This window comes from Aristolochia californica, unplaced genomic scaffold (genome assembly GCF_029961685.1).
Source record: "Aristolochia californica isolate CCGP_79_NKW_82.1479 unplaced genomic scaffold, dmAriCali1.0.hap1 SCAF_5, whole genome shotgun sequence".
In the NCBI taxonomy this organism is placed as follows: Eukaryota; Viridiplantae; Streptophyta; class Magnoliopsida; order Piperales; family Aristolochiaceae; genus Aristolochia; species Aristolochia californica.
Genome location: NW_027182214.1, coordinates 11,475,255 through 11,547,343, shown reverse-complemented (window position 1 = coordinate 11,547,343; position 72,089 = coordinate 11,475,255). Strand labels below are relative to the sequence as shown.

Genomic DNA, 72,089 nt, shown 5'->3' with positions numbered 1-72,089 from the left:
ACGCCGTGTTACACGATCCATGACCCGAGATCGTAACATAGTTGCAGCAGAGGCTACCAACAAAGCAGAGTGAAGGCTGGAGAAGAACTTCGATAATTTTTGGAGAGAAATAACTCAACGGCAAGTTACTCGGTGATAGTTCGGTGGGAACAGAGTCCAATTGCCAGTGCGACTTCCTCGTCGTGAGGAGTCATATTCTCCAGTGCCAGTCTCCAGAAATAGTGACATGAATCTTTTGTAAGCGCCAGAGTGTCCTTCTCAAGACCCCACAGAAGCTGTAGATAGAGACTTTCGGTGATGCTGGGTCGACAGCCGGGAGATTTTTCCTGTGCATCGGCCTTTGCACCGGTGATGAGTGCCAGTGAAAGCAGAGACTTCGTCGGTGGAACCAAGAAAACTAAGGCTCAAATCAGAGACTTCCAGCTTCAATTACATAGCCAAGAAACTAATAACAAGATGACAAAAGACTAGGCAACGGTAGAACAAAGAAAAACCTTTACTTGAAAAAAGATATAGTTTGGGGAAGAAAATAACGAGAAAGAAGAAGAAAGAATAAAAAATACGAAAATGAAATAAAAAATATGTTTTTTTTTTTGGAATCGGAAAAACCATTCTACGAGTCCTGAAAATCAAAGTTCTGATACCATGTTGATTTTCATGACTCCATGAATTTAGCTCATGGAGAAAAAGCGAGAGAAACCCATTGGGAGAAAACTAGAGAAAGAAGGGTTATTGGACTTGATTTCCTAACCCTCCCCCTTAAGCTCTATTTATAGATTAATGAAACTATTGTATTACAATAATACCCCTAAACTTAGGGTTTAGGGTTTAGGGTTTTAACCCTGGAACTTTAATCTAATTACATCAATGCCATCTCTGTGAGATGCCCCTTTATTTACCATCCTACCATCGTTGTATGTGGGCTTATGGGCCTTCTCTTTGATCTATGGGCCTTGAGCCCATCTTCGAGATGCATGGGTCTTCTTTAGTCTTATGGGCTTTGGTCCATCTTCTAATACACTTGTATATGTGGGCCTTCCTTGGTTGTGTGGGCTTGGGCCCTATCTTCCAACAGACACAAACGCTAAGAGATGATACCTTGTCTTTTAAGAAAATCCTGAAACTCATTAAACAAGTATTCGTCGCCAGAGTCAGAGTTCAATACTTTGATGATGGCAGAGAATTGAATCTCAAGAAGTGCAAGAAAGCGTTTAAATATGACAAAAACTTCAAACTTAGCCAGTAGGAAGTAGACCCAAGTAAAATGGCTGAAGTCATCGATAAAAGTAACACAGTACTTATAATGCGCATGAGAAGCAACAAGAGCAATTCACCAAACATCACTTTGAATAATATCAAAACAGTGTGTGGCATGAGATCCATGATGAGGAAAAGGGAGAACTTTACTTTTTCCAAGTTTGCATGATGAACAATCAAATGAAAGATCAAGACAAGAACATGTTGTACTTGTTAATAAACTAGAATTAAACACGGAACGAATTACATCAAAGTTCGGGTGGCCGAGACATCTATGCCACATCTTAGTTCTAGAACTAACAACATTACATGCGAAGGAAAGTAAAGGAGCACAAGGAATACTGGTAGAGAGAAAAACTTGAATGGGAAAGAGTCGTCCCACTTTAGGCAACTTCGCGATCATCTTCCCTGATGCTTGATACTACACAACACAGCTAGATCGAGAGAACAAAACATTACAATTATCATCAACCAACTCACCAGTAGAAATCAGATTTGTGGAGAGATTAGGGGACACCAAAACATCAGCTAAGGTAGGAGAAAGATCACCAATAACACTGATAGGCAGAGAGCTGCCATTAGTAGTGTTAATTTTTAGATTTTCATCATACTTTCTGATATTGCAAAGAGAAATAGTAGTGTTGGTCATATGGTTAGAAGCTCCAGAGTCAACATACCATGCCCGAGTAGAAACTTTATTCTTAGTTGAGAGCCCCAAAGTAGAAAGGACAAAAATGATCATCTGTTGTACCATTTCAAGAGTGAGTGTACTGGAACTTGTGGAGACTGAAGAAATAGTTTTCAAAGTAACCGGCACGGCAAGAGGCAATACAGTAGAACAAAAAGCACCTGTGGAAGCATGAGAAGCAGTGCCCTTCTTCCTTGATGGGCGAATAGGACAAGCGGCGAGGAGATGACCCATTTACTTGCAGTACCAACAAAACTTCTTAGTGCAATCTCGAGCAAAATGAACAAATTCTTTACAGTTGAAGCACTAGACAAACTTCATGTCCCTACCCTAATTTCTCCCTTGTACGGCATGTGCCATAGGAATAGTGGCATCAGTATTAGCCCTATGTTCCATGCCGGCCTGACTGGCAATACGCTATTCCTCCCTTGGAAGCTCACTCAAACAAGTATCCAAAGATGGTACAGGATGACGATTCATTAGATTGGAATGGTCAACGTCAAACTCTGAACGGAGCTTCATCAAGAATTGATCTCACTTGCTTGTCTCATGCACAACCTGAACAACAAAAAGAACAGCAACTAGAACATTCTCATAAACAATCTTGGCATAATCGGCCCAAAGGTTTAGAAACCCAAAATAGTATTCTTCAATAGATAGGCTGCCCTATGTGAAGTTAGCCATCTCATACTCCAATTGAAACCACCGAGCCGTTCTATTTTGGTTGTAAATCTTGTGGAGGTAATTCCACATATCAGCTGCATCTCTATAGAGCCAAAAATTAAGAACAAAGTGTAGCCCAACGGAGCCAAGTATCCAGGTCATTACCCGAGCATCCATAGTTCTTATCCATGAAACGAATAGGTAAAACATTTAACTTTTCAGATGATATAATGAAATACAGTGAGCCACGCAGAGACACAGCAATTTGAGGGCAAACCTTGCTGAAATGCAAGCCTTGAGGCACCAACCTTTCTGAAAAGAGATTGAAACCCCCTTTGGTGAAAATGCCAACTCAGAGTCCAAACTCAGAACTCCAACCCTGAGTTTTTTTTCTTTTCTTTTTCAAAATACTGGTGTTGAAGCTCGAGTTGCTTGATTAACTCGATTGGTCCAGGTTGGGCTGGCTGGTCCAGGTTGAACAGGCATGGGCCGGCGCTCGATTAGATTTTCCTAACTGAGGAAAATCTAATTTTTCAACAATGCTAAAACTCCTTCGTCCCTGACAACGGTGCCAAATGACTCAAATGACAACAAAGTCTCCATCTTCCCCGGCAAAGTCTCCTTTTTCCCCGACAATGGTGCCAAATGACTCAGAAAACATCCCCTTCTTCCCCGGCAACGGCTCTAACTTCAATAGTTTCGAAACTCCTTCATCCCCGAAAATGGCGCCAATGTCTCAGAAGACAGCAGAGTCTCCTTCTTCCCTGGCAATGAAGCCAAACAACTCGGAAAACGTCTCGTTCTTCCCCCAACAAGGGCTCTAAACAACTCGGGACAACAGAGTTGTCCCGCGAAAGGCAACCCTATAGTGCAACGACAATTGTTGTGGAACTCTTTCTTCTCCACGGCGCAGAAGGACTCTCAGTGGAAAACAGTCATCCATGACAGAACCAAAAAAAAACTATCGCTCACGACAGAGGAAGGAAGATTCTGGGAGAACATGACGCTAGCACTGATACCATGTCAAATAAGTTGTTGGAGAGAGTAGCAATGATCACCAACGAAGGCTGATGGAAAAGCGAAGAATGAGAGAGATTCTGAAAAATGGGAGAGTTCCCTTTCCTTTTCTTTCTCTTCTCTATTTAAACATTTCCAAAAAAATTATTGTTTAGAATTTTTAGCTAGAAAAGTGTTTCCATGAAAAAATAAGGCACTAAATGTCCCTAGAGACATGTTTTTACTAGAAATACTTTTCCAATGTTTCCAGAAAAATACTCTAACAAGGCCTTTTAGTTCTAGAAAGAAATTTGTTTCAGCAAAAAATTTTCCTTACCACAAAATACTTCTTGTAAGTTTCTTCTACTTGAAAAGTGTTTCTAGGAAACATATGGAACTATTGAATTTATGGGAAAGATAAAAACTTCATTGACTTATTCTAACAGAGTACATGAACCTCTATTTATAATAGAGGTTCGTAGTAGAGTCCAATTACAATAAAACTACCTTTATCCCAATTACTCCCAAACTCTAATACTTAAAGATAAGTCCAAGCATAATTAAATAACTCAATATTGATAAAAGACAAACATAACTCAAACTAAAACTCTTCTTGGATGTGACCATAAGATAAAGATGCCTTTATGAGTCCTTGATCTTCCAACTGATGATATATGGATGCCATCTCATGGTAATCATTGCAGTCCTACTTCTTATGCGCTTGGGCCCATCTTGTGGGCCTTCCTTGGTCGTGTAGGCTTGGGCATATCTTCCAACACTCCCCCTCAAGCTGGGTGTGAGAGAATAACATGAACTCCCAGCTTGCTGCAAATGATATATAAAATCTTTTTTTTGTATAATGTGGCAGATCTTCCAACACTCCCCCTCACTCTGGTGCTCTCGTTCATGAGACCCAACTGGCATAAGAAAAGTGAGAGTAAAATCACTTCAAGTCGTATGACATTGCTCTTTAATCCAGTAAATTAACTCCTATCTTCTATTAGTAGTGCCACTCCTATCTTCTATAGGTAGTGGGTCTATATGCTGGATGTTCGGCACACTCCTATCTTTTATAGGTAGTGGGTCTATACGCTGTTCGGAAGTGTAATAATAAAAAAAACTTCTCCATCACCTTGTCCCTCCACAGGACAACGACTCTCAAGTGGTAGGAGTAATAAATGCCAATTCATGGGGGCATAGAGTTAGTAATAAACTCTTCCATCATGGTGAAATAACATAGATGTCCTTACTGGAAGTGAATGCAGTAATAAGCTCCTCCGCCACGGTGATGTAACATATATTGAGGCCACCTCTTCTTCAATAATAATGTCTCATCCAAAGAGACATAATAGTAGCATCTATATATAACACAACCATCTTCCAACTCATATAACACGAACCAAAATAATAAACCTTGTAGAAGGACCCATGAAATAATCATAATCCGATATAAATATTTTTTCTTAGATGCATAAGCTTCATCTTTTGTGCCCCCCTTTTCTTGAATATTTTGGCCACATAAACTTATCCACAACATAAGGAATAAATTACCTCTTTCTTGTACTTCTTCTACTTCTCCCCCTCAAGTTGGGAAGTAATGGCAGTGATCCCACCTTGAACCAAATATCATAGATGTATCAATAAGCCCAAATAACAGAGATGTATAAATAATCCCACAAACCAGGGAGAAGTGAGATATTTTCCTGATATATCAACTCAAAAAGTGACTCAAAACAATGGGCATAAATTCGGATTTTTCAATACAACATAATACCAGCATGACCTTTGATTCTACCAATGCGAATATTTCTTTAAATATAGATCAGATTGACATGAAATTTTATCCTTCTGAAACTAGACTTAAATAAATTTCATCCAAGTATAACTTAAAGTCATAAAATATAATTATCAGAAGATAAATAATCTGATAGATTTCAGTCTCTGTCATTTGGTCGAACTAAGTACTATTTCTCCTTTTTTTTCCTGCATGACCATGGACTCTTCCAAGATCAATATCTCCTTACAAAAAAATCATACCAAGAATTGGTTGAATATTTAAGAAAATATACTTACGTGTATTTCTTTTGATATATAATTATCCATATAAAGTCTTTTTCTTGATAGCAAAAAATACCTTGGAAGTTTTGGCTTTCTACTGCCGATTGAATCTTTTTTTCAATCTGACCTTTGCTGCTTCAAATATCGATTTATGTTTGTAGATAACTCGGATAAAAAATTGGTTGAATATGTAAAAGAATACACTTACATATATTTCTTTTGATATATATTTCTCTATAGAAAGTCTAGTTCTTGATAGCAAAAAATACCTCAGAATTTGAAGATTGTTGATGCTACTCAAACCTTTTTGCAATCTGTCCTTTGTTCCTTCAAATATCGATATCTCTATGTAGATAACTTCGATTGGAACAAATAATTTTTCTTTGGAAAGTACACTCAAATATATTTCCGTCAATATATAATTTGCAATATTAAAAACTCAGTATAGTGGTGAAAAACACAAATAAATCTAGAGGTGTAGGGACTGATTAAAATAACTACAAACCTAAACTTAGGGTTTAGGGTTTAGAAAAGGATCTCATTATCTCTGTGGGTTGACCACGTCAACTCACAGAACTTGCTCTGATACCATGTTGAATTTATTGGAAAGAGAAAAACTTCATTGACTTATTATAATCAGAGTACATGAACCTCTATTTATAATAGAGGAAGGTAGTAGAGTCCAATTACAATAAAACTACCTTTTATGCCAATTACACCCAAACTCTAACACTTAAAGATAAGTCCTAACAAAATTAAATAAATTAATATTGATAAAAGACAAACATAACTCAAACTAAAACTCCTCTTGGACGTAACAATAAGATAAATATGCCTTTATGAGTCATTCTTGATCTTCTAACTGATGTGATAAGGATGCCAGCTCATGGTAATCATTGTGGGTCCTACTTCTTATGTGCTTGGGCTCATCTTTTGTTCCTTCCTTGGTTGTGTGGCCCATCTTATAATACTCTTAGATATATGGGCCTTCCTTGGTTGTGTGGGCTTGGGCATATCTTCCAACAAGAATGATTGGTCACTCGATATTTATTTTTACTACAAATATTTTTCCAATGTTTCATGAAAAAATGCATTAACAAGGCCTTTTAGTTGTACAAAGTAATTTGTTTCTACAAAAATTGTCTTTGCAAAAAAAAATTCTTTTATGAATTTTCAACGAGAAAAGTGTTTCCAGGACACATGAGGCACTACTGGTCCCTGGAGACGTATTTTTAGTAGAAATATTTTCCTTACGTTTCTTTTAAAATGTACTAAAAATGCCTTATAGTTGTAAAAAGTAATTTGTTTTAGAAAAAAAAAGACTTACCAAAACATTTTCCTCGTAACAATTTTTAGCTAGAAAAGTGTTTCCAAGAAAAATATGACACTAATGGTCCCCAGAGACATATTTTTAATAGAAATATTTTTCCAACGTTTTCTGAAAAATGCACTAACAAGGTCTTATAATTGAAGAAATTAATTTGCTTCAGTAAAAATTGTGTTACCCAAATAATTTTCGGGTAAGAATTTTCAACTAGAAAAGTGTTTCCAGGAAATCTGAGGTACTAATGTTCCACTGAGATGTATTTTTACAAGAAATACTTTTCCACCGTTTTCTCAAAAAAATGCGCTAACAAGGCCTTCTATTGTAGAAAGTAATTTGTTTCAACAAAAATTGCCATACAACTATTTTTTACTAGAAAAAAAGCCTTATAGTTGTAAAAAGTAATTTTTTTTCCCGAAAAAATGTACTAACAAGAACGTATAGTTGTATAAGGTAATTGTTTTGGGTAAAAATATCCTTACCACAAAATTTTTCAGGTAAGCATTTTAGCCTACAAAAGTGTTTACAGGAAACATGAGGTACAAATGGTCACTGGAGACGTATTTATACTAGAAATACATTTCCAACATTCCATGAAAAAAAGGTACTAACAAGGCCTGATAGTTGTAGAAAGTAATTTGTCCCAACAAAAATTGCCTAACTACGCAATTTTCCTATTATTATTTTTCAGCTAGAAAAGTGTTTCCTGGACACATGAGGCACTAATGGTTCCAAGAGACATTTTTTATTAGAAATTTTTGTCCAACATTTCCTAAAAAATGCACTAATAAGGCCTTATAGTTATTAAAAGTAATTTATTTCAGCAAAAATTGCCTCACCACTAAATTTTCCTGGCAACAATTTTCAGCTGGAAAAGTATTTCCAGGAAACATGAGGCCTTAATGGTCCCAGAGTACATATTTTTAATAGAAATGCATTTCCAATATTTCCAAAAAAATGGCTCTAACAAAGCCTTAAATTTATAGAAAGTAATTTGTCCCAACAAAAATAACTTTACCACAAAATTTTCCTGGTAAGATATTGTTAGGATCCTCACGAGCCATGGATCTTGTCACCCTCCTCTCTTCTCTTCCTTCCATTATCTTGCTTGACGTTGAGATGGAATGAGGGGCTGAAGGGGATTGAATTTCGGAAAGGAGAATTGGGGAAATTCGGAAGAGAGCTTGAAGGAGCTCTTGACCTGTTTATCTAACTTACGTTAACTAGAGTGAACTCAATTCATAATCTTCATTACCCTAGCCGTCCCCTTAAATAGGGTGGAGGATGTCCAAAACCCTAAAGACCTCTTGGGTCAATGGTTCAAACCAATAAATGCTAAACCAACCCAAACCAAAGACAATTACATGGAAATTGAAAAACACATTAATTAATTCCTACGCCTGTTGGTAACTCGTGATGCTATAGAGTCCATAACATCACCCCCCTCCTGGAGAAAGAGCTTGTCCTCAAGCTCGAAGGAAGGATATAAAAGTCGAAATGTTGATAACTGATCCCATGTGGTGTCACTGGGATCGGCATCGGCCCACTGGACTAGAATTTCCCAATCCCCTTGAATGTGGCATGCTTGTATTACCTGAGCTGGAATAGAAGGGACTTTGCCCTCATGTAGTGGCGGCAGTGGAGTGTGTAGTAGGGGCGAGTCACCTTGGAAGGGCTTCAATTGGGATACGTGAAATACATTGTGGATCTTTGCTTCCGGTGGGAGCTGCAAACGGTATGCCACGGGCCCAATTTGGTCCAATATCGGAAATGGACCATAATATTTTGGAGACAGCTTATGGCGCTTGGCTGCAGTCAGGGACAGCTGGCGGTAGTGTTGAAGTTTTAACCACACATAGTCTCCAGGGAAATAAGATGCCTCCCGGTGCTTCTTATCATAAAAGTGTTTCATAGAGTGTTGGGCCGCTTGCAGATGTGTACGTACCTCAGTGAGCATAGCATCTCGTTCAGCTAATGCTTGGTCCAAAGTGACGACTTTGGATACCCCCGGTTCATATGGTAACAAACGAGGTGGATCTCTGCCATAAACTACCCTGAAAGGAGTAGTACCCAGTGCTGTGTGGTAAGATGTGTTATAGCAAAATTCTGCCCATGAAAGCCATTTCACCCATCTTCTAGGTGCGTCCCCCACAAAACAACGAAGATACATTTCAATAGTGCGATTGACAACCTCTGTTTGTCCGTCCGTTTGTGGGTGATAGGCTGACGAAAATGCCAATTGGGTGCCCTGTAATTTGAATAATTCCTTCCAAAAGAGACTGGTAAAAATTGCATCCCTGTCACTGATAATGGATGAGGGAATTCCATGTAATCTGACAATGTTGTCCATAAATAATTGAGCGACCTGAGCAGCAGTATATGGATGCGCCAAAGCAAGGAAGTACCCATATTTTGAAAACCGATCAACGACGACAAATATCACCGATTTACCTGATGAAATGGGAAGTCCAACAATGAAGTCCATGGAAATATCAGACCAGATTTGAGATGGTAGTTGCAGCGGTTGCAGTAGGCCGGCTGGACTTAAGGATTCGGCCTTGTTTCTTTGACAAATCTGACAAGCAGCTACATAATCAGCAATTGTGCTCTTCATGCCCTTCCAGTAAAAGTCCCGACTGATTCGGAAATATGTTTTCTGTCGACCCTCATGTGTGCTATCATGGATAGAGGACAGGATGGTGTGAAGAAGTGGTGATGTATTATGTAAAAATATCCTGTTTTTGTAGAGAATGAGACGATCCTGAATCGTCCAATGAGGAGCAGTTGTTCCCTGTTGAATATCCTGATATAAAGACATAAGATCCGGATATTGATTTACTTCCTCACGAATAGAATCTAATAGCAGTGCACGTGGGTGACTGATAGCATAAATTTGAGTGGTGGAAATATCCCGACGTGATAAGGCATCAGCCCCCACGAGCTCTGATACCACGTTGTTAGGATCGTCACGAGCCATGGATCTTGTCACCCTCCTCTCTTCTCTTCCTTCCATTATCTTGCTTGACGTTGAGATGGAATGAGGGGCTGAAGGGGATTGAATTTCGGAAAGGAGAATTGGGGAAATTCGGAAGAGAGCTTGAAGGAGCTCTTGACCTGTTTATCTAACTTACGTTAACTAGAGTGAACTCAATTCATAATCTTCATTACCCTAGCCGTCCCCTTAAATAGGGTGGAGGACGTCCAAAACCCTAAAGACCTCTTGGGTCAATGGTTCAAACCAATAAATGCTAAACCAACCCAAACCAAAGACAAAACCAAACCAAAGACAATTACATGGAAATTGAAAAACACATTAATTAATTCCTACGCCTGTTGGTAACTCGTGATGCTATAGAGTCCATAACAGATATATCAGCTAGAAAAGTGTTTCCAGGATGCATATGGCACTAATGGTCCCTAGAGACATATTTTTACCAGAAATATTTGTCCAATGTTTCCTAAAAAAGTTCACTAACAAGGCCTTATAGTTGTAAAACGTAATTTTTAGCAAAAATTGCCTCACCACAAAACTTTCCTAGCAACAATTTTTAGGTAGAAAAGTGTTTCTAGGAAACATGAGGCACTAATGGTCCTCGTAGATGTATTTTTACTAAAAATAATTATCAAACGTTTTTAGGAAAAAAACACTAACAAGGCCTTTTAGTTGTAGAACGTAATTTGTTTCAAAAAAAATTTCTAGAAAGAATTTTCAATTAGAAAAGTGCTTCTAGGAAACATAAGGCACTAATGCTCGTTGCTGATGTATGTTTCCTAGAAATATTTTTCCAACATTTCTTGCAAAAATTCTCTAACAAGGACTAAAAGTTGTAGAAAGTAATTTGTTTCAGAAAAATTGCCAAACCACAAAACTTTCATGGTAAGAGTTTTTCAGCTATAAATGTAGTTCTAGGAACAATGAGGCAATCATGGTCCCTAGACCCGTATATTTATTACAAAAAATTTTCCAACATTTCCAAAAAAATTGCACTGACATGTCTTTTTAGCTTTATAAAGTAATTTTATTCAAAAAAAGTTGTCTTACCACAAAATTTTCCTGGTAAGCATTTTTAGCTAGAAAAGTGCTTCTAGGAAACATAAGGCACTAATGGTCTATGGAGGCATATTTTTACTAAAATTACTTTTCCAACAATTCTAGAAAAATGCACTAACATGGCTTTATAGTTGTAGAAAGTAATTTGTTTCATAAAAAATTGTCTATCCTCAAAATTTTCTTCTAGAATAGTGTTTCTAGGAAACATGTCTTTGGACATGTATTTTTAGTTTAAATGCCTTCCCAAAAATTCCTAAAAATGTACTAACAAGGCCAAAAAGTTGTAGAATGTAATTTTTTCAACAAAAAATGGCCTTACCAAAAATTTTCCTAGTAAAAATTTTCAGCTAGAAAGGTTTTTCCAGGATAAATGAGGCACTAGCGCTCCTTGGAGACTTATTTTTATTAGAAATAATTTTACAACATTTTCTAAAAAAATGCACAAACAAAGCTTTATAGTTATATAACATAATTTGTTTCAACAAAAATTGTCGTACCTCAAAATTTCGTGATTAGAATTTTCAGCTAGAAAAGTGTCTCAAAGAAACATGACGCACTAATGGTCACTGGAGACCTATTTCTACTAGAAATATTTTTCCAATGTTTAGTGAAAAATTCGCTAACAATGACTTATAGTAGTTGAAAGTAATTTTTTTTAGCAAAAGTTGCCTTTCCAAAAAAAAATTTGGGTAAGAATTCTTGGCTAGAAAAGTGTTTCAAGGAAACAAGAGGCAATAATGGTCCACAGAGATGTATTTTTACAAGAACTATTTTTTCATCGTTTCCTTCAAGATATGAACTGAGAAAGCCTTACAGTTATAGAAAGAAATTTATTTCAGCAAAAATTGCCTTACCACAAAATTTTCTTAGAAAGAATTTTCAGGTACAAAAATGCTTCTAGAAAACATGAAGCACTAATGGTCCTTTGAGACATATTTTTACAAGAAATACTTCTCCAACATTTCCAGAAAAAAAGAACTAACAAGACCTTATAGTTGTGGAAAGTAATTTGTTTCTACAAAATTGTGTTTCCACAAAATTTTCATGGAAAGAATTTTCTGGTCGAATATAGTTTCAAAGAAACATGAGGCACTAGTGGTTCCCGAAGATGTATTTTTACTTGAAATACTTTTCCAAGGTTTCCTGAAAAAATGCACTAACAAGGCCTTATTTTTGTAGAAAGTAATTTGTTTTAGCGATAATTGTCTTACCACTGAATTTTACTAGAAATAATTTTAAGTTAGAAAAGTGTTTCCTAGAAATATTAGGCCCTAATGTACCCAGAGACATATTGACACAAAAAATACTTTTTCAACGTTTCCATAAAAAAGGCATGAATAAGGCCTTTTACTAGTACAAAATAATATGGCTCATAAAAATTACCTTACATAAAAATTTTACTGGTAAGAATTTTTTGTTAAAAAAGTGCTTCCAAGAATCATGACGCACATATGGTCCATGGAGACTTATTTTTACTAAAAGTATTTTTCCAATATTTCCTACAAAAATGCACAAACAAGGCCTAATAGTTGTAGAAAATAATTTTTTTTCAGCAAAAAATGTCATTCAACAAAATTTTTCAGGTAAGAATTTTCAACTTTAAAAGTGTTTTCAGGAAACTTGAGGGACTAATGGTCCCCTGACACTTATTTTTATGAGAAATACTTTTCAAACGTTTCCTAAAAAATCCATTAACAAGACCATATAGTTATAGACAGTAATTTTTTAACAAAAATTGCCTTACCACAAAATTTCCATGGTAAGAATTTTCAGCAATAAAAGTGTTTCCAAAAAACATGACGCACTAATGGTCCCTGGAGATGTAGTTTTACTAGAAATATTTTTCAACCATTTCATGAAAAATACACTAACAAGGTCCTATAAATGTGAAAAGTAATTTGTTTCAACAACAATTGCCTTGTAAGAATTTTCAGCTAAAAAAGTGTTTCCTGGAAACATGATACACTAATGATCCTTAGATATGTATTTTTACTTGAAATAATTCTCCAATGTTTCCTAAAAAAATGCACTAACAAGGCCTTATAGTTGTAGAAAGTAATTTGTTTTAGCAAAGATTTCCTTACCACAATTTTCCTGGCTAGATTTTTCTGCTTGAGAAGTATTTGTAGGAAACACTTTGCACTAATGGTACCCCAAGACTTATTTCTACTACAAATACTTTTCCAATGTTTTCTGAAAAAAAACAATAACTAGGGCTTAAAGTTGTAGAAATTTATTTGCTTAAGCAAAAATTGCCTTACCACAAATTTTTTGTAGTAAGAATTTTTCAGCAAGAAAAGGGTTTCTAGGACACTTGAGTAACTAATGGACTTGGGAGGCGTATTTTTTCTAGAAAAATTTTCCCTACATTTCCTTAAAAATGTACTAACAAGGCCTTATAGTTGTAACTAATTTCTTTCAGAAAAAAATTGACTTACCACAAAATTTTCTTGGTAACAATTTTCAACTAGAAACATGTTTGTAGGAAACATGAGGCACTAATGGTCCATGGAGATGAATTTTTACTAGAAATATTTTTCCAATGTTTCCTAAAAAATGCACTAAAAAGGTCTTATAATTGTAGAAATTAATTTTTTTTTGTAAAAATTGTGTTACAAAAAATTTCATAATAAGAATTTTAAGCTAGAAAATGTTTCCAGGAAACATAAGGTACTAATGGTCCATATAGATGTATTATTACAAGAACTATTTTTCCATTGTTTCCTAAAAAAGAAATAATAAGGCCTTATAGTTATAGAAAGTAATTTCTTTTAGAAAAAAATTATCATGCCACTAATTTTTCCTAGAAATAATTTGCAGGTAGAAAAATGCTTCTAGGAAACATGAGGCACTAATGGTCCCTGAAGACGTATATTTACGAGAAATACTTCTCCAATATTTCCTGAAAAAATGCACTAACAAGGCCTTCTAGTTGTGGAGAGTAATTTGTTTCAACAAAAAGTTGTGTCTCAATAAAATTTTCAAGAAAATAATTTTCAGGTCGAATAGAGTTTCCAAGAATCATGAGGCTCTAACTGTCCCTAGATACATAATTTTACTAGAAATACTTTTCCAATGTTTCCTAAAAAATAAACAAAGAAGGCCTTATAGTTGTAGAAAGTAATTTGTTTTAGCAAAAATTCCCTTAGAAAAATTTTTACTAAAAAAATTTAGTTAGAATAATGCTTCAAGGAAATATGAGGCCCTATTGTTTACCGGAGACATATTTTCACTAGAATACTTTTCCAACGTTTCTTGAAAAAATTCAATAATAAGCCTTATAGTTGTAGAAAGTAATTTGCTTCAACAAAAATTACATTTCCTGATATTTTTTCCCCCAAATAGCAGAAATTAAGGCTTCCTTCTGTTTGTCTTGGATAGAAATATCTGTGGTTAAAGGCTGAGCTAACTTCCACTCTTGAAGAAAGCCTCTAAAGTTGGCCAAGTACTCATGGATATTTTCTCCTTGTTTAGTATTCAACATTCTTTGGAGAATATCATATGGTTTATGTAGAGTATCCAGGCATGAGTATAGTCTAGCACATGTCTCCCAAATTTGTTTAGCAGTGTTAAGATGAATAACATTGTTGGAGACATGTTCTTCCATGCTATTGATTAACCAACTAATCACCAAAGTATCATTTTTCAACCATTTGTTATAAAAAAATATCATCTTCATCAATAGGTGGTCCTCGGGTGGTGACGTGACCAAGTAGGTCTTTTGTTATACGGAACCTCCGAACCGATGTGGGCCAACTCATAAAATTTGATACCCCACATAAGGGTATGGTGGTGATTCTTAGTATCACCTTTGATATTCATATTCTCTTCAGCCAAGATAGGCCCTTCTTTAAAAAAATTTCTAATAATAACACGAAGTAGTACTTCTACAATCAACTCGATGTATGGGGAATTTTAGCATTGATGCTAAATTATTACTCATTTTTTTTTCTCTAATACCACTCATAAGAGACTCAACAACAATCTTCTATATCAGGGAACTCTTATCTCACGAAAAAAAATTCCAACAATCTGATCATGGACTAGTCTCGGTAAATAGAATTTCTAAACCGAGAAAACTATTTTGATAGCTCCTTCTAGATAGAGAGGCATGCATATCCATAATAAAATAAGATAAAAGCATTCTCATATTCATCCTTAAATCATCTTCTAAATTAGGAAACCAGTAGCATAAAAAAATAAAAAAAATTGAACACTTATCTCTCGGCTTGTGTTCTTACTCCATAAAAGAGTCTTCTTTGAGTGGTGTTGATCATCACTTCTTTAGAGCATTCCTTTGAAGAGAGATCATAAATATAATGCTCTGATACCATGTTGAATTTAGATCCATTTTCCATAATTCCGAGCAAGAGAAAGAAGAAAGAAAAAGAAGAAAAGGGAAGAAGAGCTCTCTGGTAGAGAGAAAAAACAATAAAGGAGAAAAGAAAGATTGCGCCAAGCAAAAAGAGAGGGAGAGAGTAACTCAAGAATGAGATGTGTAACTTAATGATTTCTGAATTACAAGTCCTCTATTTATAGTAGAGGAGGAGGTTGAGTCCTTATACAATTAGCCTTTCAATCCTAATTACATTCCAACTCTAACTTTCTAAGATAAGTCTATCCAAACCAATCTACTAGAAGACTAATATGAGATGAACTGAGACTCTTTCTTCATTCATGTGAATATAAGGGAGAAGGCCAGCTCATGGCCTTATCCTTGTGGGTCCATCATGATCTTCCAGCTCATCTTGATAAGGTTGACAGCTCGTGAGATATTTTTCGGTCCCACTTGACCTTCAAGTTTTTTAACTCAATTCAGCTTGTGTTTCTTAATTCCATAACTCATGCTTGCTTTGGTGAGGACTCTTCTTGGTGTCCCTCGTCCTCATGGTGGGTCCCACCAGCTCGAGCAACATGGTGGGTCCCACATTGTAACAATTTGTTTTAGCAAAAATTGTTTTACCAAAAAAATTTCCAAGTAAAATTTTTTAGCTATTAAAGTGTTTCCAAGAAACATGAGGTACTAACGGTCCCCAGAGATGTATATTAAATAGAAATAATTTTCCAACATTTCCTAAAAAAATGCACTAACATGGCCTTATAGTTGTAGAAAATAATTTATTTCAGTAAAAATTGCCTTTCTACAAAAACTTCCTGGTTAGAATTTTCAACTAGAAAAGTGTTTCCAGGAAACATGAGGCACTGGTCCACATAAACTTTTTTACTACAAGCATTTTTTCACCATATTCTTAAAAAAATGTATTTACAAGGCCTTATAGTTATAGAAAGTAATTTGTTTCATAAAAAATTGTTTTACCAAAAAAATATTCGAGTAAGAATTTTTCTGCTCTAAAAATGTCTCCAGGAAACATGTGGAACTAATGGTCCTTGGAGATCATTTTTTACTAGAAATACTTTTCAAATATTTCCTAAAAAATGCACTAACAAGCCCTTATAGTTATAGAAAAAAAATTATTTCAACAAAAAATGCCTTACAACAAAATTTTCATGGTAAGAATTTTCCGTTAGAAAAGTGTTTCAAGAAAAAATAAGGCACTAATGGTCTCCGGAGACGTTTTTTACTAAAAGTATTTTTTCACCGTTTTCTAAAAAATTGCACTAAAAAGGCCTTATAGTTGTAAAAAGTAATTTGTTTCTTCAAAAATTACTTTACAACAAAAATTCCAGGTCTCTCCAGCAAACTTGAGCAAATAATGGTCCCTGGAAATATGTTTTTACTAGAAATAATTTTAAAATATTGCCTTTAAAACAAGGCTTTATAATTGTAGAAAGTAATTTGTTCCAGCAAAAATTGCCTTACAACAAAACTTTCCAGGTAAGAATTTTCTGCTTGAAAAGTGTGTCCCATAAACATGAGGTACTAATGGTTCCTGGAGACGTACTTTTACTAGAAATAATTTTCTAATGTTTTTTGAAAAATGCACTAAGAAGGCCTTATAGTTGTAAAAAGCAATTTTTTTAGCAAAAAATAGTATTTTCACTAAATTTTCTGGTAAGAATTTTTTGCTATAAAAGTGTTTCTAGGAAACATGATCCACTCATGGTCCTTGGCGACGTATTTTTACTAAAATAATTTTCGCACATCTCCTGAAAAAAAGTTCTAACATGGTCTTTTAGCTGTAGAAAGTAATTTGTTTTTAAAAAAAATTGTGTCACCACAAATTTTTCATGATGAAAATTTTCATGTAGAAAATTGTTTCCAGGAAACATGAGGCACTAATGGTCCCTGAAGGCATATTTTTACTAGAAATACTTTTCTAACGTCTATTAAAAAAGAGTACTATTAATGTCTTATAGTTGTAGAAAGTAATTTTCTTTCTGAAAATATTGCATTACCACAAAATTTTCATGGTTAGAATTTTCAGCTAGAAATGTGTTTCCAGGAAACAGAGGAACTAAATGTCCCAAAAGATGTATTTTTACTAGAAATAAATTTAAATTTTTTTAAAAAAAATGCATTAACAAGGATTTATAGTTGTAGAAAGTAATTTGTTTCAAAAAAAAAAAAAAAATTGCCTTACTACAAAACTTTCCGGATAAGAAATTTTAGCTACAAAAGTGTTTTCACAAAACATGAGGCACAAATGGTCCCCGAAGATTTATTTTAACTAGGAATATTTTTCCAACGTGTCTAGAAAAAAGGCACTAAGAAAGCCTTATAGTTGTAGAGTGTAATTTGCTTCAGCTAAAATTTCCTTACCACAAAATTTTCTTGGTAAGAATTTTTAGCTAGAAATGTCTCCAAGAAACATGAGGTAGTTGTTGAATTTATGGAAAAGAGAAATACTTCATTAAATTCATTAGCTTATTATAATCAAAGTAGATGAACCTCTATTTATAATAGAGGAAGACAGTAGAGTCCAATTAAAATAAAACTACTTTTGTCCCAATTACACCCAAACTCTGACACTTAAGGATAAGCCTTAGCATAATTAAACAACTCAATATAAATAGAAGACAAACATAACTCAAACTAGAACTCTTCTATGATGTGACCATAAGATAAAGATGCCAGCTTGTTGTTATCTTTGTGAGTCCCTCTTGATCTTCCAACCAGCTTGTGCTTATCTTTGTGAGTCCTTCTTGATCTTCCAACTTATGTGATAAGGATGTCAGCTCGTGATAATCATGGTGGGTCCTACTTCTTATGTTCTTGGGCCCATATTATGGGCCTTTCTTTGTCTTGTGTCCCATCTTATAATACTCTTAGATAAGTGGGCCTTCCTTGGTCATGTGAGATGGAGCCCATCTTCTAACATTCCCCCTCAAGATGGGGGTGAGAGAACATCATGAACTCCCAGCTTGCTGCAAATGATGTATATAATATTTTTGTTTAAAATGGTAGTCTTCCCATCTTCCAATACTCCTCACGCTAGTGCTCTTTTCCATGAGACCCAACTGGCCAACTCAGGGGGGTATAACATAGATATAATAATAAGTTCCTCCGTCATGGTTTCCCAACCGTGATATTTTTTTACAGGGTATCCTTCGTCATGGTTTCCCAACCGTGATATTTTTTTACAGGGTATCCTCCGTCATAGTTTCCCAACTGTGATATTTTTTGACAGGGCCCATCATGGTTTCCCAACCATGATATTTTTTTACAGGGTATTAAGTTCCTCCATCAAGGTTTCCCAACCGTGATATTTTTTTATAGCGCCCGTCATTGTTTCCCAACCGTGATAATGTTTGACAGGGCCCGTCATGGTTTCCCAACCGTGATATTTTTTTACAGGGTCAAATAAATGATGATATGAGAAAGGATACCGAGGCCACCGTTCTCCAATAATAATTTCCGCAAAGAGACATAATAGCTGCAATTGAATATAACGCAACCATCTTCCAACACATATAACACGCACCAAAATAATAAACCTTGTAGAAGGACCCATGAAATAATCATAATCCAATATAAAAAATTTTTCTAAGATGCAGAAGCTTCATATTTTGTGCTCCCCATTCTTGAATATTTTGGTGACATAAACTTATCAACAACATATGGAATAAAATACCTGTTTCTTGTACTTCTTGTACTTTTCCCCCTCAAACTGGGAGGTAATGGTAGTGATCTCAGCTTGAACTAAATATCATAGATGTAGCAATAAGCCAAAATAAAAGAGATGTGTAAATAATCCCTCAAACCAGGGAGAAGTGAGATATTTTCCTGATATAGCAACTCAAAAACTAACGCAAAACAATTGGCTAAAATTCAAAATTTTCAATACAATAGAATATCAGCATGATCTTTGATTCTTCCAATGCAAATATATCTTTAAATATAGATAAGATTGACATGAAATTTCTCCTCATGAAACTAGAATTAAATACATTTCATCAGAGTATAACTTCTCTTTATGAAATATAATTATCAGAAGATAAATAATCTAATAGATTTCGGTCTCTGTCATCTGGCCGAAGTAAGCATTGTTTCTCCTTTTTTTTTAGCATGACCATTGACTCTTCCAAGATCAATATCTCCTTATTAAAACTAAGATAGAGGATTGGTTGAATAGCTAATAAAATAGACTTATAGATATTTTTTTTGATATATAATTCTCCATATAAAGTCTCGTTCTTGATAGCATAAAATACCTCGAAAGTTAAAGCTTTCTACTATTGCTCGAACCTTTTTTTCAATCTGACCTTTGCTTCATAAAATATCGATTTCTCTTTGTAGATAAATCAGATTGAAAATTGGTTGAATATGTTAGAGAATAGACTTACAGATATTTCTTTTGATATATATATATATATATATATATATATATATATATATATATATCTCCATATAAAGTCTCGTTCTTGATAGAATAAAATACCTCGAAAGTTGAAGCATTCGGCTGCTGCTCCAACCTCTTTTGCAATCTGACCTTCGCTCATTCAAATATCAATTTCTTTTTTAAGATAACTCCGATTGGAAAAAAATTATTTTTCCTTGGAAAGAAGACTCAAATATATTTATGTCAATATATAATTTTAAATGTGAAAACCTCAATATAGAGGTTAAAAATGCGAAGAAAACTACGGGTTTAGGGACTAAAAAATAATAACTACGAACCTAGACTAAGGGTTTAGGGTTAGAAAAGGATCACATTATCTCTTTGAGTTGACCAAGTCCAATCAAAGAACTTGCTCTGATACCATGTTGAATTTATGAAAAAGAGAAATACTTCATTGACTTCATTAACTTATTATAATCAGAGTACAAGAACCTCTGATAAAGATGCCAGCTCGTGGTTATCTTTGTGAGTCCTTCTTGATCTTCCGACTAGCTTGTGGTTATCTTTGTGAGTCCTTCCAACTTATGTGATAAGGATGCCAGCTCGTAGTAATCATGGTGGCTTCTACTTCTTATGTGATTGAGCCCATATTTTGGGCCTTCCTTGGTTGTGTGGGCTGGTGCCCATGTTCCAACAGTAGTAACTCCTCCTTGGAGATGTATTTTTATTAGAAATACATTTCCAACATTTCATAAAAGAAGGCACTAAGATGGTTTTATTGTTGTAAAAAGTAAATTGTTTAAAAAAAAATTGCCTTACCACAAAATTTTCTTGATAAGAAGTTGTTATGGTCCCAGATCTGAGACAAGGATTTGTAGGGATTCGTAGGGAGGAAGAAGAGAAAAAGAATATCAAGCCAAAGGGAAGCCTGAAAACCCTAGAACTCGTAAGGAGAGCTCTAAGCCCGTTTAACCTAAAATTAACCTAAAATCAATGTTTGTCTTTCTCATTACTCTTACCCCTTAAATAGGGTTCACCTAGTTAGGGTTTAATATAAAATATTACAAAAATACCCTTATAAATGAAATATTCCAAAAATACCCATGTGGCCTAAAACTGAAATATATAAAGTAAATTAAAGAAAAAAATTAAAATAAATATATTATTGTGTGCATAACATTACACCCCTTGGAAGAACGAGTCTTCTTGCCCGAGTGTCAACCGCGGTATCGGTGTCAACCCTCTAGGCTACAAAAGTAGAGCATCCACCCAGAGATTTTTTTTTTTAAGACCGATATTGTAGCTTCTATAAAGATGAAATATCATCAAGTGGAACAACTTTTCAAGTTGAGTTTGAAATAAAATGGTACTTGGATTCAACATAATCCTCGGCATCCCATAGAAACGATCCAAAAGCAACTACTTCCAACCCCAACATCGTAAGCCCAGACAGTGTTACGTTAACAACTTCGTCGTGAGAAGTATCAAGCGAGCCATCCTGAAGAAGTCTAATATCCGGCCTCCCAAACAAGGCTTGTGTCTATTTCTCTATCAAAGAGATAGATTCTTTTGACTGTACAGTGGCATATCTCTGCAGTGTATCTGCATCCAAGTGCATAACATAATACCTCAATTTATATGACTTTGCCTCCATGAAGTCCAATTGACTTTGTTCAAAATCATCTTCCACCATAATTTGAACCATTGAATCCACATCCCAAAGCTGAACCCCGGGGCATGCACCTTCGATGAGCATCTGATCATCTTCTTTCATGCTCTTTGGAAGAGTTTCCATGGTTCTCTCAAGTTGAAACCTCTAATCGACTCTGCGAAGAAAATAACCATAATTATGGATGCTGTATAAAGCTCTCCTAGCGTCAGCTTACTGATATGAACAATGGTGTTGAGGGGACCCACAGGCCTATTCACAAGGATAAGATAGAAATGGCTCTGGATCATTTCAAAGGTTTCTGCAGAATGAATTGACTCAAGTTTTTGTTCTTGGTTTGGCCATAAATCTATAGTCGCAATAGGAACAAATGGAACGGAGATTGGGGGTATCATAGAATTTTCTTTGTCCATGAACTGCTGTACAATCAAGCAGTATATAATCTCCTCCACAACAACTGCTTCTCCAATCATCTTCCCAAGCTGAGGATCCAAGTTCTTCAAGGACAGGTTCTCTGCATTCTCAAATTTAGCAAATCCAAAATATTTGGAATGTCCATCTCCGTCTCTCATGACTACAGACATGGGACCCAAAAAATTAAGCCCAACTTTGTCAATTAAATCTTGAACAAACTCACTACTGCTGGTCACATCAATAGAAAAATTCATCCACAGAATTATCTCAACCCTGCTCTGAATACCCAACAAAATTTTATCACGAATAGTCATCCCTGGTTAAAGAATTTTGACGAACAGTGGAAGAGCAGCATACCAAACATGCAAAAGATAAAACACAAGGTTGCCAATTGGATAATGGTATGCACATTGCTGTTGTTCTCGGCGGAAGGAAAATAAAACAACAAACAAAAATATTTTTCTATCATGCCCAGCACCCCCCAAAAAATTCCTTCTCGAAATACAGACACTCAAGCCCGAATACCTACAATTGGGTACTGTTTCTCCGCATCACGGAACAGAAAACCCCTCTGTTTCTCAACACAAAAATTTTCACGGAACATTTTCAAAGCCATTGCAGAGGAATTATGTAAAACATAGAGGGATTCGAGAAAAGAGAAGACGAAATTCGGAGAAATTTGTAGCAAGAGTTTACCCCAATTTTTTCGTAAATTCATTTTCCGCTGTGTTGCCGAGACGAGAATGAAGTTGAGAGGCAGCGTGAGAGGTGGTGGCCGGAAGTCAAATCCCACTGGAGTTGTTTTCGACGGTGCCGACAGAGCCTCCTCCTCAGTTTTCGATGGCGAATAGCAGCCATTTGGAGCGTCGCCGCTTGTGTCCTGGTTGGAATAGTCGCCGGAAGGTTTTCCTTCTCCAATTTGGGATGGAGTGTGGCTTTCCATGAGTAGGGGTGGTTTGATTTTGGAATTTCTGGCTCCCATTGCCCTGCTCGGGATTTTTACACGGGATGTTCCAGCTCGGAGTTTTCCCTTGTCCGCAATTTCGGAATTGAGGTCGCCCCGAAATCGTTCAGTGCCGACGATTTCAGAATTTCTTCTATTTGGATTTGTATTACCTCCCCATCTTTCGGCTTTGGATTTCTCTCTGTCTTCTATTCGAAAAGACGTACGACATCCACTGGGAAAGGATTTGATGCTGAACCCATTCTGGATTTTTCGACGAAGGAATGTCTTGAGTCCCCAGTTTCGGATTTTGCCACCACCGGAGAGATAGGGGGCTCTCTGGCTTTTTGTGTCTCCTGCCCATGCGAAATAGTGTCTCCCATGACTGCGGTAGTGAGTTTCTCTATCCCCGCAATGAGTTGAGATCGTGTGACTTTCTCTGCGCAGCCTTTTGCTTCCGTACAAGGAATTTTTTTACGTAATCATTTCTCTGATTTCTCTGTGCTTCGCCATCCATTCTTTCTAAGAATATTTCTCTCTGCATCACCATCCATTCTTCTAGGGATATAGAATGGCTCATTGTGTTCTCGCTCTGATACCAGTTGTTATGGTTCCAGATCTAACACAAGGATTCGTAGGGAGGAAGAAGAGAAAATTAAGATCAAGCCAAAGGGAAGCTTGAAAACCCTAGAAATCGTAAGGAGAGCTCTAAGCCTGCTTAACCTACCATTTCAGGGATGAGTGTGTCCGGATTTGCAGGTGCTGGAGGAACAAGAATTGTAGTAACAGGGACGGTAGTCGACAATGCTGCAGAACTAGAAGTACCAGTGGAGGCATGATAGTCTGTATTCTTCTTCTTTTCAGGGAGAGTAGGGCAAACTATGATGAGATGACTCGGCTTCTTGCAGTAGTTACAAGACTTCTTTGGGCATTCCCAAGCAAAGTGACCATATGCCTTGCACTGGAAGCACAAGATAGAACTCATGTCCCGACTCTTATTTTTCCCTTGTGCTGCATAGGCCACATGAGCAGAGGTATCAACCTGGACTCGATGTTCCATTCTAGATGGAATAGCAACACGCTCCTCCTCCCTAAGAAGTTCATTCAAACAGACATCCAGAGACGACACTGGATGACGATTCATCAGATGTGAACGAGCAATCTCAAATTCTGGATGAAGCTTCATCACGAATTGATACCTCTTACTTGTTTCATGTACGACTTGCACTGTAGAGAGAGCAGAAACTGGGACATTTTCATAAACGATATCAATATAGACAGCCCAAAGATTTTGGAAACCCGAGAAATATTCTTCAATGGAATGACATCTTTGCATGAAATTTGCTATTTCATATTCGACTTGAAACCGCCGAGCCGTGATGTTTTGATGATAAACCTTGTGGAGGTTGTTGGAAGATAGGCCCAAACCTAGATGACCAAGGAAGATCCACATATCTAAGAATATTATAAGATGGGCCACACGACCAAGGAAGGAACACAACATGGGCCCAAGCACATAAGAAGTAGGACCCACCATGATTACCACAAGTTGGCATCCTTATCACATAAGTTGGAAGATCAAGAAGGACTCACACAGGCATCTTTATTTTATAGTCACGTCCTAGAAGAGTTCTAGTTTGAGTTATTTTTGTCTTTTATCTATATTGAGTTATTTAATTATGCTAGGACTTATCTTTAAGTATTAGAGTTTGGGTGTAATTGGGACAAAGATAGTTTTATTGTAATTGGACTCTACTACCTTCCTCTATTATATATAGAGGTTCAAGTACTCTGATTATGATAAGTTAATAAAGTCAATGAAGTATTTATCTTTTTCATATATTCAACATGATATCAGAGCAGGTTTTGTGAGTTGACTTGGTTAACCCATAGAAATAATGAGATCCTTTTCTCTAAACCCTAAACCCTAAGTCTAGGTTCATAGTTATTTTTATTCAGTCCCTACTCCCATTGATTTCTTTGTATTTTTTACCTCTATAATGAGATTTTCATATTGAAAATTATATATTGAGGGAAATATATTTGAGTTTACGTTCCAAGGAAAAATATATTTTTCCAACCAGAGTTATCTACAAAGAGAAATCGATATTTGTATGTGCAAAGGTCAGATTGTGAAAAAGGTTCGAGCAGCAGTAGTAGGGGTGGCATCGAGCCGAGCTAAGCCCGAACCTGCCTATGTTCGAGCCGAGCTTGATTTAAATATTTTGAGCCGGGCTTCGACCCGAGCCTCATTTTGAGCCTAAAATTGTTATCGAGCTCGAGTCCAAAAATTTTAACCGAGTACGAGCCGAGCTTCAACATACATTTAAAACTTTTCAAAAAATATATATAAAATAAATTGTATATAAAATTATGCATACATTTTACATAAAATTGGGCATGACCTCTACATAAAATTGGCCATAACCTATATATATAATACATGTATAAGATTGAGCATGACCTTTACTTAAAATTGAGCATAATCTATGTATATAATACCTGTATAAAATTCGGCATGACCTCTACTTAAAATTGGGGATAATCAATATACATAATACTTGTATAAACACTCCATAAAATTGTCTACATTCCATAAACATAGCCATGGATTGCAATAATACAAAGCAACAGACTGCAGCATCCACTAATCATAATAAGTTTGCTAAGTTCATAACACCTTGAAATTTTGCTACTACTTGTTAGTGATGTGCTTGCCATATTTGTCAAAAGATTTTCATAGTTTTGTAATTACCTTGACTCAGTATGCAGTCTATGCTTTGGCTGCTTCATTCATTCTTCGGGAAGTATGGTTTGACCACTCTTACAGAGTTATTCTTGGTTTCTAGAAAGCCTTACTCAAGCATTCAAATAATCAAAACTTCTCTTTAGCAGCATTATGCTGTGGCTACTGTCCACCATATTTAGAGTTGTTTTTTTTATTTTTTTGTTAAATTTACCTACAGGCTGTCCCCAACATTGCTAACGAAAATAATGCAGTCTTAAAAATAAGAAACAGGTACCAACCACACATCTGCAAAATCTAATAAAAAAAGAAAATCAAGGTACAAATGTAGAGTGAGAATCCATCCATCCATGCTTTGGCTGATTTCTAGAAAGCCATACCCCAACATTTAAATAATCAAAATTTATCTTTAGCATGCACTATGCTATTGCTATTATTTTTTCCATATTTAGAGTAGTTTTTTTGGTAAGTTCACCTAAAGGCAGTCCCCAGCATTGCTAACACGATACATCCTTAATAATTAGAAATTGCCAGCAAAATTTAATGAAAATCAGAAAATCAAGGTACATGTGTACAGTGAAATATAAACTAACATTATATGTAATCTCCAAAACTTCGGCATTTGCAAGTACATTCATCGGAGAAACAAGATTGCCTTTGACCTGCAAATAGGAAAGAATGTCAACTTCATCCACGAAAGAATACAATTTTGATTAACTTGCGGAATCTGCAACTTTAATACTTGAGCAGGTTCCATCAACCATTAGTTATTTCTGTTAGCCTCACCATCAATATTCTCTTGAGAAACCATGCCATCAACTTTGGGAAACTCATTCCTTGACAACATGGACAACACAACTATACCACACAAATTGCTTATTTTTCCATACCTTTGCAGCCACCATTTTGTTGCCAATCTCAGTGTGTATTAGATATGCGTAATCAATCACAGTGGCCCCCTTCGGTAGGTTTTTTATCTGCGTAAAGGACAAACAACATTGATTACATGGTGTGCACACAGTTAACCATGATAAAATACACAACCTTTTTCTATCAAATCTTACCTCCCCTTTTGGTGTAAAAACAAAGACACGACTCCCCAAAAGGTCTCTCGTGACAAATTCCCTTGAGCTCATGTTTCCAACAAATTCCTCTATTCATTCTCTAATAGCATTAAGCCACCCAATCTATAGATGGAAAAACAAAGAGATTTGTATTGTAGCATAAAATCCAAAATAGGTAATTCAATTTAGAGGGGTAAAGTACAAGAGTCTCATAACAGAACTAGGTCCAAAACAGTTACATGTCTTTACCCTCAAGGCAATATCCGCATTGTTCATACAATCAGCTTTCCCTCTTGAGTTCCTGCCATTGGACGAAGAATGCTCAACCAGACCAGTAACAGATCCTCTGCCACTGTAATGAGCGGCAATGCCTCTCTCTGCTATCAGATCAATCTCCTCTGTCCTTATCTGGATTGAGTAAATAAGCAACAAAGTTTGTATTCAGAACACCGATCTTTCTCAGAAGCTTAAATAATCCCAAAAAGAATAATCTAATGGCCCCAGTGATCACCAAATATAATTCCTATAGATTAAGACCCAAGCCAGCAAACTCAATTAACAGCAGTGCATAATGGCTTGATAGAATCACCTGAACCTCTAGCCTAAACATGCTCTCATATAGAAACGGTATCACAGTAGTGTGAAGACTTTGATAGCCATTAGGTTTTGGGTTTGCAATATAGTCTTTCATCTGCCAGAAGATTAATATAACTTGAAGTGAAATAAGAATGGGAACTCATGATAGCAAAGGTAAACAACATACAAGTTTGCTCAAAATCATGAAATAAAATTCATACCGGCAGTTTCTTCCAAGGATTTCTTCCCGAGTGTACTCTGTAAGTTCAAGAAAACTGTCAGCTGCAAATATCTGCCAAAACAAAAAACAAATCATTATCTTTGCTTAGGCATAATTACATTCTAATATAGAATATTTCACTTACAGAAACAGAGTGTTCGCCGTTCCGATATCCAAAAAGCCTTTCCAAGAATCAAGAAGATAGAAGAGGAAGATAGAAAAGGAAGAAATCGCAGAAGAAGAAATTGTAGACGAAAAAATTGAAGTCTTTGACAGAGACTAAGGAATTGAAGAGGGAGAGGGAGAACGAGGGTTTTGAAGACCAAAATCCCCATTTCCCATGAATACCCGTCGACGGACAGCAATTTCCGCGAGAAAATCATGCTAAAACGGCATGACAATGGCAGAGAAACATGGGAAATGGCAGAGAAGAATGGGTTTCGCAAGCGGCAAGATGGAATGGAAAAGACGGGACTCTCTTTCCAAAAAAATTTCCAAATCCCCCAGATTCCCGAATCGCCGCTAGCCGGCGAGCCGAACCTGGCTCTGTTTGAGCTCGGCTCGTTAATCTAAACAAACCTATTTCTGATCTCGAGCTCGGCTCAAGCTCGAGATATAATGAATCGAACCGAGTCGACACCGAGCCGAACTCGAGCCGCTCGTGAGCCGGCTCAATTCGAAGCCACCCCTAAGCAGCAGAAAGCTTCAATTTCAGAGGTATTTTATGCTATCAAGAACGAGACTTTATATGGAGAATTATATATAAAAAGAAAGATATGTAAGTCTAGTTTCTTACCTATTCAATCAAGTCACAATCTGATGTTTTTATAAGAAGATATGGATCTTGGAAGAGTCAATAATCATGCTGGAAAAAAAAAGAGAAACAATACTTAGTTCGGCCAGATGACAAAGACCGAAATCTATCAGATTATTTATCTTCTGATAATTATATTTTTTGAAGATAAGTTATACTTGGATGAAAGGTATTTAAGTCTAGTTTTATAAGGAGAAAAATTCATGTCAATCATGTCAATATTTAAAGATATATTCCCATTGTATTGAAAAACCTGAATTTTTGCCCTTTGTTTTATATCACTGTTTGAGTTGCTATATCAGGAAAATATCTCACTTCTCCCTGGATTAAGGGCTTATTACTACATCTATGTTATTTTGGCTTATTTTTGTATCTATGATATTTGGTTCAAGCTGGGATCACTACCATTACCTCCCTCCTTGAGGGGGAGAAGTACAAGAAAGAGGTATTTTTTTCCATATGATGTGGATAAGTTTATGTGACAAAAATATTAAAGAAAGGGGGAGCACAAAAGATGAAGCTTATGCATCTAAGAAAAAAATATTTATATCGGATTATGATTATTTCATGGGCCCTTCTACAAGATTTATTATTTTGGTTCATGTTGTATGTGTTGGAAGATGGTCGTGTTACATTATAGTTGCTGCTATTATGTCTGTTTGGATGAGACATTGTTATTGAAGAAGAGGTGGCCTCAATACCTTTTCTCATACTATAATGTTGGAAGATAAGCTCAAGCCCACACGACCAAGGAAGGCCCCCATATATAAGATTATTATAAGATGGGCCACACGACCAAGGAAGGCCCAAATGATGGGCCCAAGCCCATAAGAAGTAGGATCCACAATGATTACCATGAGCTGGCATCCTTATCACATCAGTTGGAAGATCAAGAAGGACTCACAAAGGTATCTTATCTTGTGGTCACGTCAAAGAAGAGTTTTAGTTTGATTTATGTTTGTCTTTTACTTATATTGAGTTATTTAATTATGTTAGGAATCTTTAAGTGTTAGAGTTTGGGTGTAATTGGGACAAGGGTAGTTTTAGGGTAATTGGACTCTATTACTTTCCTCTATTATAAATAGAGGTTCATGTATTCTGATTACAACAAGTTATTGAAGTCAATGAAGTATTTTTCTTTTCCATAAATTTAACACATAAGTTATTTGATTCTCAAAAATATCACGGTTGGGACACCATGAGAGGAGGTGCCCGGATTGGGACACCATGATAAATTTAACTCTCAAAAATATTACGGGTTGGATACCTTGAGAGTCAGTGACCAAATTGGGACACCATTATAAATAAACCCACTTACACCCCCCTTCCCCTATAATGGCTTTTATTACTCCTACCACTCGAGAGTTATTGTCCTGTGGAGGGACACGATGGTGGACACTTCAGAGCTATGCCGATAGACACTCTACATATAGAAGACGGAGTGTGCCCTACTTTCAGCATTATGAGTGGTGTATGGAGCAATGTCTTACCGGCTAGGAGTGATTTTTACTCTCACTTATATTATGCCAGCAAGGCCTCATGGAAGCATGCAATAGCGTGAGGGGGAGTGTTGGAAGATGAAGGCATATTGGAAGATGTGCCATTTTATACAAAAAGAATCTATACATCATTTGCAGCAAGCTGGGAGTTGAGGTTGTTCTCTCACCACCAGCTTGAGGGGGAGTGTTGGAAGATAGGCCCAAGCCCAGATGACCAAGGCCCACATGTCTAAGAGTATTATAAGATGGGCCACACGAACAAGGAAAGCCCACAAGATGGGCCCAACCACATAAGACATAGGACCCACCATGATTACCACGAGTTAGCATTCTTAGCACATAAGTTGGAAGATCAAGAAGGACTCACAAAGGCATCTCTATCTTATGTTCAAGTCCTAGAAGAGTTCTAGTTTGAGTTATGTTTGTCTTTTATATATATTGAGTTATTTAATTATGCTAGGACTTATCTTTAAGTGTTAGAGTTTGGTATAGATCCACGATATATTGACTACTATGTCATTAAGGGTAGTGTGGGCATTTTACACTTGTAATCTGGTTGCCCTAATTTTCTCTTTATATATGGGGGGTGTTGTTGTTAGGATTTTATCACCTTGACGAGAATCATTATCCGAGGAGCATCTAGAGTTCTAACCAAAGAGGTTAGAGAAAACACCTGTAAGTGTGCGATTTCTCTTGTAAACTACTTCATCTTCATAGTGGATTACTGCAGCGGCAGAAGACAGGACATAGTCTCACCTTGAGGCCAACCAATATAAATCTTGTTCTTATTCCATGCTTGCTTTTACTTCTTCCAAATTTTTTTATTATTTCTCTCGTTAGGTTGTAAATAGGGCATCTAATTCCTAACAACAAATACCCCCATTATTCTCTATCTTGCAAATTTCCCTTGAAAGTGCTTTACAGTGAAAGAGTGAGCCTCACGCATTGAAAATTTTCATTTCTCTTTCATCAATCCTTGCTTTCATATAGTCTACGCACTTTCATTGTTTCACATTGTGCTCCAAAGGAATAGGAAGATTTAATCTCTCAAGGACAAGCATCTTGTTGGGAGATGGGCTAAACAAGGAGATAACATTCATGAGTTTTTTGCCCGATTTTGGGGCCTTCTCCAAGAATGGAAAATCACTCAGCCATATTCAATAGACATTCCTGTTCAAGAAAGGCAATGGGAGGCCTTGGCAGTAACCATTTGCTTGACAAATATCAAGCCCTACCTTGAGGTTGCCGAGACCTTGCTTCTTAGCTCCTCCGCTCTTCCATCCTTTGATGACATCAGTGCCACGTTGCTATGGATCCCTGATCCATTTTCTACTTCCTCCATTGATGCTACATCTACTATGTACTACGGCAATAGGGGTACATCATCCTCATACTGAGGACATGGCAGAAATATTAGAGGGATCACAATAGATGTGGCTGAACTGGTCCGACCCGTTCCTACATTGAGGTGGTCAGAAGCACCTTGTGGAAACTTGCTGGAAACTTCATGACAAACTTAATTAAGCCATGGCTAACCTAGCTTCTATTAATGTTGATAAATGGGAAGAAAAGGCTGACTCCCAATCTAGGAAAGTGGCTCTCACTACTGAAGACTATGCCGCATTTAAGAAGATGAAGTCTCTAATGGAGTGCTCCATTCCACTATTACCTACTGTTGTTACCACCAATGCCTCAGGTATGCTTTCTTCCTCTTCATCATCTTCCTCTTGGATCATCAACTTCGGGGCCTCTGAACATCTATCAGGTAAGAAACACATGTTTCATTCCTTATCTCCATGTATTCCCCAAAAATTTGTTACTATTGTAAACGGCACCCAAACCAAGGTACTTGCCAGGGGTTCCTGTTATGCCCAATTTCGGATCTGCCACCATGCGGATTCTTCAGCGTTGGTTGGAAGGGATACGGGAAGGAAGAAGATGGAAGCTCGTAGGTCACGGGGGACCATTTGTACCTGTAAGGGTACATGGCGAGGGGTAGCGGAGACGATGAAGATGGAGTGAGCTTGTGAAGGGAAGCTCGCCCTGGATCTCTGCTAGAAGGGAGAATCCTACCTTGCTATGCTAACAACTAATTGGATTAATGCTTGCCTTCTCATTCATCTTACGCCCTTATATAGGGAATTAGTGAAAACATGCCAAAGGCCATAAGTTCTACAAATTACAAATAAACCCCTAATGTTCAACAAATTACAATTAAACCTCTAATGAATAGAAATTGCAAATAAACCCCTAATGATGAATAGAAATTGCAAATAAACCCCTAATGAGTCCATAACATTACTCCCCTCCTGGAGAACGAGCTTGTCCTCAAGCTCAAAGTAGAATTGCCTGTTCGTACAAAAATAGAGCAACCTAGCAGAGGAGCAAATTATTTTTTATTTTTATTTTTTATTTATTTTTTTTTTGTCTGTAGCCGATCATAACACAATCACCTCCCTTGGAGGTAGGGGTATTGGAGTGTCCCTTCCCGAACAGCAATATCATTGCATTTTGGCAGTTGAGGAGCGGCATGGAGCCATGGAGACAATTACCACCATGGAATCTGAAGCAAGAGCTGGCAGCTGCTGTGATCATAGTACCGGTAGAGCAAACGCAATAGGTTGAGGAGGGGCATGTGTGCTTCCTCCCCGTCGAATTTGCAAAATCCTGTAAACCTCCCAAGCTTCTCTCTACCTCCAATAATACCTGCCAAAATTCACTCTAGACAATGAACCCTGAACTACATAAACGGTCAAGCTGGTCATCTGGCAAATTTATCTGGGCTTTTCTGAGGACTTGGTGGAGGGCCTCAACACTGATGACCTTCAACAGAAGAGCATTGCACGCCTTGTCCTGGATTACTTTCTCCACACGCTTTGAGTTAGAAAGAAGAAAATGATCTCCAACACTCTGAACTTGCTCCCTAATCTCCTTTGTTAGCTTGTTGTAATGTTCCCAATCAGCCTTATCAAATCGATCTCGGCCAACAACTATTCTCCGGATTTTTTTTCTTTTTTTTGTGTACTCCTGTCTGTATCTTGAATAAAACAAGACTGCTTCCATTCATGGTTGGGTGCAACACAGCCCCAGAATAAGAGTTGGGCAGACAGACACAACGTCAAGTCTATTATGCGGTCCATACTCCAAAGCTTCACTTTCTGGTGCTGGTGTTGCAAGGTAGTGCCAGTCCCCAGTTGATCTGCAGTATACTTTGGCTGACCAGCAAGTCTCATCCATGATTGTATCCTGTGGCCAAGTTGGTGTCATAGCAACAGCAAAGGCAGAAGAAACAACAATAACCTGTGTCATGTTTGCCTCAGTTGATGTCGTAAGTACATTGAGGGTACCAGTCACAGCAGGCGCAAGTAAGTCAATCTCTGGATTGGGGACACTATCCGAAGGGTAAAGACTTAACATGTCAAATAGCTCTTTTGTTCTTGGAGGAGAAGAATCCCCAGCAAGAAACTCATGAACAATACCAGCCATCACAATTGAACGACAACCGGGTTCCTTCAATACCCCCTTCTCAAACAGTAATCTCCTAAGTATTCCAACATCATTCCATTGGTTTGCTGAGGCATAGACCTTGGACAGAATCACATAGATTCCACGAGAAAATCCACCATCCAACTCTAGAATTGGTTGAGCCAGTAATTTGCTGATCTCAACTCCAGCCTTTCTCTTACAATAAGCACCAAGAAAGCTTCTCCAAATCACCACATCTGGTCTAATGGGCATAGCAGACACAACATCTATGGCTTCTTCCACTGAGCCAGCACACACAAGAAGATTAACAACACATCCGTAGTGCTCAATTTGGGTTACAATTTTGTATTCTGATACTGTTAAATCAAAGTACCTACGACCCACACCAACCAAACCTCTGAGGCGACATGCAGTTAGAACACCAACGAATGAGATCGAGTAAGGCTTTACCTGTCCTGTTATGCACATTTGAGAGAAGGTGTTTAATGCCTCTGGGACATATCCATGCATTGCGAACCCAAAAATCATGGAGTTCCAAGAAGTTACGTTCTGCTCTGGCATTTCATCAAACAGTTGCCACGCAAACCTGACGAACCCACCGGGGCCATACATATCTATGAGCGAGTTGTTCATCAAAACATCGCCAGCGACACCATTTTCACACTGCCTCATCACATATAGATGAGACCAATTTTCCAAGGAAATAGAACCAAGTCCAAATTCATCAAAAAAAAATTTGACGGGGCACCGAGCTAACGCCCGCTGCTGCTGGCATTGTAAGATGACCATTATTTCCGAAAGAGGAATGAATCGCGGTGGCGTTGCCGTCCAGGCACTAACCTCACGTTGAGTGGTTAATTCGGTGGCACGCTCCACTGGTAGAAAGTGTGGAACGGGATGTGAATACTTGAATGTGTGCCGTGCAACCATGATTTCAGCTTCCACTAGGGTGACGATTTCGACTGTGAAATTGAAATCTCTGGGTTTTGGTGGTTGTCGATTTGTATAAGCCGTCAATAGAGCTTGTCTAGTATGGCCATTCCCCTTGCGAATTTCTAGCTTGGCTTGTGGCCGACAGCGAACATCATGAAGGATTGGCAGATTTTGCGAAATTTTCTGTTGGACGACGAATAGGTGTTGTGGGTCTGCTAGAGCAGAGTATGTCGTCGGATTTGAGGTTGCCCCGCCATCGGATACTGGACGTGCGGAAGGCTTTTCTGTGATAGGTAGCTGCCTGATTTCCGACGGCTGCTGTGCGGGAGAAGGGTTCGACGGAAAACCCCCTATCGTGGTTGCCGATGAAGGCTGTGCGAAGGGTCCTCCCGATTGCAAAGGTGGTGTTGGCGATTGAATTGCAGCAAGCTGGCGGATGATGGTTTGGAGAGAGGATTCCAGAGTGTGCAATTTATTATGGATGTTAGTAATTTCAGCACCTTGAAGAGTGGATCTTTGTTGAAGATCTGAAAGCACTTAGACGTATGTCCTCTGGAAAAGAGGAGTTGCCGAGGGTGGACTGCTCTGATACCAAGTTGTTATGCCCAATTTCGGATCTGCCACCATGCGGATTCTTCAACGTTGGTTGGAAGGGATACGGGAAGGAAGAAGATGGAAGCTCGTAGGTCACGGGGGACCATTTGTACCTGTAAGGGTACATGGCGAGGGGCAGCGAAGACGATGAAGATGGAGTGAGCTTGTGAAGGGAAGCTCGCCCTGGATCTCTGCTAGAAGGGAGAATCCTACCTTGCTATGCTAACAACTAATTGGATTAATGCTTGCCTTCTCATTCATCTTACGCCCTTATATAGGGAATTAGTGAAAACATGCCAAAGGTCATAAGTTCTACAAATTACAAATAAACCCCTAATGTTCAACAAATTACAATTAAACCTCTAATGAATAGAAATTGCAAATAAACCCCTAATGATGAATAGAAATTGCAAATAAACCCCTAATGAGTCCATAACAGTTCCTCATCTCTTACATCTTCTATCCCTCTTCAAGATGTTTTGTTTGCCCCTCAATTTCCTTTAAATTTTCTTTCGGTTAGTCAAATAAAAATAAAATTGAATTTCTTTGTTACCTTCTCACCCTTTTCTTGTACATTTCAGGCTCTAACTATGAAACGGGTGATTGGTGGCGGCCATGAAAAAGGGGGTTTGTACTACTTCACTCTTCCACCATTATTGTGGACTCAATAGTAGGCCGAGTCATTAGAGGCATCGTGGCTGAGTCATTGAGTTATTGAGTTATTTTCTTTTATTTCAATTTATATTTTAATATATTATTAAGTGTACCTGTAGTGGTATAACGGTAATTTCTTCCTCATGAACTCTTTTCTTCGTGAGCCCTAATTAAAGGGGAAAGGAAAAGAGATAGAATCAGATTCGTAAGGGAATCTAATGTTGTGGACTCAATAGTAGGTCGAGTCATTTAGAGGTGTCGTGGCTGAGTAATTTCATTATTGAGTTATTTTATTTTAATTTATATTTTAATTTATTATTAAGTGTAGCCACCGTGGCATAACAGCTCGTTGCACATCAATCGTAGAAATGTGCACAGAGTTAACTTCAGCAATATGTGAGGATACCCATCAGGTTTCCATTAAAATGTTTGAGAGATTGGCCGAAATCGAGATGCATCTTGATAAGGATTCAGAAAGGAAGGTCGTTGTTCCGAAAGAAGACGGTGCAACCTCTGTCTCAGTAATAAATTAGCCCATCCTGAAATCATTCCACCACAATTCTCTGAGCCTGGAAATCCAAAGTCGGCAGTTTCTTGTGCAATGAACTGTTCTGTTCCTGATGGGGAGAAATGCCACGGGCAGATAGTTAAGAATGGCCTTACTGAAGTGATACAGGTGAGGACCGCATTGCTTCCATATGTATGCAACATGTGGCTTGGACTATGGTGCTCATATTATCATTGATACAATGCCTACAAAAGAGGTGGTGTCATGGAATTCAATAATTAGCGGTTATGTTAAAAAGGAAGATTTGGTATCTGCCCAGAAACTCTTCGATGAAATGCCCGAGAAAAAGGTCGTGTCTTGGAATCTGATGATTGTTGGATATTTAAATGGTAGACACCCAGGCCATGGGCTGAAGCTATTTAGGGAGATGGGGAAGTAGGGTGGCTTAGATCTTGGACAATGGGTTAATGGATATATGGAGGACAACGGGTTAAAGAGAAGCCAACTTTTGACTACATTCTTTGTAGACAAAAGTGCCAAATGCGGTTAGATCAATACTGCTAGGAAATTGTGTTATGGTCCCGAATCTGACACATGGATTTGTAAGGAGAAAGAAGAAAAAGACAAAAATCAAGCCAAAGGGAAGCTTGAAAACCCTAGGTTCGTTAAGGAGAATGCACACCCCTGAGCTCGTTGAGGAGAACTAAAAACCATGTTTAACCTAAATTAATGCTTGCCTAAAATAGGGTTTACCATTACAAGGCTTAAGATAAAATATTACAAAAATACCCCTATAAATAAAATATTCCTAAAATGCCCATGTGGCCTATTAATTCTTAAACTAAAATAAAATAGAGTAAATTAAAGAAAAATTATTAAAATAATAATGTTATTGCGTGCATAACAAATTGTTTGATCCAAGGACTACCTGAGATGTTGTTGCATGGTCGGGTTATAGCCAATCAAATATCATTGAACCTAACGTCGTAGTCTGGAGTACTGTGTTAGCTGCTTGCCAAATTCACAAAAATGTTGAAATTGGGAAAGAATCATGGAGGCAGCTCTCTTGGTTGGACCCGAGGCATAGCGGTGATTATATACTTATATCAACTATTTATGCATATGTGGGAAGGTGGGAGGATGCACTGAAGGTGAGAAAATAGATAAAGGAAAGTGGAATTAAGAAGACTCTAGGTTGTCATATGATTAAGGTGGATGGGGTGATTCATGAGTTCTTTGCTGAAGATAGTGACCATTCTCTGTCCAAAGACATATATGATACAATTGAAGAAATGCTTCAGAGGATAAAGTTGGAAGGTTTTGTTCCTAATACATCAGGGGCAAGATTAGATACAGAGGATGAAGAGTACCTTGCAACGAGTTTCAGTTTTGCCATGCCGGTGGCCGGGAGTCACTTGCTCAATTGGAGCAACGAATTCTTCATCCAAGACTGGGACTTCAATTATGTTTTCCAAAATAATAAGAAATTGTTGGACTCCACAACCATTGCTTCTGAGGTTGCTTGTGGATCTCACAAGGATATGTTGGTGGGTGCTGCTAAGGCCATTGTTCAATCTGAACCTTCAGGCGTGGAGGTTCCCTTCTTTATTGTTACCTCAATTCTTGAAGAGGGTGAAATTGGGGACCTGTATGGTGCACTTATTTGTTTGAGTACCTTGACAACACGGGAGCGCAGCAACCAACATAGTTTTTCAACCCAAAATTTTTACTATGATCTTTGGTTCATTAATATGTGTACTATGAAATCTCCTACTCAATCAGTCGTGGAAACTTTAAATTTCAATGGTTCATTAATATGTGTACTATGAAATCTCCTACTCAATTAGTCGTGGAAACTTTAAATTTCAACTGCAAAAAGGATGGTAAGTCCCTTGTAGTGGTTGGATGTGTGTCTCAAGGAAGTAGAGACTTGAAAGAGCTTGAAGGGATTAGTATAATTGAAGTGCAACAAATAGACCATGTTGTTGAAGTAATTGAGGAGACACTCAAGGGTCATGTAGTAAGACTCTCGACTAGGAAGACATTGCCAGCACTTGATTTTCCAAAGGTGAGAAAGAACAAATTTATTGAGATTCTTCCAATTAAAGTTCGTTGTTTAGGTGTTTGTACTTATTGCAAGACACAACTTGCTCGTGGGCATCTAGGGAGCTACACAATGGATGGTCTTGTGGAGCATGTGAAAACTGTCATACAGGAAGGTGTTAAAGAGATATGGATAAACAATGAGGACACTGATGTCGTTATGGTCCCAGATCTGACACATGGATTCGTAGGGAGGAAGAAGAGAAAGACGAAAATCAATTCATTAAGGAGAATTCACACCCCTAAGCTCATTGAGGAGAACTCAAAACCCTGTTTAACCTAAATCAATGCTTGCCTTTCTCATTACTCTTACCCCTTAAATAGGGTTCACCCTTACAAGGCTTAAGATAAAATATTACAAAAATACCCCTTTAAATAAAATATTCCAAAAATGCCCCTATGGCCTATTAATTCTTTAACTGAAATAAAATAAAGTAAATTAAATAAAAATTATTAAAATAATAATGTTATTATGTGCATAACATTACACCCCTTGGAAGAAAGAGCTTGCCCTCAAGCTCGAAGGTAGGGTCTGCTTGCCCGTGCCGACGGCTCCACCTGTTCTCAAGTATCAACCGCAGTATCTGTGTCAGCCCTCTAGACTACAAAACTGCAGCATCCAACTAGAGAAACAATTTTTTTTATTTTTTTGGGACACTGTGTCATCATTACTTGCTATAGCACACTCTAAGACGGTGAAGCACCATGACCTGGAATGCATGAATGACTTCCTCAGATAGCGCTTTCACCACAGCCGAAATTACAACCGGTTGATCTATGCCCATTAAAGAAGGGTCCACACCAACAACAGTAAAATTGCAGAATACACCAAGAAATGGTAAAGTCGTCAGATCTGCAATTGAATTTCTCATAAAGAGGATTGCACCAGCACCATCACCTACTTGCCTTGAGTTACCAGCAGTGATCGTGCCATCCTTCTTGAAAACCATCATCTGCGTAGCCCGGTCAGACACAAATGCATTTTGTAAACAATCATCATCCACAGAAAGCCCAACATTTTTGTTTCCCTGATTTTTAGTGTCAATGATATTTGTTGCCACTGATGTAATTGCTGCAGCAGCTTTGTTATGGGAGAGAACAGTCAAAGAGTTATTTAGATGTCCAGCATGAACAACACCTATTTCATTCAGCACTGCCACTGCATCACTATTTACGTGGTTGTCTACACTGCCATAGCAGCACTGTATCCTTGGCTGTCTAGCAGCATGGTGTTCTTGGCACAACCGCACTCTTTTTGGTGGAAATTTTTATGAGCCCCTCCCGAATATAAAACATCATGGACTTCATAAAGCACTGCTGGTTTTACTCTCAGGACTATGAGTATTGTTTTCAGCAGTGCCATGGTTGGCAGCACTAGTTGCAGCAGTGCCACAGTAGCAGCACTTACACGCGGGGCAGACGCCACTCAGAATTTAATATTGTTCTCGTCAACAGCTAGAAAAAGCATTCCCCACAGCATGGCATTCAAAATATGGCCAAGAGAACCTTCTTCGTGGATAGTCTCCCTATCTGCCAACAACTTCTCAAAATCAAAGGTATTAAGACAATCTTTACCAAAGACAACCCCTCTGCCACATATGATTTCATTTGAGATGAGAGCAATGGAAGGTAATGCATTAAATACACCACAAGCAGCATCAATGTTCTCCCCATGCACAAGCATTTGGTCGCAGTCAGAATTTTCCAGGTGTTGCTCAGCTGCATTATATTTTTTAGGTTGTAGTTGCTGCTGGGGTGCCCTTATCTTCACTGCAATAGTATGAAATAGCAGCAGCATCTTGGGCTTTAAAGTTTCCATGGCTGATTGAGTAGGAGATTTCATAGTACACGTATTCATGAACCAAAGATCACAGTAAAATTTTTGGGTTGAAAAACTGTGTTGGTTGCTGCGCTCCCATTTTATCCAGGTACTCAGATAATTATGTGCCACATACAAGTCTCCCATTTCACCCACTTCACGAATTGATTGTATGTTGAGAAAAGCAGCAACAACGAAGGGAATCTCCACGTCTGAAGGTTTAGATTGAACAATGGTCTTAGTAGCACCCACCAACATATCCTTGTGAAAACCACAACCAACCTCAGCAGCAGGGTACTCTTCATCCTCTTTATCTAATCTTGCCTCTGATGTGTGAGGAACAAAACCTTCCAACTTTATCCTCTAAAGCATTTCTTCTATTGTATCATATATGTCTTTGGATAGAGAATGGTCACTATCTTCATCAAAGAACTCATAAATCACCCCATCCACCTGAATCATACTACAACCTGGAGTCTTCTTAATTCCTCTTTCCTTTATCTGTGTGCTTACATTCAGTGCATCCTCCCACCTGTCCACAGATGCATAAATAGTGGACTTAAGTATATAATCACCGCTATGCCCCGGGTCCAACCTAGAGAGCTGCCTCCATGAGTCTTCCCCAAGTTCAACGTTTTTGTGAATTTGGCATGCAGGTAACACAACACTCCCGACTACGGCATTAGATGCAAATGCTATTTGATTGGCTATAGCCCGGCCATGTGTTAGGATCCTCACGAGCCATGGATCTTGTCACCCTCCTCTCTTCTCTTCCTTCCATCACCTTGCTTGACGTTGAGATGGAATGAGGGATTGATGGGTATTGAATTTCGGAAAGGAGAATTGGGGGAAAAATGGAAGAGAGCTAGAAGGAGCTCTTGACCTGTTTATCTAATTTACTCTAGCTAAAGTAGACTCAATTCCTCCTTCTCATTACCCTAGCCGTCCCCTTAAATAGGGTTGAGGACGTCCAAAACACTAAAGACCTCTTGGGTCAATGGTTCAAACCAATAAAAGCTAAACCAACCCAAACCAAATACAAAACCAAACCAAGAAACAATTACATGGAAATTGAAAAACACATTCATTAATTCCTACGCCTGTTGGTAGCTCGTGATGCTATAGAGTCCATAACATCACCCCCTCCTGGAGAAAGAGCTTGTCCTCAAGCTCGAAGGAAGGATATAAGAGTCGAAATGCTGATAACAGCTCCCATGTGGTGTCACTGGGGTCGGCATCGGCCCACTGGACAAGAATTTCCCAATCACCTTGAATGTGGCGTGCTTGTACTACCTGAACTGGAATAGAAAGGACTATGCCCTCATGTAGTGGCGGCAGTGGAGTGTGCAGTAGGGGCGAGTCACCCTGGAAAGGCTTCAATGGGAGACGTGAAATACATTGTGGATCTTTGATTCCAGTGGTAGTTGCAAGCGGTATGCCACGGGCCCAATTTTGTCCAATACCTGAAATGGACCATAATATTTTGGAGACAGCTTCTGGCGCTTGGATGCAGTCAGGGACAGTTGGCGGTAGTGTTGAAGCTTTAACCACACATAGTCTCCAGGGAAATAAGATGTTTGCCGGTGCTTCTTATCATAATAGCGTTACATAGAGTGTTGGGCCTCCTATAGATGAGTACGTACCACAGTGAGCATAGCGTCTCGTTCAGCTAACGCTTGGTCCAAAGTGACGACTTTGGATGACCCAGGTTCATATGGTAACAGACGAGGTGGATCTCTGCCATAAACTACCCTAAAAGGTGTAGTTCCCAGTGTTGTGTGGTAAGATGTGTTATAGCAAAATTCTGCCCATGAAAGCCATTTCACCCACCTTCTAGGTGCGTCCCCCACAAAACAACGAAGATACATTTCAATTGTGCGATTGACAACCTCTGTTTGTCCGTCCGTTCGTGGATGATATGCAGAAAAAAATGCCAATTGGGTGCCCTGTAATTTGAATAATTCCTTCCAAAATATACTGGTAAAAATGGCATCCCTGTCACTGATAATGGATGAGGGAATTCCATGTAATCGGACAATGTTGTCCATAAATAATTGAGCGACCTGAGCAGCAGTATATGGATGCGCCAAAGCAATGAAGTGACCATATTTTGAAAACCGATCAACGATGACGAATATCACAGATTTACCTGTTGAAATGGGAAGTCCAGCAATGAAGTCCATGGAAATGTCAGACCAGATTTGAGACGGTAGTTGCAGAGGTTGCAGTAGGCCGGCCGGACTTAAAGATTTGGCCTTGTTTCGTTGACAAATCTGACAAGCAGCTACGTAATCAACAATTGTGCTCTTCATGCCCTTCCAGTAAAAGTCCCGACTGATTCGGAAATATGTTTTCTGTCGACCCTCATGTGTGCTATCATGGATAGAGGACAGGATGGTGTGAAGAAGTGGGGATGTATTATGCAAAAAAATCCTGTTTTTGTAGAGTATGAGACGATCCTGAATTGTCCAATGAGGAGCTGCTGTCCCCTGTTGAATATCCTGATATAATGACATGAGATCCGGATATTGATGTACTTCCTCATGAATCGAATCTAATACCAGTGAGCGTGGGTGACTGATAGCATAAATTTGTGTGGCTGAATTATCCCGACGTGATAAAGCATTAGCCCCCAAATTTGAACTACCTGGCTTATAGTGAACCGTAAAATCGAAGCCCATGAGTTTAGTTAACCAATGCTGTTGTGGGGATGTGGTGAGGCGTTGTTCAAGAAGATACTTGAGGCTGAAATGATTTGTACGAATGAGAAACAGTCGTCCCCAAAGATAAGGTCGCCAATGTTGGACAACCTTGGCTAACCCAATCAATTCCCTCTCATATGCAGCTAACTTATGGTGGTGTTGTCCCAACTGACGGCTAAAATAAGCAATGGGGTGTCCCAATTGTTGTAACACTGCCCCTATACCTCCCCCGGATGCATCACATTCCACCACAAAGTCTCCCTCAAAATCTGGTAATTGTAGGACTAGCGCTGAGGCTAAGGCCTCCTTTAACAGGTGAAAGGCTTGTTCCGCTGAAAAAGACAAGTGGAAGGCATTCTTTTTTAGCAGATTGTTGAGTGGTGCTTCTATCATGCCATAAGATTGGATAAATTTTCTGTAATATCCCGCTAGGCCCAAAAATCCCTTTAATGCTGTGATGGAGGTGGGAATCGGCCAATCTGTTACTGCTTGTATCTTGCTCTGGTAAACTTTCACGCCCACAACTGATATGACGTGGCCCAAATATGCCACCTCAGATGTACCCATAGAACATTTTGATTTATTCAAAACCAAATGATGAGAGCGTAGAATGGTAAATACCTGATGGAGGTGGTGGAGATGTTCTTCCCAATTTTTACTGTAGACCAGAAAGTCATAAAAAAAGACTAACACATAGTTGCGTAGAAGTGATGAAAAGACCTCATTCATGAGGGCCTGAAAGGTGGAGGGTGCATTGGAGAGACCGAAGGGCATGACAAGGAACTCGAAATGACCATGATGTGTGCGGAAGACAGTCTTCTCCACATCCGCCGGGTGAACTCTTATTTGATGATAGCCCGATTTCAAATCTAATTTGGTAAAAATTGTAGCACCATGTAACTCATCCAGCAACTCGTCCACGACTGGAATGGGGAACTTGTCCTTAATTGTTTGCAAGTTGAGTTGCCTATAGTCGACACAAAATCTCCATGATTTATCCTTTTTATGTACAAGTAACACTGGTGAGGAAAAAGGAGATCGACTGGGCTGGATCATCCCCTGAGTGAGCATATACATGCAATGTCGTTCTATTTCATCTTTCTATATATGCGGGTAACGATAAGGCCGCACCACTACTGGATCAGTTCCCAACTTTAAACGAATGCGGTGATCACAATGACGCTCTGGTGGTAGACCCGTAGGATCATTAAATAAATCCGCAAATGCTGTAAGTAAAGGAGCTAACTGATCATCACCGGTGTGTTGAAGCTGTAAAGTGTGAAGTACGTTAGGTACCTGTGCCACAATACCTTGTAATGTAATCTGGCCCTGTGGTGCTGAAAATGTCATAGTCTGAGCCTGAAAGTCATATAATATAGGTCCTAATAACTGGAGCCATTTGACCCCGAGCACCAAATCAAATCCAGCCAATGGAATGACTAGTAAATCTGCCTGAAATGAATGCCCCTCAATGGTGAAAGGGGTGTTAGCACATAACCCTACACTAGCAATTTTGGCCCCATTGGCCACTGAAACTGAGAGTCCCCTTTGTTGTTGAATTGCCAATCGCAATTGTTGCGCGGCTGGTTCACTGATAAAATTATGTGTGCTGCACGAATCAACTAAAGCAAGTAGCATGAGATGATGTAACCTGGCCTTTACCTGCATGGTGTTAGAACTACGCAGGCCATGCATGGCATGGAGGGAGAGCTCTGGTTCCTGTTGTACCTCTTCAACAATTTCATTTTCAAGAAGCTCTTCTGAATCTTCTTCCAACAGTTCAATACTGAATAAACGTTTACAGGTATGTCCTGGCTGGAATTGTTCGTCACAATTAAAACATAGGCCCTTTGCCTTTCGAGCGTCCATTTCCTGTTTAGTCAAAAATTTACGTGGCATAGAGTGTGGAGGCACACTGGTAGCCTGATCTGCTCGGTTAGGGGCAGAGGACCCAAAACGTGGACCAGATGCAGTACCCTGTATTCTGTTGTTCCAAAATGGTTTTCGTTGTAAAGACTCTTTTAGAACTCTCTGTTTGTATTCCACAGCTCTGGCATAATTCATTGCTGAGTCCAAATCTGTCGGACCAAGTAATTCCACTTCCAATCTAACCGACTCTGTCAATCCAGCATTAAAAATCTGAACATGTAGGTGAGGAGGAACAAATTCACTAGCTCGGGCCAACCTTTCTTGGAACGTTTTTTGGTAAACTTCTAAGGTGCTTGTCTGTTTATAGTTGATCAATTCCCCCACTAGGTTGCTGCTAGCTGGAGGTCCAAACCTCAACTGGCAAGCATGTTTAAAGTGCAGCCAATCCTGAATGGAATGGACATTTCGGTAGTGATGGAACCACATGAGCGCTTCATCGAGCAGGTGGTAGGCGGCCAAAGTAACCTTGTCCATTTCCACCGTTTGTTGATGATAGAAGAATTGTTCACATTTTGTGAACCACAGTAAAGGACCTTTAGAGCCATCATATGTAGGAAAGTTAAGTTTAAAGTACCTTGGAACCGTTGATGGTCCTTGTGTGTGAGTTGCCATGGAACCCATTGGTTGGCGCAGGGGTGGATTTGGTGGTGGCGTGAATTGTTGGTGGGGTACTAGTTGTGGTTCAAAATTGGTTGCTGGTGGTGGCGTTGGTGCTTGAAGTGCAGCAAGTTGTCGGATGACGGTTTGTAGAGATGATTCCAGTGTTTTTAATGTATTATTGATGTGAGAAATTTCAGTACCTTGAAGAGTGGATCATTGTTCAAGTTCTGAAAGTACTTGACGTATGTCCTCTGGAGAAGAGGAATCACCGAGGGTGGACCTGTCTGATACCACGTTGTTAGGATCCTCACGAGCCATGGATCTTGTCACCCTCCTCTCTTCTCTTCCTTCCATCACCTTGCTTGACATTGAGATGGAATGAGGGATTGATGGGTATTGAATTTCGGAAAGGAGAATTGGGGGAAAAACGGAAGAGAGCTTGAAGGAGCTCTTGACCTGTTTATCTAATTTACTCTAGCTAAAGTAAACTCAATTCCTCCTTCTCATTACCCTAGCCATCCCCTTAAATAGGGTTGAGGACGTCCAAAACACTAAAGACCTCTTGGGTCAATGGTTCAAACCAATAAATGCTAAACCAACCCAAACCAAATACAAAACCAAACCAAGAAACAATTACATGGAAATTGAAAAACACATTCATTAATTCCTACGCCTGTTGGTAACTCGTGATGCTATAGAGTCCATAACACCATGCAACAACATTTTATGGGCCACCGTGACCCCTGGTCTTGGGTTAAGTACCTATGCCTTCCGCTCCTAATAGGCCGGTCTTTTGGGTAGTATTGGCTAGGTGCGTAACATTTGGTATCAAAGCTTTGGCTAGGTCGCGAGACCGATTCCCGGCAACGGCACAGAGGTTGGATTTAAATACTGGTAGGTCCACGGGAAACACCAAGTAACGAAACCTGGGTTGGGCCAGTGTCTCTGCATCGCGCGCAAAGGCTGGATTAAAATACAGGTAGGGTCGGGGGAAACACCAAGTAATGAACCCGGATCGGGCTTGTGTCATTGGGCCACCGTGGTCATCTGCTCAAGAAGGGGGGATGTGGTGTTAAGGGGCACCGTGACCCCTGGTCTTGGGTTAAGTACCTATGCCTTTCGCTCCTAATAAGCAGGTCTTTTGGGTAGTATTGGCTAGGTGCGTAACACAACATCTCGGGTAGTCCTTGCATCAAACACTTGTCTAGAGGTATCGATCTGACCACAATTGGCACTTTTATCTATAAGGGATGTAGTCACAAGCTGGTTTCTCTTTAACCCATTGTCCTCCATGTATCCATTACCCCATTCTCCAAGGTCTAAAGAACCCAACTTCTCAATCTCCCCTTTTTCAACTTCACACTTTAGGGCCTTGCAACAGCCTTTCACCACAGCCGTATAGATTACAATATCAGGGATTGTACCCTTTTTACGCATTAACCCAAATAGCTTCATAGCTTCTTGAATCAATCCGTCCTTGCATAGGCAATCAAGCACAACAACAACATTGGGGATGAGCCCCATTTCTTTCATTTTCCTAAAATTTTCGTCAGCGTCTACTTTTTTTCCTTTCCCGGAATCCCCAAAAACAATTTATATCGTATTGCAGACACTTCATCACACAGTTGCATGAATTTTCCTATCTTTCCAAAATATTGAATGCAAATTTGAGGTTTCCGATACTTACCCCAAAAAATTTGGAAATTGGGTTCCCTCTGTTCTGTCGAGAGGTAGATTGAGAGTGAGAGGTGGTGGCCGGAAGTCAAATCCCACCGAAAATTTGTCCGATGGAGCCGATGGAGCCTCCTCTTTCTCTAGGTGGCGAACAGGAGGACGCTTGGGGATTTTCCGTCTCATGGTCTGAGAGGGGTTTTGGCTCTCCTTTTTCCAGTCGCCCTTTCTCTCTTTTGCTCCTCACCATGCCGACTGCCGGAACGACGGACCCCGACGTAAATGCGTTGCGGCAAGGGTATATTTCTGACGGAAAACAACACCTCTTTGGGGCCTCTTCTCTTGGCGATTTTCTGAGAGGGAGGTGTCTCAGATTTATTTGCGTCGCCTGTGGAAGATGTATGGCTTCCCGTGGGAAGGGGGTTGTGGAATACCCCTCCAATTTCCAAAAATCAGGCTCATCGCCGTCTGATTTCCATGATCTCGAATTTAATTTTGTTTGGCCAGTCGTTGGACTTCCCTGCTCTGAAATATTGAAATTTTTTGGCCCTTGGCCCTTCTGCCCGTCTGAGATAGCATATGCTGCCTCTCGTTCAGTGCTTATTTCGTGCTCAAAGACGGTAAAATTTTCTGGCCCTTGGCCCTTCTGTTCGTCCAAGACAACGTTTGCTGCCTCTCATTCTGTGAATTTTTTTGTGCTTGGAGAATTTAGGTCGTATGACCTTCTTTTCTGCGGCAGTAAGTTTCTCCCTTGTAGAAATTTTAATTTAAGATGCACACCATGCACGTATTTCTTCCAATTCCTCACACATAGTAATCTATTTTTCTTGGGATATAGAATGGATCATTGTGTTCCCGCTCTGATACCAGTTGTTATGGTCCTGGATCTAACACATAGATTCGTAGGGAGGAAGAAGAGAAAGACGAAAATCAAGCTAAAGGGAAGCTTGAAAACCCTAGGTTCGTTAAAGATAACGTACACTCCTGAGCTCGTTGAGGAGAACTCAAAACCCTGTTTAACTTAAATCAATGTTTGCCTTTCTCATTACTCTTACCCCTTAAATAGGGTTCACCCTTACAAGGCTTAAGATAAAATATTACAAAAATACCCCTATAAATTAAATATTCCAAAAATGCCCCTATGGCCTATTAATTATTTAACTGAAATAAAATAAAGTAAATTAAAGAAAAAATATTAAAATAATAATTTTATTACGTGCATAACAAATGCCTATGGCCGTGACATTGGACTTCATCATCCCATTTTGTTAAATGCAATTGTTGTGGAGCTTCCTTAAGATAAAAGTACCATGCTTAGCATTGGAATGAGTAATTCTCGTTTTTCTTCTTGTGCACTTGAAATAAATTACTAATATTTTAGTACATCCATGTGTCTATTCATTTTTGCATGTGCTGGTGCAGTCGGGGAGTGATTCGGTTCTGAGTGCAATGAATAGGGAATACACTGTAAGCAAGTTCAAAACTGTGGTAGACACACTATATCAACTTGTACCTGGGATGCAGATTGCAACTAATATAATTTGTGGTTTTCTAGGAGAAGTAGACGAAGATTTTACTCAAACTATCAATCTGATCAAGGAATACAAGTTTCCACTAGTTCACATTTCACAGTTCTATCCTAGATCTGGAACACCAGCTGCTAGGATGAAAAAGGTCCCTAGTTCAGAAGTACAGAAGCGGAGTCATGAATTGACTTCTATTTTTGAATCATTCGTTCCTTATCAAGGAATGGAAGGTCAATTGAAAGAATATGGAATACTAAAATCGTTGCAGATGGAATTCATTTGGTAGACCACTCTAAGGGTTATGTTAAGGTTCTTCTAGTTGCTCCTGACAGCATGCTTGGGACTTCAACAGAAGCAAAGGTAACATCTGTGGGAAGGTGGTCGGTCTTTGGTGAGGGGATTGGAAGTAACTTACAATTCCAAATAAAAAGTGATATTGACCTTGTGAAGCCCCCCTGCAAGAGAGGGATTTTCTTGTTCAGACACAAACGGCAATGGAACATGTACTATAGACACGACACCTTGCAATTGTGAAGCTTCAAGCTTCTGGGGAGGATAAAATTCTAATTGTGTATCGCTTTGAAAAAGTTGATGATGTGTTTACGGAGATCAAAATCTTGAAAGGTGGAAGACCTGGTGGAAAAGGTTTTATGGAGTCAGTTGGCTCAATGTTAAGGTTAAGGACAGGAACCCTGGGAAGATTGAGGAAACATAAAAGAGGATTTCCTCTTGGTGGAACAAATTTTGCCTTTCAGGTGGAACATACTGCCAACAGGGGGGAATTAGAGGAAGGGCTTCGGATACCACAAACTCTCCATCCGTGGTCCTACATTGAAGCGCTTACACTGGTTGTGTCATCCAGTGGGCTGACATAGATGCCGCATATGTTACTTGGGAAGATGTGGAGATGTTTCGGCAAGCATATCCTACCTTCGAGCTTGAGGACAAGCTCTTTCTCCAGTGGGAGTAATGTTGTGGACTCAATAGCAAGCCAAGTCATTCAGAAGCGTCGTGGCTGAGTCAATGATTTATTGAGTTATTTGCTTTTATTTCAATTTATATTTTAATTTATTATTAAGTGTATCCGTAGTGGCATAACGGTAATTTCTTCCTCATGAACTCTTGTATTTGTGAGCCCTAATTAAAAGGGAAAGGAAATGAGAAAAGGCAAGTCTTGATTTAGCGTAAACAACATTTTGAGTTCTCCTCAAGGAACCCAAAGGTCCAGGTTCCCTTATGAATCTGATTCTATCTCTTTTCCTTTTTTCCGTAATCAAAGCTGATCTTGACAGAGAAGAACTCATTCTCTAAACTGTGGATTATCCTTCTTAGTGCCATGTTACTAGATCCATGACCTAGGACCATAACACTGCCCTATCATCCACTACATTTGAGGCTCAACTTTTGCACAACTGGCTTGGCCATCCGTCTACATCTTCATTTCGACATTTACTTCCTTCATTAAAATCACTTTCTACTTTCAATTGTGAGGTTTGTCGATTAAGTAAACACCATAGGAGTACATATTCTCCTCACCTTACAACTACAAGTGTTGCTCCTTTTTCTTTAATACACTCTGATGTATGGGAACCCTTGTGTGTCTCTAATATTTCTCAAGTTAAATACTTTGTTACATTTGTGGATGACTTTACCCGAGTCACTTGGTTATTTCTATTTAAAGAACAATCTTGAATCCTTACTAGTTTTAAAACCTTTCATGCTATGATGTTGACTCAATTTGGAAAGAAAATTCAAATCCTTATCTAGTGAGTTCCAATCATTTTGTGAGGGTAATGGGATTATCCATTAAACATCATGTGCAAAAAGAAAGAATTGTCACCTTCTTGAAGTTGCTCGAGGCCTCCTCTACTCCATGAAGGTACCCTACTTTTATTGGCCTCATGCTATACTTACGACCTGTTTTCTTATCAATAGGTTACCTTCATTTGTTCTTTGCAATAAAACTCCTTACTATGTTTTATTTCATGGTGAAGATCCCTTTTCTCTTGCTCTTAATGTTTTTTTATTTACATGTTTTGTCCATGTCAGTTCCCCACAAAAGAGTAAATTTGATCCTCGTTCTACGAGGTGTATTTTTTTTGGGGCACTCTCGCACCCATAAAAGATATATCTGTTACAATCCTACCCTTCGGAGAATGCTTGTATCTCGGGATGTGACCTTCTTTGAGGACACCTCCTTCTACTCCTCGCATGATGCTCCTCTAGGGTTGACGTTTCCTCCTACCACTCCATGCCCACTTGTGCCTTTCAATGTCGATATTACTCAACCCCTTGAAGCACCGGCCAACACCTCACCTGTGGAGTTGTCGGATCCACCCGAGGTAAGTTGTTGTGGTCTCTGACCATAGACCGAGTAATTCGACTATGGGAGAGAGTTTCTTGCAATTCCGAATCAGAACCACGTCGGCTTGCTCTGCTCAATCGACCTATGTTGATGATTGGAGGAAAATAAATGGAATGGAATGAAGGGGAATTGAGAAATCAAATGGAGTGGAGGAAATTAGGCTCATCAAAGGGAGTCCTGCACCTTGGGTTCCTCAAGGGGAACACCGACCCTAGGTTCCACAAAGGAGAACAATGATCCTTGATAATTTCTGCTTACTCACATTACATTCGATAGCCTCTTAAAGCCAAGGCCGGATATCTTAGTTATTACAATAATACCCTTAGAGGCCTTCCTACTTATAATTCATGAAATAAGAAATAAACGAAACATGTAATGCCTAATCTCCTTCACTGCTCCACTAAGTCACCAACTCGTCCACGTCCCCTCTGGATTACTCGTCCCGCTATCGAGTCCACAACATCACTCCCCTCCTTGAAAACGAGGTTTTCCGCAATCTCAAATGTGGAGTAGACCTGCTGACATACATTAATGTCCTCCCAAGTTGCATTGGTGGCGTCAGAGTGTGACCATTGAACTAACACTTCTCAGCGCTGCTGATTCTGACAAGCGTTTAAAATTTTGGTTGGCATGAGAGAAAGCTGCCCATTTTCCATGGGTGGTAAAGACGAAATGTGAAGAGGGACGCTATATTTGAATTGCTTGAGGAGAGAGACATGGAAAACATCGTGGATCTCACCATCGGGAGGAAGCTGGAGTTTATAGGCGACTTCACCCACCCGCTGAGTAATGAGGAATGGTCCAAAATATTTGGGCAAGAGCTTGTGCCGAGTGCCTGCCATAGAAGATTGGCGGTAATGCTGGAGCTGTAGCCAAACAAAATCACCTTGGTTGTACTTAATGTCTCGGTGGCCTTGATCATAATACTCTTTCATCCCTGCTTGGGCTTGCCATAGGCACATTCGAGTAACTGCCAACAACTGATCCCGATCAATGAGAGCTTTGTCAACTGCATCCACTCGGGTGGACCCTTGAACATAAGAAAGGGGACGGGATGTTAGGTTCTTCCCAAGCCATGGATCGAGTCAACCTTCTTTCCTCTCTTCCCTCCATATTGGTTTTGGACGCTGGAAGAGGATTCTTGTTTCTGGAACGTGGAATGATGGAAATCGAATAGAATGGGTAGGCTTTGAAGGAAGCTCGACCTGGACCTCAAAGGGAGAATCTGACCTAGACCTCTGAGGGAGAATCTGACCTGTTTACTATAATTTTCTCAATGCATCCTTTTTCCTTCCCTTGACGTCCCCCTAAATAGGGTTCACGTGGTTCACGCCACATTATATCTAAACCAAACCAAACCAAATGAAATTACATTAAAAGTAAATTGACATAATTTAATTCCAATGCATGTGGATAACTCGTGATGTTATGGACTCCATAAAATCACCCCCCTCCTGGAGAAAGAGCTTGTCCTCAAGCTCGAAGTAGGGGTAGAGGGTGTGGAACGCAGCTACTGGCTCCCTTGTTGTGTCACTGGGATCAGCATCAGCCCATTGGACTAGAATCTCCCAATCACCCTGAATGCGGCGAGCTTGTAATACCTATGCTGGAGTAGAAAGGACATGTCCTTCATGTAGTGGGGGCAGAGGTGTGTTCAGCAAGGGAGAGTCACCTTGGAAGGCCTTCAATTGGGATACATGAAACACATTGTGAATCCTAGCCTCTGGCGGAAGCTGCAAGCGGTAGACAACTGTACCAATGCGGTCTATAACCTGAAAGGGACCATAATACTTCAGAGAGAGTTTGTGGCTTTTGGAGGCTGTCAGTGACAGCTGCCTGTAGTGTTGGAGATGCAGACATATATAATCTCCTGGAGAAAAGAAGACTTCCCGATGCTTCTTGTCATAATACAACTTCATAGTACGATGTGCCTCCTGGAGATGAGAACGCACCTCAGTGAGCAATGTGTCTCTTTTTGCTAATGCTTGGTCCAAAGTGGCGACCTTGGATGCACCCGGTTCATATGATAAAAGGTTGGGCGGGTCTCTACCATATACTACCTTGAATGGGGTTGTTCCGAGTGCACTATGGTAGGAGGTGTTGTAACAGAATTCAGCCCAGGCGAGCCACTTAACCCACCGTTTAGGTGAGTCCCCCATGAAACAACGAAGATACATCTCAATTGTCCTATTGATGACCTCTGTCTGACCATCTGTCTGCGGATGGTAGGCTGAAGAGAATGCTAATGTTGTGCCCTGTAGCTTGAATAGTTCTTTCCAGAATGTACTGGTAAAGATGGCATCCCTTTCACTGGTAATGGAATTAGGCATCTCATGTAAGCGTACAATATTATCCATAAAGAGTTGAGTGACTTGAGCTGCAATGTAAGGATGAGCCAGAGCTATGAAGTGGCCATACTTTGAGAAACGATCAACCACTACAAAGATAACGGATTTGCCTGACCAAGAGGAAAGTCCATCTATGAAGTCCATGGAAATATTAGACCAGACCTGTGATGGCAGCTGAAGTGGTTGGAGCAACCCAGCTGGACTTAAGGATTCAGCTTTATTCCGTTGACAAATCTGACAAGCCGTCACATAATCGGCTATACTGCGCTTCATGCCCCTCCAATAAAATTCTCGACTTATCCAGAAATATGTTTTTTTTCGGCCCTCATGTGTACTGTCATGGAAGGAGGCTAAAATGTTGTGAATCCATGGGGACGTGTGGTGTAGAAAGATTCTATTTTTGTAGAGGACTAGATTGTCCTGAACCGTCCAATGTGTGGCCGTTGTCCCCTACTGGATCTCATGATATAAAGTGATAATGTCCGGGTACTGTTGTGCCTGTTCCCATATAGAATCTAACAAGAGAGCTCTTGGCTGACTTATGCATGTAATTTCGGCTCTGGAATGTCCCGGCGAGATAAAGCATCAACCCCTACATTCAAACTCCCAGGTATATACTCTACAGTAAAGTCAAACCCCATAAGTTTACTTAACCAATGCTGCTGCGGTGAGGTAGTGAGGCGCTGCTCCAGCAGATACTTGAGGCTGCAATGATCAGTGCGAATCAGAAATGGACGTCCCCAGAGATAAGGCCGCCAATGCTGTATGGCTTTCGCTAATCCGATCAGTTCCCTCTCATAAGCTGCTAACTTGTGGTGGTGCTGGCCAAGTTGGCGGCTAAAATAAGCAATCGGGTGTCCCTGTTGGTGTAGCTGCAAAAACTGGGGTGGATGATAAGGCCTCTGCGCTTCATCGAGCATGTGGTAGGCGGCCAAATAAACTTTCTCATCCGCATGTGTTTTTTTTATGATAAAAGAACTGATCACACTTGGTTAACCAAATCAAGGGGTCCTTAGACCCATCATACGTAGGAAAGTCTAGTTTTAAATACCTGGGAACCGTATTTGGTCCCTGAGCGGCAGGCCCCATGTGGGGATTATGGTGACACATTGGTGGTGGTGGGGGAGGTGGTGGGTGGAATTGATGGTGGTCGGTCGGTGGAGAGTAGGCTGCCGGAGGTTGTCCTCGTGTACCAATGTCATCCTGTCGCCGGAGGAGAGCTTGGATGGCGGCATCCATGGATTTTATGGCCTCACACAGGTCAGAGGTTGTCTAATGCACTTCTTCCAGGGATTGAGCCTGAAGATCTATCCTCTGCCTATTATCTTCCACTCATTGCCTCAAATCCTCAGGGGAAGAGGAATCCCCAAGGGTAGACCTGTCTGATACCAAGATGTTAGGTTCTTCCTGAGCCATGGATCGAGTCACCATTCTTTCCTCTCTTCCCTCCATATTGGTTCTTGACGTTGGAAGAGGATCCTTGTTTTTTGAACGTGGAATGATGGAAATCGAATAGAATGGGTAAGCTTTGAAGGATGCTCGACCTGGACCTCAAAGGGAGAATCCAACCTAGGCCTCTGAGGGAGAATCTGATCTGTTTACTCTAATTTTCTCAATGCTTCCTTTTTCCTTCCCTTGACGTCCCCCTAAATAGGGTTGAGGACGGAATTACAAAAGAGACCCATAGGTCAAGTGGTTCATGCCACATTAAATCTAAACCAAACCAAACCAAACCAAAGTAAACCAAACCAAACCAAATGAATCTACATTAAAAGTAAATTGACATAATTTAATTCCTATGCCTATGGATAACTCGTGATGCTATGGAGTCCATAACACGGGGGGGATCCCTGCCATATACAATTCGGAACGGTGTCTCCTGTAAGGCCGTGTGGAAGGAGGTATTGTAGGAATACTCAGCCCAAGGAATACATTCTACTCATTCTTTTGGATGGTCTCCCTCCAAACACTGTATAGTGTGGTTCAGCACTTCTGTCTGGCCATCTGATTGATGATGATATGCTAAATAAAATTAATTTAATTTGGTGCCGCATAGGTGGAAAAGATCACGCCAAAATTGATTGGTGAAGATGACATCCCTATCACTGACAATTAACTTCGGAATGCCGTGTAGGCGAACAATGTGGGTAAAAAATATCTTTGCTACTGATGCCGTTGTGTAAGGGTGTTCCAAAGGAATGAAGTGGCCATACTTTGAGAATCTGCCCACGACCACAAGAAGGGTAGATTTCCCAGAAGACTTCGGAAGACTTTCAATAAAATCCATAGATATATCTGACCAAACCTGTGTGGGAAGCTGGAGTGGTTGCAGCACCCCGGCAGGGCTTAAATGCTCTGCCTTGTTACACTGACACACATGACATGCAGCTACATAGGAAGTAATAGAGGATTTCATACTTTCCCAATAAAAATCTCGTATGATCCAAGTAATGTTTTCTGAATTCCTTCATGATAGCTGTTATGATAAGCTGACAACACGGTGGCAATCAGAGGAGACAATGGAGGCAAATAAATGTGTCGCTTATAGAGAATGATGTTGTCACTTATGGTCCAATGTGAGGCCATTTTTTCAGTTGTAATGTTCTGATATAATTCCTACAATTCCTCTATGGTGTTGTGTGCTGTCTTGATAGAGTCCAACAGTATAAGTGTGGGATGACTGATGGCACTCAATTGCGTTGAAGCTTCAGATCTACGTGAGAGAGCATCAGCTACTGTATTCAATCTACCTGCCTTATGTTCCACCTTGAAATCAAATCCCAGTAATTTACATATCCACTGCTGTTGAGGGGAAGTGGAAATGCACTGATCTAGGAAATATTTCAAACTGTAAAGGTCAATGTGGATGATAAAATATCGACCCCATAAATAAGGTCGCCAATTGCGTACTGCCTTCGCTAGACTAATAAGTTCACGTTCATATGCTGGTAATTTGTGCTGGTGGAGGGGAAGTTGTCGGCTGAAATAGGCAATTGGATGGTTTGCTTGTTGCAACACTGCCCCTATACCTTCTCTGGAGGCATCACATTCTACAACGAAGATCTCCTCAAAATTAGGTAATTGTAATACAGGAGTAGTGGCTAGTGTTGTCTTAAGAGTTTGGAAGGTTGTGCTCGTCTCTTCACTCCAATGGAAGGCATTGAGAGGTAGAAGATTGGATAAAGGTGTTGTGAGTGCCGCATAATTTGGAATGAACTTTCTATAATATCCAAATAAGCCCAAAAAACCCCTTAAAGTTGAAATGGTGTTTGGTGCAGGCCACTGTGTAATAGCTTCAATTGTTGTCGGTTCCACTGTAACCCCTAATGCTGTAATAATGTGCCCCACATAAGTGACCTGTTGGCTCCCAAATGTACACTTGGTCATTTTTTAGTAAAGCCGATGGGCATGAATAAGTTGGAAAACTAGGTGTAAATGTTCTAAATGTTGAGATCATGACTTGCTGAAAATTAAGATGTCATCAAAGAATACGAGAACAAACTTTCTGAGATAGTCAGTAAATACCTCATTCATTAACAACCAAAACATAGAAGGTGCATTGGAGAGTCCAAATGGCATGACGATAAATTCAAAGTGTCCGTGATGAGTACGGAATGTTGTTTTCTAAATATCTGGAGGATGCATACGGACTTGATGATACCCCGAACGCAAGTCCAACTTGGTGAAAAACTGAGCCCCATGTAGTTCATCTAATAACTCATCGACTACCGGAATAGGAAACTTGTCCGTGATAATCTTGGCATTTAATTCTCGATAATCCACACAAAATCTCCAAGTATTGTCATGTTTCTTGACTAGTAAGACAGGAGAAGAGAAAGGGGACGTACTCCTTCAGATGAGGCCTTGTTCGAGTATTAGTTTACATTGCTTTTCGATTTCATCCTTTTACAAATGGGGGTAGCGATAGGGCCGTACAACCACCACCTCGGAGCCAGCCTTCAAACAAATTATGTGGTCACATTGTCTCAAAGGTGGAAGGCCTATAGGTTCCTGGAAAATATCGGTATAGTCATCCAACAAATTTCATAAGGTAGTACGCTGATGATTCTGTTGCTGGAGTACATGTAATTGTGGCTGAACTTCTGCCTTGCGCCCCTGTAAAGTGAACTGGTGGCCTGCCAACTCAAAGCTCATGGTCAAAGCGGTGAAATCCAACAAAATTGGTCCCAACGTTTGCAGCCATTTAGTTCTGAGAACCATATCGAATCTGGCTAGAGGAATGATAAGAAATTCTGCATCAAATTGTCACGTCAAAGAAGAGTTTTAGTTTGAGTTATGTTTGTCTTTTTATCTATATTGAGTTATTTAATTATGTTAGAACTTATCTTTAAGTGTTAGAGTTTGAGTGTAATTGGGACGAGGGTAGTTTTATTGTAATTGGACTCTACTACCTTCCTCTATTATACATAGAGGTTCATGTACTCTGATTACGACAAGTTATCGATGTCAATGAAGTATTTCACTTTTCCATAAATTCAACAGTCCAGATTCCCTCTTGAATCTAAACTTCTCTCTTACCCTTTTCCGATTTCTCTTTTTCCATAATCCATTACCGAGAGCAAAGAGGTCTCTCAAGTTCTTTTCCGTGAACAGCAACAGATTTCTCAACCTCTCTTTTTGTGAGCAGCAAGAGGTCTCACAACCTCTTTTTTGAGAACAACAAGAGGTTCATATACCTCTTGACAGAGAGCAGCAACACCTTCCAATGCTGAATTCATCCTTCAAAATATGGATTCACCAATTCCATACCGAGGTACTAGATCCATGGCAAGGGACCACAACAACTTGGTATCAAGACAGGATAACACTGGGATTCCAGAATTGGTGAGTTAAGAGACTTAGAGATCAGAGGGCAGAATGACCTGGTAGAGGCACAAGCAGAAAATGAGAGAAGGTTTGCTCAAATCATGTAGAAATTAGAACAAGTCCCAAATATGAATCTCCAGATCGACAGACTCTCAGGTATGCTGGGGAATATTCCGGCCAGAAGAAACTCAACCCCAGAACAAAGAGGAGAGGACAACTTGCAAAACAGAGGGGGGGACCAGTTTGCAGGGTGCACTGGTTTCCCTGCACAGACTGGAAATTTCAACCAGGGAGGAGGCACCGTACCCAGGTATACAAAATTGGATTTTCCTACTTTGACGAGGTCAGCCGAACCCTTGATTTGATAACATAGGTTCAAAAAAAAAATTCTCCGTCAAAGAACAACAGAAATTGATAAGGTGGGACTGGCCACCTCCAGATGCTCGATGAAGCACAACTTTGGTTTCATCAAATCAACTTGGACAGATTGGTGCTGCATTGGGAAGAGTTCAAAGAATTATGCACTATATGGTTCGGTCCTCTAGCACACAACAACCTGGTTGGGGACTTGGTGTTGTTAAGACAGACTAGCCCAGTGGAACTATTTCAAAAATAGTTCCAAGAAAAATTGGTCCTAGCCAGCCGGATGGTTCGTGTAGACCAGCAGGTCAATTTATTTACAGCAGGCCTTAATTAGTCCTTAAGGTTAGAGGTGGAGCTCCACGCACCTGCTAATTTGGCTCGAGCATTGGAAACAAGACAAAAGTCAAAAATCAAAGGACAGCTTGGCAAGGGGATTGGAACACTATCACTACTTGGCAATGGAGGCATAACACATCACCTTAGGTGACCTTTCCAGCAGTGCAACCACCCGAAATAACCTAATTACTACGATGATTCTGGCTAGAAGTAGATGAAGTAGTAGAACCAAAACTGAGTGATGATACTACAAAGGAGGACGCACCAAAAACCTCTCTGAATGTCATTACGGGCAAGAAATCTGCCAAAACTATGCAAGTTAGGGATTGAGTAATGGACTAGGAACTTGTCAGCCTCGTGGATTCTGGAAGTACACATAATTTTCTCAGCTTAACGGCTGCTCGACACCTTCAACTGCAGATCCTTCCCCACCCAACAACCATGGTTTTGGTTGCCAATGGAGAGAAAATTCCTAGATATGGGATCAACAAAGTGGTAAAGTTCTCAATCGGTACGACTTTCTTTCATTCAGAATTTTTTGTCATACCTTTGGCCAGGTTCGATATGGTATTGGGTATTAAATGGTTGCAAACCTTGGCCCCCATTCTGTGGGACTTCTCTGCTTTAACTATGAGTTTTTCAACGGGTAGACGCCAAGTGTTGTTACATGGCCGTTAAGTTGACTAGCCACATCACATTCATACCCTCCACAAACAGGACCAACCGAACAACACTTTAGACAAACTCCTAGACGAGTTCTCCGACTTGTTCCAAGAGCCTTCAGGGCTGCCTCCCTTGAGGCACTGTGATCATCAAATCTGTTTAAAACCTGGCTAAGATGTGGTGGTTATTAGACCATACTGGTATCCACACCTCTATAAAGATGAAATAGGAAAGTCGTGCCAAGCCATGCTGCAATAGAGCCTTATTCGCAACAGTCATTCCCCATTCTCTTCACCAGTCCTCCTCATCAAGAAACATGATGGTACATGGAGATTTTGTGTCGATTATAGGGATTTAAATGCCCACACCATAAAAGATACATTCCCTATCCCTGTGGTGGAGGAGCTCCTGGATGAATTACATGGTTCATGGGTATTCACCAAATTGGACTTGCGCTCAGGGTGTCATCAACTTCGTATACATCCTACCGACATCGAGAAAATTGCCTTCCACACTCATCTCGGCCATTTTGAATTTTTTGTGGTGTCGTTTGGGTTATCAAATGCCCCATCTACTTTTCAGACGTTAATGAACGAGGTATTCCAAAACTATCTAAGAAAATTTGTACTTTTTTTTTTTTATGATATACTCATTTACAACAAGTCCAGGGATCAACATTCAAAGGATTTACGGTTGGTATTTCAACAGTTAATGAACGCACCAGCTATATTTAAAGAAATCTAAATGCTCTTTTACGAAGTCACATGTCTCGGCCATATTATTTCACATGCATGGGTTACAATTTATTTCGAGAAGATTCAAGCCATTTCCGATTGGCCAAACCTCAGAATAACTCCGTTTAGAGAGGTTTTTTGGGGTTAGCCAGATACCACAAAAAATTCATAAAAAATTATGGGCCGTTAGCCGTGTGATTGGCCAGCCTTCACTAGAAAAATTTCTTTATTTGGAATGACCAGGCCACACAGTCTTTCAAAGAGCTCAAACTAGCTCTCGCCTCCGCACCCGTTATTCAACTCCCAAATTTTGAGGAATTATTTGTGGTCGAGTGTGACGCATCCGGTGGGGGAATTGGGGCCGTCCTAAAGCAACACTTCCACCCCATTGCATATTTCAGCAGGCAATTGGCAGCAAGGCATACAAAATTGGCAGCATATGAACGGGAATTAATCGGTTTGACCAAGGTTTCCCAACAATGGTGACCTTACTTGTGGGGCCGTTCATTTCTCATCCGTACTAATCATTTGTCTTAAATATTTGTTTGAGCAGCGCCCAACTACTTCTCCTCAACAACACTGGATTAGTAAATTGATGGGGTTTGACTTTTCCATGGAGTACTACTTCGGGTGGTTAAACAACCTATCACGACGCTTGGAGAATCAACAGCTCATCTATGCCATCAGCCAACCTCGTTTTCTTCTCTTAGACTTAGTTAAGGAGGAAAATACTAGCAATCCGGTCCTACAAGAACTACACACAAAAATTACAGAGGGGACAATGGGCTCTAAGTGGTCAATCCAGGATTCTCTTGTTTGCTACAACAAGTGCTTATATTACCACACACTTTCAAGTTGATTTCAGCAATCCTCTTTGCTTACCATGACAACACTCATGAAGGCATCCAGAAAACCTTGCATCACATTCGAGCAGATTTCTATTGGCAGGGAATGAAGACCACCATTGCAGCATATGTCACAACATGCCAAGTCTGTCAACGACCGGACACTTAAGTCCAGCGGATCTTCTCCAGCCTCTCTCACTCCCTACACAAGTTTAGGCAGATATCTCTATGGCTTTCATCGATGGTCTTACCCAGACAACAGGCAAATCAGTATTATTTGTAGTGGTGGATAGGTTCTCTAAGTATGCTCATTTTATTCCTACCCCTATACCACATCCAGAGTGGCCCAGACCTTCCTCGAGCATATTGTCCATTTGTATGAAATTCCAGAATCAATTGTTAGTGATCGTGATGCGGTCTTTACCAGCACTTTCAGGTGGGAATTTTACATTTTTATCCATAGGTGTGTCAACTGGTCGACACCCCTTCATTCCTGTTTCTTCGAGGAGGTCCGAGATATATTTCCACTGAGACAATATTATCCCATGCTTGGATTGAAGAACTTCTATACCTAAAAAATACTTAAGCAGTCCCAAATCTTTAGTTTTAAACTCCTGGCATATCATATTTTTCATTTCTTGTATGTTATGTGCATCATCGCCAGTTAAGATAATATCATCAACATATACAACTAATATCTTTAAAATATATTGAATGATCTATTGAGCACCAATGAAAACCAAACCTTAGAAGAGCTTGATAAATTTATCAAACCAAGCCCGAGGGGATTGTTCAAGCCCATATAAGGATTTTTTTAATCGGCATACTGACTCCCCTTCAACCACGTAACCTGGTGGTTGAACCCATAAATTTCCTCACGTATATCACCATTTAAGAAGGCATTCGTTACATCGAGTTGATATACGGGCCATGATGAGTTAGAAGCAAGAGATAAGGGTATATGTACTTAATTTAATTTTGAAACAGGAGAGAAGATCTCCTCATAATCAATCCCATAGTACTAAGTGTATTCTTAAGCAAAGAGTTGGGCTTTAATGCGAACAATGGACCCATCTAGGTTATGTTTAACCCAAAAAACCCATTTACAACCGACTGGATTTTTCCCTTTTGAGAGCAATGCTAAGTACCAGGTTTGATTCTCATATAATGTGTGCATCCATAGCCGCCTTCCATCTTGGATGCTTCAGGGCCTCATGATAGGATCGTAGAATGGAATTAGAAGAAAGAGATGCAAGGAATTGAGAGCAATCTGAAGACAAACGATGGTGAAACATAAAGTTCGAGATAGGGTGATAAGTAGTACATGAACGGTGTTCCTTTCTTAAAACAATAGGCCGAGTATCAAATTTAGGCCTAAACATAGGAGGGGAAGGACTTATGTTGTGGACTTGATAGCAGGACGAGTCATCCAGAGGCGACGCGGACGAGTTAGTAACTCAGTGGAGCAGTGAAGGACATTAGGCATTACATGTTTCCTTTATTTCTTATTTCATGAATTATAAGTAGGAAGGCCTCTAAGGGCATTATTGTAATAACTGAGATATCGGGCCTTGGCTTTAAGAGGCTATCGAACGTAATGTGAATTAAGCAGAAATTATCAAGGATCAACATTCTCCTTTGTGGAACCTAGGGTCGGCATTCCCCTTGAGGAACCCAAGGTGTAGGACTCCCTTTAACGAGCCTGATTTCCTCCACTCCATTCAATTTCTCATTTCCCCTTCGTTCCATTCCGTTTATTTCCCACCAATCGTCAACATAGGTCGATCGAGCAGAGCATGGTGACCTGGTTCTAATTCAGAATTGCAAGAAACTCTCTCCCACCATCGAATTACTCAGTCTATGGTCAGTGACCACAACATCTTGGTATCAGAGCAGGTCAGGATGGGAGAGTCCTCCAACAACGCTGAATTGTTAGACAGCATCAGGGAAATGATACGTGTCGAACTAGTAGCAGGGTAGGAAGAAAGTGAGGGGTGTCTGGCTACACTGGTGGATAGCAGATACTCGTAAATCTCTAACCAGGTAAATGCATAGGTTAAAGTTTATCTAATAGGAGATGAATGTTTGTGGGCAAGAAACCCAACCCCTTGGTAAGGAGGGAGGAGCCCTCCGACCACACAAGGGGACCAATTTGCTGGACGAATAAAGTACCCAGCAAGTGGCGTGAGTGCTGGTCTAGATAGTGGGACCATCCCAAGATATACCAAATTGGACTTACCAATTTTTAAGGGGTCTGAGGACCCTTTGATTTGGCTCTATAGGTGTGAGAAATTTTTTTCACATCAAAAGATGGCTGAAATAGACGAGGTGGGGTTGGCCGCATTCCAAATGCTCGATGAAGCCCAGCTATGGGGCCACCAATTAGAATTGAAAAATCCAAAAATTAAACAGGACAGAGATGGAAGGCAGAAGGTCCAAAGTCTTATGTTATAATTGTGATGAAAAGTACACATTTGGACATCAATGTCTAAAGTTATTTTGATTAGAAGTGGATGATGAGGAGGAGGAAGCTCCAGAGAGCGAAGAGCCCGTGGAGAAAGAACCTGCAATTTCTCTCCACGCCATTACTGGCCTCCAATCCACCAAAACCATGCAACTTTATGCTCTAGTCAACGAGCACCCTCTCTTAAGCCTGGTTGACTCAAGGGAAATTTTATTGTAATTGGACTCTACTACCTTCCTCAATTATAAATAGAGATTCATGTACTCTAATTACAACAAGTTATTGATGTCAATGAAGTATTTCACTTTTCCACAAATTCAACAATTTTCACACCTTTTTTTTTCAAAACCTAACCAAGTGTTACAATGTGGGACCCACCATGGTGCTCTAGCTGGTGGGACCCAGGACGTGGGACACCAGGAAAAGTCCTCACCCAAGTAAGCATGAGTTAAGGAATTAAGAAGCATAAGCTGAAATGAGTTAGAAGACTTGAACATCAAGTGAGACCCACATATATCTTACGAGCTGGCAACCTTATCAAGATGAGCTAGAAGATCATGAGGGACCCACAAAGATAAGGCCACGAGCTGGCCTCCTCCCTTATATTCAAGTGAATGAACAAAGAGTTCTACTTCAACTCATATTAGTCTTCTAGTAGATTGGGTTGAATAGACTTATCTTAGAGAGTTAGAGTTGGAATGTAATTAGGATTGAAAGGCTAATTGTATAAGGACTCTACATCTTCCTCTACTATAAATAGAGGTGTTGTAATTAGGAATTAATCAAGTTACACATCTAATTCTTGAGTTAAACTCTCTCTCTCTCTCTTTGCTTGGTGCGACCTCTCATTTCTCTTTTATTTTTTTCTTATCTCTACTCGAGAGCTCTTCTTCCCTTTTCTTCTTTTTTTCTTTCTTCTTTCTCTTGCTTGGAATTATGGAAAATGAATCTTAAATTCAACATGGTATCAGAGCATTATATTTAGGATCCCTCGTCAAAGGAATGCTCTAACGAAGTGATGATCAACACCACTCAAAGAACGCTCTCTTATGAAGGAAGAACACAAGCTGAAAGATAAGTGTTCAAATTTTTTTCTTTTCATGTTACTGGTTTCCGAATTTAGAATATGATTTAAGGATGAGTATGTGAATGCTTTCATCTTATTATATTATGGATATGCATGCCTCTCTATCTAGAAGCAGCTATCATAATATTTTTTTTCAGTTTTGAAATTCTGTTTACCGAGACTTGTCCATGATCAGATTGTTAGAATTTTTTTCGTGGGTTAAGAGTTCCCTAATATAGAAGATTGTTATTGAGTCTCTTATGAGTGGTATTAAAGATAAAAATCAGAATAATAATTTAGCATCAATGCTAAAATTTCCCATACATCGAGTTGTTTGAAGAGTACTACTTGGTGTTATTATTATAATTTTTTTTTAAGAAGGGCCTATCTTGGCTGAAGAGAATATGAATATCAAAGGTGATATACTGAGAATTACCACCATACCCTTTTGTGGTGTATCAAATTTTATTGGTTGGTCCACATCAGTTCAGAGGTTCCTTATAACAAAAGACCTACTTGGTCACCTCACAACCCGAGGACCACCTATTGATGAAGATGATATTTTTAATAAATGGTTAAAAAATGATACTTTGGTGATTAGTTGGCTAATCAATAGCATGGAAGAACATGTCTAAAACAATTTAATTCATCTTGACACTGCTAAACCAATTTGGGAGACATGTGCTAAACTGTACTCTTGCCCGGATACTCTACATAGACCATTTGATATTCTCCAAAGAATGTTGAATACTAAACAAGGAGAAAATATCCATGAATACTTGGCTCGCTTTAGAGGTTTTCTTTAAAAGTGGAAGTTAGCTCAGCCTTCAACCATAGATATTTTTATCCAAGACAAACAGAAGGAAGCCTTAATTACAGCTATTTGTCTTGCAAATGTTAAACTCCATCTTGAGATTGCCAAGAGTCAACTTTTGAGTGCTTCTACTATCCAGAAGTTTGATGATGTATGCGCAACACTACTTCGTATTCCAGACACTTCTTCCTCCACTACTGAAGTATCATTAGCTATGTATTCCGATCATAGAGGATCATCATCTGACCACGGCTGAGGCCGAGGTAGAGGTTATAGAGGAGGCAGAGGAAGAGGTGGAAGGACTGGTACTGGCAAAGCAAATGGGAAAGAATGTACTCATTGTAAAATATTTGGCCACACTACACAACATTGCTATTACAGGGTATGCACTTACTATGGACAATATGGCCATTATAAATAAATATGCTATAAAGCCAATGGATAGTCAGAATTGACAAGGGCTAACCAAGCCTTTATAAGTGATACAAAAGAAGAAGAACCCACAAAATCAACAGCACAGAAAATTTTTACTGATGAAGAGTATGAGCTATTTCAAAAAATGAAGACAATGCTAGTTCTTCTCACAGTTCCTCTGCAACTTTTGCTGCCACTACCGCTTCAGGTATGCTATTTGCCTCATCTTCATCCTAGATAATTGAATCATGAGAAAAATTTATTACATTCTCTATCTCCGAGTCTTTCACACAAGTTTGTTACCATAGCCGACGGTTCTCAAACCAAAGTCGAAGGGAAAGGTTCGACTTCTATCACACTATCACTTCTGCTCACTGATATTCTTTTCATTCCTACTTTCCCTTTGAATCTATTATCTGTTAGTCAGCTAACAAAATATTTTAATTGCTTCGTCACCTTCTCACCCACTTCATGTGTCTTTCAGAATCTTATAATGAAGCAGGTGATTGGTGAAGGCCATGAACACGGGGGGCTTTACTACTTGGTCGTGCCAAAAATAAATATGGTTTCTACTACTGAAAATGAGACAAGGTTATGGCACAATCGATTGGGACATCCATTTGCACAATCTCTTCATTATAAATTTCCTTCTCCTAAAGTAAGGTCAGAATTTCATTGTGAGGTCTGTCAATTGAGTAAACATCAAAGGAGTACATACTCTCCTCGCCCAGAAGTCAAAAGTGTCACTCCATTTTCTTTAATTTGTACTGATGTTTGGGGGCCCTTGAGTGTCTCCAACATTTCTCAAGAAAAATATTTTATTACATTTATTGATGATTTCACTCGTACAACTTGGTTGTTTATATTTAAGGAGCGTTCTGAGATATCATTCATTTTTAAGTCTTTTCATGCTATGGTAATCACACAATTTGTCAAAAAATAAAAATTCTCCGGTTTGATAATTCCAACGAATATGTTTCCAAAGACCTTGGCTCTTTTTGTCAAGAAAATGGCATTATCCATCAAACATCATGCACCTACAATCAACAAAATGGTGTAGCCAAATGGAAAAATTATCATATTCTTGAGGTAGCTCGAGGTTTATTTTATGCCATGAAAGTTCCATACTTTTATTGGCCTCATACAATCCTTACGGCTGGCTTTCTTATAAATCGTCTACCACCTACCGTTCTTGGCAATAAATCTCCTTACTCTAGATTATTACAAAATCATGATCCATTTTCACTACCTTTGAAAGTCTTCGGATGTCAATGTTCTGTTCATAATTCATTACCTAGACACAGCAAACTTGATCCTAAATCTATCAAGTGTATCTTTTTAGGATACTTTCGCACACTAAAGGGTTATGTTTGTTATAGTCCTACTCTTCAACGTTTATTTGTGTCCAGGGATGTAACCTTTTTTGAAGACTCCTCATTTTATTCTGATAGTGCTCCTTCTGGTCTGTCCTCAGTACCAGGTTCCCCTCGACCGATTTTGCCTCATGATACAAAGATTATTCAACCCCCCGAGCAAGTGGCTGACACCACACCTATCGAGTTAACAGATCCAACAGAGGTAAGTCCTTCATCACCAGTTATTTTTGGCCCTCAATATGATACTCGTCCTATTTCAATAAGGAAAGAACCTAGACCATGCACTAGACCTTCTACTTCTCATCCCATTTCAAATTTTGTGTCTCATCATCGCCTCTCACCTTTATGTTGTCAGTTTCTTTCTTCTATTTCCTCCATATCTGTTCCACAGTCCTATCAGGAGGCTCTACAACATCCAGGGTGGAATGTAGCAATGGATGAAAAAATGAAGGCCCTTAATGACAATCATACATGGTCATTGGTTCCTCTTCCCACAAATAAAAAACCCGTTGGTGGCAAGTGGGTTTATACTATCAAACATAATCCGGATGGGTCAATTGCATGATTGAAGGCTCGATTGGTTGCCAAAGGTTACACTCAATTCTATGGAATTGATTATGAAGAAACCTTCTCTCCAGTAGCAAAAATGAACTCGATACATATATTATTATCTCTGGCAGCCAGTTCATCATGGCCGATATATCAACTTGATGTAAAAATGCAATTCTTAATGGTGATATTAAAGAAGAAATTTGCATGCACCAACCACCTGGGTATGTGGTTGAGGGGGAGTCAGTATGCCACCTAAAAAAATCTTTATATGGTATAAAGAAGTCCCCTCAGGCATGGTTTGAAAAATTTAGTCAAGCCATCATAAGGGCTGGCTTTCACAGATGCTCTGGAGATCACTCAGTATTTATTGAAAATACACCGAGAGGAAAGGTGATTCTGGTTGTATATATTGATGATATTATTTTAACTGGGAGTAATTTTGAGGGCATCCAGAAAACAAAGGAGAAAATATGTGTTGAATTCAAGATGAAGGATTTTGGACTACTCAAATATTTTTTGGGTATTGAAGTATTACAATCCAGACATGGGAATGTGCTATCCCGAAAGACGTATGCCCTTGATCTACTAGAGGAGACATGAATGATGGGATGCACACCAGCAGGCACTCCTATGGACTCAAATACAAAATTTATGTGGAGGCAATGGGGAAGATGTAGATATTGGGAAATATCAAAGACTAGTGGGACGACTTATTTACCTACGTGTAACAAGGCCGAATATTTCATCTGCAGTAAGTGTGGTAAGTCAATACATTCACAAGCCACAACTTAATCATTAGCAAGCACTTGAAAGAATACTATGATATCTGAAAGGAGCTCTAGGAAGTGGGCTTCTCTCTAAAAACCATGGTCTCTTCAACATCGAAGGATTCTCAGATGTAGACTGGGCCGAATCCCCGAATGACAGAAAATTTACTTCTAGATTTTGTACGATGGTTGGAGGGAATTTGGTTACATGGAAAAACAAGAAGCAAAATGTAGTAGCACAATCTAGTGTAGAAGTAAAATACAAGGCCATGGCACACAATGTTAGTGAACTCATATGATAAGATCTCTTCTCACTGAGTTGGGATTCTACAAAGAAGCTCCAATAGATCTATACTGTGACAATCAAGCAGCAATACACATTACATCGAATCCAGTCTTTCATGAAAGAACAAAGCATATTGAAGTGGATTACCATTTTATACGAGAAAAGTTCCAAGTTGGTTTCTTATCTCTGAAGCATATATCATCACTAAGTCAAGTTGCAGATATTCTCACCAAGCCGGTCACTCACAAGATCATGTCTACCATATGCAGCAAGCTGGGCATTTATGATATCTTCTCATGCCCAGCTTGAAGGGGAGTGTTATAATGTGGGACCCACCATGGTGCTCAAGCTGGTGGGACCCACCATGAGGACGTGGGACACTAAGAAGAGTCCTGTTACGGTCCTAGATCTAACACATGGATTTGTAGGGATTCGTAGGGAGGAAGAAAAGAAAACGAAGATCAAGCCAAAGAGAAGCTTGAAAACCCTAGAACTCGTAAGGAGAACTCCAAACCTGTTTAACCTAAAATTAACCTAAAATCAATGCTTGCCTTTCTCATTACACTTACCCCTTAAATATGGTTGACCCTTACAAGGTTTAAGGTAAAATATTACAAAAATACCCCTATAAATGAACTATTCCAAAAATACCCCTGTGACTTAAAACTGAAATAAAATGAAGTAAATTAAAGAAAAAAATTAAAATAATAATATTAGTGCGTGCATAACATTAAACCCTCCCTAGAAGAAAGAGCTTGTCCTCAAGCTCAAAGGTAGGTCTGCTTGCCCGTGCCGATGTCTCCATCCGTTCTCAACTATCAACCACGATATATGTGTCATCCGGTTGGACTACAAAACTGGAACATCCAACCAGAGAAGTAACTTTTTTTTTATGATTGCATGTAGGGATGCATGCCGAATGTCGCTACATCTCCCCAAGCAGCATCTTGGCCTTCCCACAGTCCTAGATTGCACTGCCTACACATGGCCAGCAAGGCAGCAACAACATCATGACCAGTCCCCCTAGGATTGAGAAGCCTCAACTGCACTAACCCCTTCCAGTTGCTGCACCTTGAAACACTCAGAGGCCCCGGTAGAACGAGCCAGGCCACATGTTTCCTGTAATTCAAACGAGCAGGCAGGTAACTGAACAACACTAGGAAGCCCACTGTCAGCAGAAAACCCAGCTTTGTATGACACCAACCAGTTGTTCCTTCTAAAAAATCCAGACAGCACAAGCTGTTGTTCACTGTCCTGGAGTACCGCAAACACCTCCCCATATGTTACGATCTCTACCACTGCTGTTTGAATCCATTTTGGATGAAATTGGTCATGAAGTTCCAAATTCAGAGGGAATTGATGAAAAGAGACCACCATGCTGACTGCAACAACAACAACAATTTTAAATTGCATCATTCTCTCACTAGACCCTAACCCATTAAGCACTGCATTAGCGGGAGGACCTTCGCCATAAAATAGTTGATGTCCCACCCCTGGAGCACCTGGGAAATAAAATGGAACACGATCAGCAACTATAGGTGGCATTGCAACTGGCTTCATTTGGATGAATTGACTCTGCTGCTGCATGCACTTTGGAGGCCTCTCTTGGCTTACCCCATGTGGTACTCTGCTCTTCACCTTCCGTCCAGCAAATACCTTATTTGGTCGGTTTTTGGCTGCAGTGTCCTCTTCATCATCATCAACATCTGCATCATCTTCATCCTCATCAACATCTGCATCATCTTCATCCTCATCCCCTTCTATATCATCAAACTCGTCACCCTGAACAGTCTTTCCCATAAACCATGAGACAATATTTGGGATAATTTTGGCTCTGACAGTGGATCCAATATCATAATCTTGGTCCATTTGAGTCTGAAGCGGTTCAGCAGTTTTTGCACTCCCTGGAAGCCACTGAATCTTTGTCCCTATTGCTTTCTCTAAAATGGTTTTTTTCCTCAATGAACATGTGATAAGTTTTGACGAAGGCAATATTTTTAAAATATGGATTGGGATAAAAAAAGAACTCCAGCTTGCAGCCCTTGGGAGTATCAATCCTAGACCACTTGATATATTTCAAATAGTTACGAGCCCCTTCATCACGCTCTTGTATCTCCTCTGTAATCACTTCATTAGTTTGCATCGCTGTAAGCCAGAATTTGGGAACACCTTTCCCCTCAACTGCATTTTCTTCTCCAGAAACCTCCTCAACGGGTGTTGTAGATTCTTCGATTTTAATTACTCCATTTACTATGTCATATCTCTTGGTATATATTGGTTCATAAAGTTTCTGGTACTTGGCTGCATTATATGTTTCCATTTGTAGGTTCTGCTGTGTTGCCCTTATCTGCATTGCAATAGCAGCAGCCATATGAGATAGCAGCATCATCTTAGGCTCTTGAGAGCTCCACTAATGGTACATGCAATAAGAACAAACATTATCAACACTGCTGCTACTACTTTCTGAATAATCAGCACTAGTTGCAGCAGTGGCACTATGGGCAACACTGGATGCTGCAGTGCCACAACAACAACCATCTTTTGCCCAGCAAAATCAGGAGCAACCAGTCGTCGTCCTTGAAGGATTTCTCCCTGTAAATCATAGAAGATTTCTGTCACCTCCTCGGAAATCTCTGGATCCTTGCTGTAACTCTCGTAGCAACGGCCCCATCTGGGGTCTCTGCAAACAGCAATACATGGAGTAAAAACGTACTGAATCCCAGTGGCTATGACATCCAAAACAGCTTCTTCTCCAATCATCTTCACAAGCTGAGGATCCAAGTTCTTCAAGGACAGGTTCACCCCATAAAACTTGGCTACAGTCCCCGTATTATTCTGCTCAACCTGTCCCTTCAATTCCATCTCCCTTTCTGATTTCTTCTGGGCCTTCCCGACATACCACTCCTTGTCATCAAAAATTTTCCCATTAAGCTCCTCAACAGCTAGAGCAGCATCTTCTGCATTCTCAAAGTTAACAAATCCAAAACATTTGGATTTCCCATCCTTCGCTCATTACTACAGCGCTTGTAATGTTTCCATACTCGCCAAATAGTTTCTTCAAATCTTCACCACCAAAAGGCACACCAGGTCGAACATCAAACAATTCATCCTGTTGAATTTATGGAAAAGTGAAATACTTCATTTACATCAATAACTTGTAGTAATCAGAGTACATGAAACTCTATTTATAATAGAGGAAGGTAGTAGAGTCCAATTACAATAAAACTACCCTTGTCCCAATTACACTCAAACTCTAACACTTAAAGATAAGTCTTAACATAATTAAATAACTCAATATAGATAAAAGACAAATATAACTCAAACTAAAACTCTTCTTTGACGTGACCATAAGATAAGATACTTTTGTGAGTCCTTCTTGATCTTCCAACTAATGTGATAAGGATGCCAGCTCATGGTAATCATTGTGGGTCCTACTTCTTATGGGCTTGGGCCCATCTTGTGGGCCTTCCTTGGTCGTGTGGCCCATCTTATAATAATCTTAGATATGTGGGCCTTCCTTGGTCGTGTGGGCTTGAGTTTATCATGCAACACTCCCCCCTCAAGCTGGGGGTGAGAGAACAACATGAATTCCTAGCTTGCTGCAAATGATGTATAGAATAT

The 72,089-nt window shown here is 39.5% G+C and overlaps 1 protein-coding gene and 2 pseudogenes across 1 annotated transcript; 1 reads left to right on the top strand and 2 right to left on the bottom strand.

Moving 5' to 3' along the window:
- Positions 1-21,120: 21,120 nt before the first annotated feature.
- On the bottom strand, positions 21,121-22,175 carry LOC137965249 (UV-B-induced protein At3g17800, chloroplastic-like; annotated as a pseudogene).
- Positions 22,176-32,786: 10,611 nt separating this feature from the next.
- LOC137965246 (pentatricopeptide repeat-containing protein At1g59720, chloroplastic/mitochondrial-like) lies at positions 32,787-34,139 on the bottom strand. Its single transcript, XM_068811594.1, has one exon. The coding sequence runs from the start codon at positions 34,137-34,139 to the stop codon at positions 32,787-32,789; it is 1,353 nt and encodes a 450-aa protein (XP_068667695.1).
- Positions 34,140-37,100: 2,961 nt separating this feature from the next.
- Positions 37,101-49,218, top strand: LOC137965245 (uncharacterized; annotated as a pseudogene).
- The last annotated feature ends 22,871 nt before the right edge of the window (positions 49,219-72,089 follow it).

Coding starts and splice junctions, on each gene's coding strand:
- LOC137965246 (XM_068811594.1), bottom strand. CDS start 34,139: ATGGTTGCACGGCACACATTCAAGTATTCACATCCCGTTCCACACTTT.